The sequence below is a fragment of the Eublepharis macularius genome, chromosome 7 (genome assembly GCF_028583425.1).
Source record: "Eublepharis macularius isolate TG4126 chromosome 7, MPM_Emac_v1.0, whole genome shotgun sequence".
Lineage (NCBI taxonomy): Eukaryota > Metazoa > Chordata > Lepidosauria > Squamata > Eublepharidae > Eublepharis > Eublepharis macularius.
The window spans coordinates 42,915,498-42,987,586 of NC_072796.1; the positions used below are offsets into that span (position 1 = coordinate 42,915,498).

At 44.1% G+C, this 72,089-nt stretch overlaps 1 protein-coding gene across 2 annotated transcripts; it reads right to left on the reverse strand.

Moving 5' to 3' along the window:
* Positions 1-3,605: 3,605 nt before the first annotated feature.
* LY86 (lymphocyte antigen 86) lies at positions 3,606-46,130 on the reverse strand. Of its 2 annotated transcripts, none has more exons than XM_054984326.1 (5): positions 45,992-46,130; positions 31,200-31,286; positions 27,732-27,860; positions 22,077-22,129; positions 3,606-3,737 (listed from the first exon to the last, which is right to left on the reverse strand). In XM_054984326.1, the coding sequence occupies exons 1-5, from the start codon at positions 46,104-46,106 to the stop codon at positions 3,726-3,728; spliced, it is 396 nt and encodes a 131-aa protein (XP_054840301.1). In that variant the 5' UTR covers positions 46,107-46,130; the 3' UTR covers positions 3,606-3,725. The 2 variants fall into 2 exon arrangements, with proteins under 2 accessions (XP_054840301.1, XP_054840300.1); XM_054984325.1 differs by lacking the exon at positions 3,606-3,737 and adding an exon at positions 17,103-18,138.
* Positions 46,131-72,089: the final 25,959 nt, after the last annotated feature.

Sequence of the window (72,089 nt, forward strand, 5' to 3'; positions counted from 1 at the left end):
AGTATAAAATAACTGACTCTCTGTTAGGGTTGCAGCTCCAAGTTGGGAAACTCCTAGATATGTTGGGGATGGAGCCTGAAAAGGGTGGGATTTGTGGAGGGGAGGGATCTCAGCGGGGTAAAATGCCATAGAATCTACCCTCCAAAGTAGCCATTTTCTCCAGGGGAACTGATCGCTATGGCCTGCAGATCAGTTGTAATTCTGGGAAATCTCCAGCCACCACCTGGAGGTTAGTAACCTTAATAGAGATCAGGTGCCATGAAGAACCAGTGGGACTCCAGCAGGTATTGTAAAGCCTCTGACCTTTAAGTAACTTGTCTATGGGAGTAAAAAATGAGCTGTCATCAGGCCAGCCTACCTGTCACTGTCTTGTTCTAATCACTGAATTGCAGTCTGATGATTTGAACATATAACCTTTGGGGCTTGACTGTTGGGACCTGCTGTTCATAATTCTGAATAAACAGAACTGTTCAAATATATTTTTCATATTCTTCTGTTTTGAATTCTTGGTTGTCTGGAATCAGTGCAGCAGTTCTTCATTTCTGTAATTTCATGGCTTTCAAACCTACCTATATAATATTTAAAAGAGTTTACTATACTCATAATCAATTGTGCTAGTAAACTGCTGTTTAGTTTACAGTTGTGCATGTTACAACTCCTGCTTTGTATGAGAGACTGTATAGTAGTTATAATGCTGTACTAAGATGGAGGAGATTCTGGTTCAAGTCCCCACTCTGCCATGAAATTCATCGTATTGCCTTGATCAAGTCACTCTTGATCTAACCTGGTTCACACAGGTTCACACAGGTACAGGTAAAGGTAAAACAGAGGAAAGGAGAGCTGTGTGTGCTGTCTTGAGCTTCTCAGTGCAAAGGGTGAAAATTATTAATGCCCCATATGACTTGTGCAAGCAGGTAACCCAAATCTTTATTAAATAATTTGCTCCTGTTAGAATATAATTCAGTATGTTGCATAATCCTGAAACTAACTGTACTTGTTTGCAGTGGAAGAGAAATGACTCCAAAATGTTGTTGAGAACATGCTTTTTGTTGGCAAAGAAGATTTTAAATTACTAAGGGGATTTTCAAGCACAATATGTGATGGAAAGAATATCTAGAAAGACCAATGTTGAGTTAATGATTAATCAAACAGAGAGAGTGCTTGCTAAATATTATCCAATGTCGTCTTTGGCAGGCAACTGAGAACACTGCTGAGGAATTATTAATACTGAAGGACTAAACGGTATGATTAGAGAGCTACATAATTGTGATGGCATGTTCCAAGCGTTGAACAGAAACCTATATAGTTCAGTCATGAAACATATTGGCGAAGTCTTGGGGAAGTTGGCATCTTGGCCTGCCCCTTTATACTGCCTTATAGCCAGGGCTTTTTTTCTGGGAAAAGAGGTGGTGGAACTCAGTGGGTTGCCCTCAGAGAAAATGGTCACATGGCTGGTGGCCCCACCCCCTGATCTCCAGACAGAGGGGAGTTTAGATTGCCCTCTGCGCCGCCGAGCGGTGCGGAGGGCAATCTAAACTCCCCTCTGTCTGGAGATTAGGGGGCGGGGCCACCAGCCATGTGACCATTTTCAAGAGGTTCCAGAACTCCGTTCCCCCGCATTCCAGCTGAAAAAAAGCCCTGCTTATAGCAGAGATGCCCCTAGGAGGAAAGGCAAGATAAATTATTATTATGCTAAGGCCTTACTCAGACTTTCCACTTTGTTCAATCTGTTACCTGTCATGGGAACAGCCTGGGATAGCCTCTCTTGATATCAGCCCTCTAGTATGCTGTGTTCATTATAGAAGAGGCTGCTTAATATCCAACACCAAGCGGGCATTTTCAGTGGCAGCTCCTGCTCTTTGCCATGGGCAACCAAGAGCAAGTATAGGAAGTGCTATATCTGGTGATTTTTAAGGGAAAAAAATACAAGGCAGGACTATTTGAAAGGGCCTTTGGAAACTGACAGTTGTTTCGATGTGTTCTGTTTTAATGTCTATATATAGAAACAGCTTTGTGTGTATAACAGAAAAGTGATATAGCAATATTCGTAATAAGTAAACTGCATCTGTTTATGGCGTGATACTAATTTGGATTTATCAAAATGAATAAAATGACTTTTCTCTTTTGGTACAGCCCAGCCCATTGTCTCCTAAGTTCAATTCCCATTTATTCGTGCATGCAGCAGAACTGGAATATTTGCAGGGATATATATTTCCAGCATATGACAGCTTTATTCTCTATTTTTACCAAAATATGAATTCTCCATTTGAAGAATTTGCAGGGGTGATGGCTATAAAATACTCTCTACATTTCCTTTGAAATGCTGAATACCGGGCCTCTGTACCCACATGGTGGTTGTAACAGAGTTATTCCACTTGGGAGACCCTGGCCTTAATTCCATGTTGATTTTTACTTGAGTGAATCTCTCATTTGAGATCAGCTAGAATTTTGCCTGTAAGGGGGAGGAATCTAACAAAGTTTGGCAATAAAAAAACTCCAGGTTGCTGACGGAGGAAGGATCACCCCATCCGCCCTTTTTTCTTAAAAGGGGGTGCTTGCAGCATCACACACAAATCCAGGGCAATTCACAGCAAATAACTGGCCTGTCTTTCTTCGGGCTCCCAGGAGGATTGCTATCCCACCATACCAAGGAGACTGACTGGTGGTAGTAATTAGATGTATGCAAACAGTGTACAGGGGTTAGTGGAGAGGCTTCCTGCTGCTTAGCCCATGCAACCCTGCATTAGTTAAAAGGGGAGATGAGTAATACGGCCATGTTGCTATGCTGTTGGTTTCCAGATGAGCTGTTTTCTAGTTGCTCCTGCACATTCATAGATTGTTCTAGCTCTCCTCTCGTAACCATATTCTGTTACATGCTATTATGCAAGCCCAGCCTGCATTGCAAACAGAAGCAAGAGCAGTCTAAAATCATGTAACGTAAAGACTGTAATTAAGAGAGGAAAGTGCTTATTTAGCATTCAGATACCCCCACCAGCAATTCAAATTAGCTGAAGTAGCAAATCACTTGGCAGTTCCTTAGTGAGGAAAAGTCTCAGAAGAAACTTAATGGCTATTTTGCCATGTCAGGCCAAGTCTGGCTGATGTGATTAGAATGTTATTGCTGAAGCTCAGTTCATGGCTAGATGTTTTGCTGCTTGTGTAGAAGAGACGTGATTTTTCCGCCTTGTACCCAGTGGTACAGAGAAAGGTTCACAAATTCTAGTTTGATCCAGCTCCAGGTTTATCAGGTCTAGCAATTTTATCACAGAGTGTTAGGTTGTCTCTTAAAACCCATAGCTGACAAAATCCTGAAAATTGGTCTCCTAGTTTAAAGGGAAGCTGATGTCACAGATACTGTACCCTGATAGGCAGATTCTGCTTACCACTGGCTAGTAGACAATGTCAGACTATGGAGTCCCTGTTATCTAGAGTTTGTCTCCCCCTTCTGCAAGAAGCACAATTTCTTGGTTTCAAAAGGTTTATTGAAAGACTAGGCTCTGACACAAGTATCTATATTCCAAGGCCTAGAAAGGATCTTGGCTGAACACAGTCATTGTCGAGAATGAAAAAAGAAAGCACAACATGTGATACATCAAACCCTTCATTCCCAGCCTCCCGCCCCCCATCTTCCATGGCGATGAGAACTTTGCTGTGGGAAGGCTCGGCCCGTCAAGGTCTCTGGCTGTAGAAACAGATAAGAGTATTCTCTCCCATGGAAAGCGCGGTCAAAATAACACCTGGACGTGGAGGGAGAGAAAGGCTAACGACTACAGAATTAAACGTGGTGTAACTCTGACCAAGGAATATATTAGATCCTGACAGACAAGCTGCTGTGCCATAGTGGTTAAGTGGTTGAGCTGCAAATCAGTATTCCCCTGGTTTGAATCCCACTATTGCCGTGAGCTTGGGTAAGCCACTCCTCTCAGCCCCAGCTGTATTGTGGTTGTGGGGATAATTAAATGTATTCACCACTCTGAGGGGGGAACTAATCTCTCTAGAGGGATAGTTGTTGTTGTTAGTAGTAGCAGTAGTAGTACTGGTAGTAGTATCCACTAGGGTTGCCCGCTGGGGGTGGGGGAATCCCCTGCTCTCGCCCTCCATCCCCCCGCCTCTGCTTACTTGGCCAGTGAGGGAGGCACAGGCCTCACAGACATGCTCCTGTGTGGCGCAGCATGCTCCCACGGGCCTGAAATGTCCTGGATCAGGCCGCTGCAGTGCAGGGGAGAGCTCCCCTACGTGGCTGTGGTCCGTTCCAGGTCAATTTGGGCCCGATCTGGGCTGTTTGGGGCCTGATTCAGCCCAATTCAGGCCCAGAACAGCCTGGATTGGGCCACTGCCAGGCGGGGGAGTGCTCCCCTGTGCCACAGTGGCCCGTCGCAGGCTGATTCAGGCCCGATCCAGGCCAAATTTGGCCCAATCCATGCTGAATCAGGCCCGAATTGGGCCCCCATGGAGCATGGGAGCACTCCCGGGGCATCCATAGCCTGTGTGATGACATCATTTCCTGGAAGTGATGTTATTGCGTAGGGCTGGAGCATGTGTGTGTGTGCAGGAGAGAACTAAAAGGTAGGTGCTGGGACCCCCACCTCCTGCCATGAGTACAGGGCGACCTGGCAAGCCTAGTATCCATGCTACAGCATTCTGTACCAACTGAAGTTTCTGAGTTTTATTTAAAGGCAACTCCATGAAAAGAGCCAGTTTAGTGTAGTTGTTAAGAGCACGAGACTCTAAGATATAGCAGTAAGAATGTGCAGTACAGTATCTTATTCCAGGACACCAAAATACTGGACAACACTTCCAACTACTTTGTCAGACTGCACAGGGAAGCCATTGAAATTCACAAGCATAAGCAAAACTTCAACAGGAAAGAAGAAACCTTAAGAATGAACAGAGCATGGTTTCCAGTTCTGAAAAACACCAGGCTAACAAAACATTCTATCCCCGACAATAGTCCTGCAGAGAAGATTAGCACATCAAGTACCAATCCATATGCAAAAGAACCTCCTCAGGATACAGTGAAGCCTCCCGCCATTAGCATTCCACACCCTGGGAAACTCTCACAGGATGACTCAGCTCAACCCCACCCCTCCTGAGTAGATACAAATGACCTACATCTTTTCCACACTGTGACACTGAGAGATCTCTGTCTTTTGGTGCTACACCTCTGAAGATGCCAGCCACAGCTGCTGGCGAAACGTCAGGAACTACAATGCCAAGACCACGGCAATACAGCCCGGAAAACCCACAACAACCATCGTTCTCCGGCCGTGAAAGCCTTCGACAATACAATGATAACATATTTTGTAAACTGCTCTGAGTGGCCGTTAAGTTGTCTTGAAGGAAAGCATATAAATCGAATGCTGCTGTTGTTATTAAGTTTACAGTAGCATACATGAAGCTATCACATTACACTAGTCACATACATGAAGCTACCTTATACTGAATCAAGGTCAGTACTGTCTAGTCAACCTGGCAAGAGTTCTCCAGGATTTCAGGCAGAGGTCTTTTATATTGTCTGCTACCCAACCCTTTTAGTTGAAGATGCTGGGATTGAACTTGGGACCTTCTGTGTGCCAAGCAGATGCTCTGCCTCTGAGGGTAGGGGGCTGATGCCCTCTACCCTCTAGTCTCGAGGTAATCATAGTATCGATCCACATGGCCAGGTCAGCTGACAAGGTATGAGGCTATTTTCTCAATGGAGTAGGTGGCACACTTTCTTTTGCACCTGCATCTGCTTGCTTCTCCAGTGATAAAACTGGATCTAGAATCATCCTGAGTCAGTGAGAGACAATTGGACCCCATCAGAAGTGCAGAGCCCTATGTCCTTCAGGGCCTTAGACTTCCCAATCAACACTACCTAGTCAGGATTCTCTTTCAGCTTGTTTACCCTTAGCCATTCAACTACAGCGGTCAAACATTGCTTTAGAGACTCTCCAGCATCAGCAGGTGAATTGGATAAAGATTTCTTCCAAATGATTTCTTCAAAGGCCTCCACATAGAGATTGAACAGCTCAGGCTATTGATAGCATGGTTTGAACTTTTGGAACCCCACAAGGCAGGTCCCATAACAAAAAAAAATGTGTCCCTTACAGCAACCACCTGATTCCTGCCTATAAGAAACAATTGAAACCAGTCCAAAGCACATCCCTTAATCCAGGGCCTGCATGAACAAGCCCTTATGGGGGCAGCTGCCAATGCCCAGGTCTTTTGGTGGGCCCACTGCTGCTGATACTCACACATTTCCTGACACTCATGTTAACACCCTTTGCCTGCTTGCTTGTCAGTGCTTTGCCATGTACGATCCCAGCTGCCTAGGACTGCTGGAGGTGCATACAGCAGAGGTGCTCCTGGTGGCCCTGGCAGTGGCACTCTCAGCTGCACAGCATCCGTCAGGGAAAAGGGCATGGAGGTGATGCAGAGAGCTGTGAGTGCAGGCAATGGGAGAGCTTGTGAGTGGGTGAGGAGACACACAGGCATGTGGGGGGCAAATGGGTATATAAGCAAGAAGGGGGCCTGACACTGGGCATGAGGGGGTCCCTGCACACTCTCTGTCCAGGGCCTCCCAGACCTGGAACCCACCCTGCCTTAGTCTCTGCTTCTGCCTTCAAACATCTGGTCAGGATAGCATGGTCCACTTTGTCAAAGGGCGCTGGTAAGTGTAGCAAAAGCATTGGAGTGGCCATAGCCATTGTCTGCATTTAATGGAGACCATCTACTAGGGCCACCAGTGCTGTCTCGGTCCCATAGCCAGTCCTGAAACCAGACCCAAAGGGGTCTGGATAATTATTGGCTTAGATAATTATTTTTCTCTCTATGCATTTTTGGTCTGTTTTAAAACTTGAATATACTCCTTCAACAGAGTTCTAATCAGCATGGAGCAGATTTGTATATCAGAAGATCGTGGTTACTAGGCCATGTGACTTTTAGCAGGTTAACACTGCCACCTTCTGGGTGGTTTTAATAATATTTTGGATAAGAAACTAATGCAGAGTACCGTGCGTGAGAGGGTTATTTATTTATTTATTTATTTATTTATTTATTTATTTATTTATTTATTTATGTCATTTATAGTCCGTCTTTCTCGCTGAGACTCAAGGTGGATTACACAGTATGAGATTAGTACAATCAGTATCAAGTATATTTCAATACAGTATCAAGGAGATTTCCATAAACAATGCCATAGGGTAAATAGATACAAGTTTAAAAGACATAGTATTAGTAAGAATCCAATACAGAGTAGAAAAAATACTGGAACAGAACATAATCAATTCTAGGACAGACATTAGACAACATGGAGCACAGGTGGTACACAGGAGTACATATTTAAAGCAACAGATAATATGTAAGGCAATATAATGATGAAGTCTATGGTCTCTAACTCATTAACAAAGCATCTGAGACCCCATCCCTACAATACAGCCCTCCCATTAATTTAATTTGAGCAAGTAGTCTGAAAATATTGGGCAGTTTCATCCAATGTACGTAATGCATTGAAGCTGATGTCACATACTCTGGTTGCTTGATTGAAAGCCAGGATCTTTGTGTAAATGTAGTTTGAAATGATCATTAAAAAGGGCTGATTCATATCTTTTCTTGCTAATGATGGAGTAGGGAAGCTGGTTCAGAAGAGTGAAACCGAGGGAAAGTTGAATGGTTAAATCTCAACTCCGTTACCTGCACAGTCCTTAGGCAAATTGAGGCTGCACAAGTTTCCAATTAGCATTCTAGGGATAGACCAAGCTGTATAATCAGCCTCTGGACTTTGAGCCTTAAATTAACACAAATTGCCTCATGCAAGGCCATTTAAAATATACTTTTAAAAAGGCCTCTTTTTAAAATCTTTGATTTTAGAAAGGGCTGATTGAGAAGTTCACAAGTCCGTATCTCTGTAAAAAACTATTTCCCCTCTTCCTCTCTAGAGCTGTGAATCACAGTAGAATGTTCTTTCACTCAGGTTATAATCAGAATCTGTTAGGTTGCTAGGTGTAGCTGGATTTGGCCTGCATTGCTATTTTAGACAAGACAGTTGCAGTTTGCAGTAATTGTTAAGTGGGTTCTAAATTTGGATGTTACCTCAGTCAAACTCTGCTTGGCAGAAACTTGTCTCAGTTTCTAGTTCAGAAGACGTGTGCAGGGAAGCAGGGTGGGTCACAAGGTAGAGACTTCTTTCACAACTGCTCTGCTTAGATATGTATTGATGTATTGTTCTTCTCACAGCAGTTCTCTGTTTCCTCTCTGCTGTCTGTCTCTACTAGTGGCCTGTTTTAAAGCTATATCACTAAGATACAACTTTTCCATTCCTTTCTTTGTCCTCAAGAACTGTTTGTTACTTTCCGTATGACAACCTTTCTTTTGCAGTCTGTGGGTTAATCAAGGATTTCTACAGATGGGTTTAGGGTAATCCCTTTCAAAAGACTTCCGTGTACACAAGTTGTATGCTCATACACACTTTGCATAGGGTGAATAAAGATAATCATTTGTTGTGCTTATCTCCTGTGCATGAAAACACATACTAAGCCAGTTATACACAGTGTTTTGCCAAATGATGGGGAAAACTTTCCGATACATCTATATATTTGATTGAATAGCTCAGGGATTCCCAACATGGTTCCTGTGGGCACCATGATACCCACCAAGTGTTTTTATTTTTTTTTTGAAAAATTTTTATTGGGTTAGAACATTTTTATTTTTACATTACAGTCAATTTTCCCCTAATTTTTCGTTTCTAACCCCCTCCCTTTCCCCCCCTTTTGTTGACTTCCAACAGCTTTCCCACCCTCTGTCCCTTTTCCCTTACTTCTATTAAGTTCCTCTGTCTAAAACAGATATACATTCTCCATTATATTAAGCAGTACATCTTTAACTCCTTTACTTATTATACACCCAAACTATACGTCTTTAGATAAACAATTTATCCCATTTTCCAGTTTTGAGTAATTCTATATAAACCTATATATCATAAACCATAAAAATTTCCCACATTTAAATCAAACAATTTGATTTGTTCTCTATATATTACTCATTTCAACTTTTTATGGTAATTCTATATAACTCCTCAGATACTCAATCAATTTAACTCTTCTATACATTCAGTTTGGTGCATATAAATCTTGTCAAAGAAAGAAAATATTGTTAGTTAGTCAATCCTCATGTTTAAACCTTATCATTAATTATTCTCTATCAGTTGACCTATACATATCTATATATATCTCAATCAATTAATCTAACTGCTTATAAATTCACATTTCTCTTCCTCCCCCGGTAAAGTCACCCCTCTCTTTTATACTTTTATTATATTTCAGTAGTTCTCAAACTGCCACAGTTTTCCTCCCACCTCCCATTTCTTCTCCAGGTATTGTTTCAGCTTCTCCCAGTCTGTGTTGAACTGCCCTGAGTCCAGATCTCTCAGTTTTCTTGTCATCTTGTCCATTTCAGCCATATACAGCAATTTGTAGATCCAATCTTCAATAGTTGGTACTTCTTGTACTTTCCATTTCTGCGCATACAAAAGTCTAGCTGCTGCAGTCATATAAAAAATCAACGTCCTATGATGGGCTGGAATTCCCTCCATTCCCAAGTTTAGCAGCAGGAGTTCTGGGTTCTTATTTATTTGAAACTGTAAAATTTCACTCATTTCTCTTATTATTTCCCCCCAGAACTGCCTAGCTACCTCACACGACCACCACATATGATAGAGGGAGCCCTCATGTTTCTTACATTTCCAGCATTTATTAGAAGTATTCAAGTTCCCTAGCGCAATCTTCTTTGGTGTCATGTACCAACGATAGATCATTTTGAAAATGTTCTCTTTAATATTGATACATGTCGTTGTCTTCATTGTAGTTTTCCACAAGTATTCCCATGCCTCCATTGTTATTTCTTTATTGAAATTTATAGCCCATTTCACCATCTGTGTTTTAACTATCTCATCCTCAGTATACCATTTCAGCAATACTTGGTATACCTTGGATATTCTTTTCTTGTCTTCTTTAAGAAGGGTCTGCTCTAGTTCCGAGTTCTCTGTTCGTATGCCCCCTTTTGCAAAGTCCGAGTTGTATAAGTCTCTAATCTGTCTATACTGGAACCAATCATAGTTAGGTGATAGTTCCTCTTGCGTCTTTATTCTAAGTTTAGATACTTCAATCTTAGTTATTTCTTTGTACGTTAAACATTGTTGTTCATTATCCACAGCTCTCGGATCTATCACCTCATATGGAACCACCCACAAGGGGGTTCCTTCTTGTAGGTAGGTTCTATACTTCTTCCAGATTGTAAATAGACTTCTCCTTACAAAATGATGCAGGAACATCGAGTTGACCTTTACTTTGTCATGCCATAGGTATGCGTGCCATCCAAAAATTTTTTTATATCCCTCTAGGGCTAATAGTTTCTTATTCTTTAATGTCATCCACTCTTTTAGCCAAACTAGGCAGATTGCATCATGGTAAAGTCTCAGATTGGGCAGTTGCATTCCGCCTCTCTCCTTTGCATCTTGTAAAACTTTTACTTTCACTCGAGGCTTCTTGCCTGCCCAAACAAAATCTGATATTTTCCTCTGCCATTTTTCAAATTGTTTAGAGTCTCTGATGATTGGTATTGTCTGTAACAAAAACATTACTCTTGGTAACACATTCATCTTAACTGCTGCAATCCTGCCCAACCATGACAGGTTCAATCTATTCCATTTGATCAAGTCTCTCTCTATCTGAGTCCATAATTTTTCATAATTATTCTTGAACAAATCTATATTTTTTGCAGTCAGCTCAACTCCCAGGTATTTCACCTTACTAGTTACTTCACAATCCGTTGTTTCCATTAACAATTGTTGTTTCTGCTTAGTCATGTTTTTGCATAATATCTTTGACTTCTTTTTGTTAATGAAGAAACCTGCCAAGTCACCAAACTCCTTGATCTTGTCTATCACTTTTGGCATGTTCTCCAGTGGGTCTTCTACAATTAACATTATGTCGTCTGCAAATGCTCTGACCTTATATGAATAGTCCTTTATTTTTATTCCTCGTATTTCCTCATCTTGTCGGATTTGTATCATCAGAATCTCCAATACTAAAATGAACAACAATGGAGATAACGGGCAACCTTGTCTTGTTCCTTTACTAATCGTCAATTTCTTGGTCAGTTCATCATTCACTACAATTGCTGCAGTCTGGTCTCTATAGATTTCCTTGATTGCTCTGACGAATCTTTCTCCCAGTTGTAGCTTTTCCATACTGGCAAACATAAAGTCCCAGTTTAAATTGTCAAACGCTTTTTCAGCGTCTACAAAGAAGAAACCAACCTCTTTGTCACAACGCTTGTCGTAGTATTCAATAGCATTGATCACTGTCCTTAAGTTGTCTCTTATTTGTCTGTCTGGCAAAAAGCCTGCTTGTTCCTCCTCTATGACTTCCGAGAGCCACCCCTTCAATCTCTCCGCCAATATCTTCGCAAAAATTTTATAGTCATTATTAAGTAGTGATATAGGTCTGTAATTTTTCACGTTGGTCAGGTCTTGGCCCTCCTTTGGGATCAATGATATATTCGCTTCACTCCAAGTATCTGGAATCCTTTGATCCCTAAAAACTCCATTCATCACCTCTTTTAGGAATGGTGCCAGTTCATTGGCCATTGTCTTATAAAATTTAGCCGTAAGTCCATCTGGCCCTGGCGCCTTTCCTAGATTTGCAGATTGTATTGCCTTGCTTATTTCCTCGTCAGTTACTTCACTGTTCAACTTACTTCTCCAAGCTTCCGAGATTTCTGGAAGTTTGGTCTTCTCCAGATATGATGCTATTGATTCTTTGTTTACTTCTTTTTTGTTGTACAGCTTAGCATAGAATTTATAGAAGGCTCTACTAATGGTAGTCTGCTCCAAGTACGTTTTATCTTCTTCACAGATTTTATTTATTATTTTCTTTTCCCTTTTCTTCTTCAATTGCCATGCCAAATATTTCCCAGGTTTATTAGCACCCTCAAATGCTTTTTGATTCAGTCTTTTAAGATTCCACTCCAATTCTTTATTACTCATTGCTGTTAGCTGTTCTTGAAGAATTTTGATTTCCTGGTATATTTTCTTTTTCCCTGGTCTCTTTTTTAACTGTACTTCTTTGGCTTTTATTTTCTCCTCAATCTCTTGTCTTTTCTCCTCTTTCTTTTTTCTTGCTCTGCCATTTAAGTCCATTAGTATGCCCCTTACAACCGCCTTGTACGCATCCCAAACTTTATTGGTTGGTACTTCTTTATTCACGTTGTATTGTATAAAAAACTTAGTCTCTCTTCTCAATGTTTCCATATTCTCACTTTCCTGTAACAAGTCCTCATTTATTCTCCAGGCTTTCCTTTTTCTCCTTTTTCCAAATTTCCACATAATTGGGTTGTGATCTGAGCCTACCATCGGCATTATTCCTACCTCCTTAGTCCATAACGCTAAGTCCTTTGAGGCCCAGATCATATCAATTCTTGATAATGTAAGATGCCTTGCAGAATAAAAAGTAAACTGTCTGGTTTTAGGATATTCTCTCCTCCATACGTCTTCGAGAGTCTCTTGTTGAATCAACTCAAAAAAAAGCTTTGGCAATAATCCTCTTTTCTTTTGTGCTTTTGTAGTCTTTTTGTCTAGTTCCAAATCTGTCACTCCATTGAAATCTCCAGCAAGAATTATCTGGTCATATACAAGATCGTCTAAGTGCTTCCTTAAGTCCTCAAAGAAGCTTTCCTTTGCACCGTTAGGTGCATAAAGTCCAACTACCAACACTCTCTTTAAGTTCCAGTTACATTCCACTGCTACAAATCTAGCTTCCACATCTCTCATAACAAATTTTGGCTGCAGCTCCTCTTTTATATACAACACCACTCCTCTTTTTTTCTTGTTGGAAGCCGCTACAAATTCTTTGCCCAATTTTCCAGATTTTAAATATTTTACATCCTGTTTTCTAATATGGGTCTCCTGCAAACAAACAATATCACATTTTTGTTTTAGTAGCCAATGAAAAATATTTTTTCTCTTATTCGGTGAGTTTAGTCCATTTACATTCCAAGATAATACTTTACTCTCCATATTCATGGTTTTGTTGGTAAGTCTTTTTCATTGTCCTTAATAAATCTCTCCATCTCCCGCTCAGATCTGATACGCTTTTTTGCCCCTCCAAACTCAAAGGACACTCCTTCCGGTAACTCCCATCTGTACCTAATGTTCATGTCCTTCAAAGTCTGAATTAACACTCTATATTTTTTCCTGTCCAGTAACACTGATCTGGGCAATTCCTTCATTATGATAATCGTCTTGCCATCAATCTCCAATGGGTCTTGAAATTGTTTTGTCACAATCCTCTCTTTCATATTTCTAGTTGTAAACTGCACGATCACATCCCTTGGTAGTTTCCTCTGGGTTGCAATTCTCGAGTTCACACGATACGCCACATCTAGGATAGCCACAATTTCCTCCTCCTCCTTCCCCAGGTATTCAGCCAACACCTCAGTCATCTGTTCTTGCGCTGACTTCCCTTCAACTTCTGGCAGACCACGAAAACGAAGCTGCTTCTCCATGTGTTTAGTTTCTGCAACTGACATCCTCCCCTTTACCGATCTCATCTCTGTTTGTTGCGTTTCTATTAAATTCTCCATCGCGTCTTCTACTGTTTTGACTCTCTGTTTCGTTCCTTGTAATTCACTGCTAATCGTTTCCACGCCTTTTTTCACTTCTGACAGCTCCGACTTTACTGTCTGTGTAACTTCTTTGACCTCTTTAATAAGCTCCAATTTCGTGTCCTTAAGTTCTTTCATCATGTCTATAAGTTTTTTGTCCAAATTTTCTATTGCCGATTGCCACTCTTTTTTCGACATCGTGGGGCTTGCTTTAGCTCGCTCCCACGAATCTGCTCTCTTCCTCAGCTCCGTGGCGTATAATTAAACGTTTTCCTTTTTTTTTTTCAAATGTCCCAATCTTTGCCAAAATTAATTTTTTATATCCAAAATGTCGGGCGTCTTTTCTCTATGGTTTCTCTATGTTATTATAATCCAAGATGGCCTACTTCCTCTTCCGCTGAAGCCACGACCCTTCCACTTTCAAAAATGGCGATTCCCCACTTCCTGTCCCTTGGCAAGGGCCGCTTCCCTCCAGCCACTCTATTGTTATTACGCACTTCCTGTCTCCCGTCTTCCCACAGCAGGTCTCGCGATGGTGTCTTTTTCCCACAGCTCCAAGACCACAGGTATTCAAAACAATAGTCCGATTTTTGTAATAACTTCTTTAAACTTAGTCTCTTTTAAAATACAACTCCTGCCGAGTCTTCACCTCCTTTTCACTAGTCTGTTGCAGTTTAAAAATCTACTTTCTTTCCTCTCTGTTTTTGTCAATCTGTCCCGTTTCAAGAGATAGCGATCTTTACCTTCTCTTCAACTTTCTCGGGTTGTAATCGCTGTTTCGATCTTAAATTCTCCTCTCGACTTCCCTCCCCGATCGAAGCTTGGGTATGTAGGTCTTATGCCAGCCGAGTTGGCCCCAAAATTGCCGCAGAGATTATAGCCGACCCGTCGCAAGGTGGGACCTCAAGGATCGGGGGGAGACTCCTTGTGTAGAGCCCCCCCTCGTCCGAGATCTAGCTCACCCTAGGGTCTTGAGCGTTCTTTGCCTGCTCCCCGCCTGAGAGCAGTCGGCCGCGGGTTATTTTCACCCCTCCGGCCGGTTAAAACGGCAATCCAGTCAGCTCCGCAAATGGAGCTGCGTTAGACCTCCATGAATCCCAAACCGGAAGTCCCCCCACCAAGTGTTTTTAGAAAGCGAGTGGGGCAGAGGAAGCCAGCAGAGCTTCTGATTGGCTATTGGAGGTCATCTAGATTGTCTCCGTCGCGTCTTTTCCAAGTGCGTCCGATGAATAAGTTTTGAAGTGGAAATAATGATACAGCCCCTGAGAAAGCAAGGTCTACAAAACAAAATCGGCTAGCGTTTTGTCGGGCTGAGTAGGAGGGGTGGCCTCCCTGCTTGGAGCGGAAGAGATTTCTACATCTTGGCCATCTTGCTTACTGCACGTCAGGGAAGGAACATCTCCCATGAGAAGATATTCTATATTGTGTTGAAATAGAAACCGGACAGTGTGTTATTGATGGACAGTACTTTGGAGTGACTTGGATGATATGAAATTGTATTGGTACAGAAATATTATTATAATTAGAGTGTGCTGTAAATACGTAATTTGAGTATTGTTAACATTGTCATTAATGATATTGATGGTTATATTAATATTTGCACGCTGCACTTTTCATTGAATGAAAGACAATTTATTTTGGTATATAGTGTTTTGTATTTATTATAGCAATTACCATTCAGGAAGACCCTTTTTTCTGGATCATCTAGATACTGTCAGATGAATATTTCTCTGATGCTGTGATAGCTTGATAGTACCTTCCCGCACAGTGGTAAGAAGAATTTAGGTGTAATATGATCAATTTAGGTGTAATATGATCAAGCATGTGGATTAATAAATGGTTGCCTACAGACCATGGGAAGTTACTCCTTGATGAATAGACATAATTAATGTTTCACTGTGTATTGTTGATTGAAGGAGAGAAGAGCAGGAGGAATTGCAAGATAACTTTAATGTTGCATAAGACAGTGCATGCATTATATCCCACCTTTCTCCTTAGTGGGGAACTCAAAGCAGCTTAGAACATTGCTCTCCCTTCCTCCATTTTCCCACAACAACCACCCTGTGAGGTAGGCCAGGGTGAGAGTTTGTGATGGGCCCAAAGCCACCCAGTGAGTTTCTATGGTAGATGTGGGGATTAAAACCTGGTGCTCCCAGGATCCTAGTTTGCCACTCTGTCCACTATGCAATGCCAGACTGGGTGAAGAAGGTGCTAGTAGTTAGTGGTAAGGCGGTTTCGGGAAGAGGAGGAGGAAAGTGAAGGGAAGGGATAGTGCCCAGGATTAAAATGTCAGACGGTACCAGGAAAAGAAATATAGCTTGCTGCTCTTGGCACATGCACACAGGTCTCCTTTATTTTACAGACTGAAAGGGGTATGTTTGTCTAACCCAATGAAATCACACACTGAAAAGATTCAGGGAAACTCAAGCAATCCCATGAAACTCTCAGAAAGTAGCAGTTGAGAAAACAGGTGTATCTCCCGTCCTGTTCATTGGGTTTTTGGCTTGTATCCCTCTTCCTTAGGACTCAACTCTATATTACAGTTTCTTCTGTGTTTATTAAAAAGAAAAGCCTCCAGGATTACTTTATCACAAGAAGAATGTGGGGTGGGGGTGGAAAGAGAGAGAAAGAAACCATATTTAAGCCATTCCTCCCCTGCTGTTTTCTTGCTCAAAAAACCCAGCTGCTTTTGATCCTTCTGGGGAAACTTACAGGTTCCTGTATCCCCACCCCTGCTCCAAATTTTGGTTCCCTCAGTGGTGACTTTTTCTGTCTAGAGCTACCCTATGCTTTTCTCCTGTTTGCTTAAGCAACGTTAGAGGCTGCACTTGAATTTTTAAAGAAGGTTTTTAAAAATAAACATAGAAGGCCTGTTTCAGGTGGGTAGCCATGTTGGTCTACAGTAGAAGATCAAGATTCAAGTCTAGCGGCACATTAAAGGCCAACAAGATTTCCAGATATAAAGAAAGCCTGTGGTTGAACCCTAACTGCTGTAGCCAGCAGGCCCTTAGTGATGCCCTGTTGCAGTTGAAGGAGGAACAATAGCTCATTGGACCACCATCTTAAGGGCACCTCCCCAGTAAAAATTAGAAATCTTTCTGTTCAACCAAGCTTAAACCTTTCCTTTGACAAAAGTGTATTTTCTTCCCATGGAAGAGCCTCTGCCAGTGGTGGAAGGCTTTTTGGGTTGGACTAGGGCTTCAAATCTGGCTGAGTGGAGAGGAAGGGTGCAAGCCCCTTTCTTTATGCTGGTGGTCAGGACTAGACATGGGCACGAACGGAAAAAAAATGAACACCCTGTTCGTCGTGCGTTGCCATCCACGAACAACGAATAATGAACATGAATGAACATGAACTGTTCCCGAACATGTTCACTGTTCATTGTTCGTGGCGGTCAGAACCCCCCCCACCCCAACCCCCACCCCACTTAGCCCCCCTCCCTTCAAACCCACTTACCTGGCCCTTTAAAGATCCCTTTAAACTATCAGCTGGCAGGCGGCGGGGGGGGGATTCCCCCCTGCTGCCTGCCAGCTGATAGTTTAAAGGGCCCTGTCCTGGCAAAAACAGCAGTGTCTGCTGGCAGCTAGTTTGAGGGGTTACAAACTGACCTTCCCAATGTCCAATACCGACCAGATTTGCAGGGGACATAGTCCTCACTGTCCTCTGAAGACCCCTCAAGTTTCAGAGAGATTGCACCCCGGGAAAGACATGATCCGCGGGTCTCCCCCTTGGCTGTCTTTTCCTCTTCACAGTGGCAAAAATAGGACTCTCTGCTGGAAGTACTTTGAAGGGTTAAAGCCAGAAGGAGTTCAGACAGAGTTTAGTCCCTGCCTCTGGTTGCCAAGGGAATTGATTGCAGGTGCCAGACTGCCTGGCTTGACGGGCTGACGAAGGCAACGAACGAGGCTTGCAACGACCACTTGTTCGTTTAGGATGGGACCTCAAGAACAGCTTGTTCATGAACAGCAGATTGGGCTGTTTGTGGGTTTTTCCTGTTCGTAATGCTGTTCATGCCCATGTCTAGTCAGGACCTAATAAAGAGACACTAAGGTTTGCTTCCAGAACAAACCTAGGTGTTTGCTCCCTGCGTGCCCTCTCTGTAAGAATCATGACTGTTAATGATCTTGCCCCTCTGCTGAGTCAAAACAAAGCATCGAATCAAAAGAAGTAGAGTGTCATGAAACTAGTGAACCCAGAGGAATAAATTTGACGCACACACACACATGGGTGCATGCACACAAACATTTTACAACTTCCTTAAAAGCAACAGAACATAAGCAGTAAATTGCACCTTTAAACCTTTGTGTCCTGTTATTTCACAGTACATTTTGTAACACGTTCCGTATTTTCTCTAAAAACAAACTTTCAGTTCATGATGCTTTTAACCATGGTGATGAAGGACTTTAAAAACTCTCAGCGGCTCAGAATGGTAAAATTAGTACAAACAATAGTGTGTTGGTCTCCGTTAAATAGCTCCACTGTTACGTTAAAGTCTCCCTGCAAGAAAATGACAGCAGAGTATTAGTGGAACAAGGCCCTGGTTATTCCGTGATGCTGGGGAATTTGTATTGGGAGGGATCCCATTGGAAGTAACTGAGCTGCAAAAAGCAGCTGCTGGGGTGGGATTGAGTGGGGATGAGAAGTAGGGGGTGAACTTCTTCTTATGTTGTTCCACCATTGGAAATGCCTTTACAGGGCCTACTTTAGTGCAGGCAGCGCTTTTTTTCTGGGAAAAGAGGTGGTGGAACTCAGTGGGTTGCCAGCACAAGGGGCAACTCCTGAGGAAGGTGGTGCCCCTGGTACCACATGCGCACGCTCAAAGTGCGCATATGCTTCCAGGACTGTGCAATGACATCACTTTGAGTCAGCTGGAACAAGGAGTGGAGTTTTTTAAACGTTTAAATCACCCTCAGTGAAAACGGTCACATGGCTGTTGACCCCACCCCCTGATTGCCACGCTGCGGCGATCTAAACTCCCCCCTGTCTGGAGATCAGGGGGTGGGGCCACCAGCCATGTGATCATTTTTGCTGAGGTGCCGAAACTCCGTTCCACCACGTTCCAGCTGAAAAATACCCCTGAGTGCAGGTACTCTCTTTCTGTACTGAAGCTTAAAGCAGACTCGGATTTCTAATCAACAATGAGCTAAGGAAAGTAATCCTGGCAAAAAAGGGGTTAACTGAATTCGGAGAATCCGGCATACCCTTTGGCATACTTACCTTCTGCATTTGGCTTGTGAGGCCAAGAGCAGGGCCGTTTCCAGACGGCTTACCTGCACCCGGGACGTCGTGCCACGTTTTGGATCGTTTGCAGCTAGACTCTTGACATTTATTTAATAAGATACTTCATAAAGGTTATAGCTTCTCTTCCAGGAACCTCCTCCATTGGCCAACTGGACTCTGTAGGTATCCATGATTTTTAAGATACCTTCAAAGTTGGCTGGTGATGATTATAAAGTCCCACTTTTCAACAATTCCACATCCACAACACCCTGTCTTTATACCTGAGGATGGCAGAGTTTCCATCCTTGAATTCCACTTCCTCCAGCAGTAACAATTAGCCAATCATATTCGGAGGAAAGTTCGGATTCGGTTTCGTTTTCTCAGCCATGCCGGACGCTCCTCTCGGCTGGTCCGGGAGGAAACGACCGGGCACCCTGACCGGGCGGCTGACCCGCAAGGATTAGCCCCCAGGACTCCCAGGGAGGGAGCCAGGGTCCGGGACGCGGCGGGAAGAACTCCCCGAAATCAATGCGGGGGGGGGAATTGCCCGTTTGTCCCTATGGAGGCCGGCAGATGTGCGCGGCGCCTCGAGTGCCGCCGGGCAACGAGAAACGGCAAGTAAAAGAAACAGGCGGAAGCCTGTAAACAAGCGAATCCCTTCTGTTCTACAAGCGTTTGTGAAGGAGAGGTTGATCTGAAGAAGACTTGCTCTTCCCCTTCGTTGAGTTCCAGAATTTTGTTGGCGCCCCCCCCCCCAAATGGCAGCAAAGAGGCAAAGTCCCGCTCTCGGTAAGTCAATCTCGGCTACCTTGCAGAAGGGGGAGTCGCTCGAAGAGTTGGTACGCAGGGCGGTGGTGGAAGCTATAAAACCCTTTGTTGACAAGCTGAACGAAACTGATCAAAGGGTGGGCTTAATTGAAAGCGAGGTGAAAACCATTAAGGCAGCAGCGGGGGGGGGCAGAAAAGTCTGCTCTGGAAAGTGCGTCACTTGTGAAGGCTACAAAAAAGGAGCTGAAGTTGGTGGAGAACCAGCTGATCGGGCTACAGGTGGAACGAACGCAGACAATTTTGCGTCTCCAAAACGTGAAAGAGGAGGAAAATGAGGATCTGGGGGATTTGGTCTCGGAATTACTGGCGACACCCGCGAGGACGACTAAAGAAGAGGTTAAAAGCGCCATTTTGGAGGTCCGTCGGGCTTCTTCAAAATATGCAACAAAGCGACAGTTGCCTCGTGAGATCATTATTGACTTTTCATCTAAAAAGATTCGGGACACCATCCTATATAACTCATACAATGCGGATTTGGACTTTATGGGTTTGAAAGTCAAGATTTTGAAGGACGTTCCATTTCTAGTCCGGAAACGGCGTTTTAAATATAAAAAGTTTGCAGCACTTCTGAGGGACCATGGAATAAAGTACAAATGGTTATTCCCGGAAGGAATATGGTTCAGATATAAAGATCAGGCCTATAAGATATTATCAGAAGATCAACTAAAGGATTTTGAGAATAAAAACCCAGAACTCTGCTGCACCAAGAACGAAGAAAAGGAGGAGCCGGAGGGGGGGGGGGAGGAGAGCATCGCAACAGCAGTTGCACAGAGAGAATTGCGTCCGGGACCTAGAAGGGGGAGGAAAGTTTAACCAGAATTTGAAATGTTTATTCTCTGTATGATTAACCACTCCATCATTATTTTATGGAGCTATTTTTGTATTATGACAGTATGAAGGGAAACATTGAAGTGTAGTGTTTAGTGTTTGTAGTTCATTCCTCCCCTTTTCTTTTTCCACCCCCCCCCCTTTGTCCCTTTCCTCTCCCCTTTCCTTGTGATAGTTTTGTGTAGTGTTTTGTAGCTATATAAAAAAAAAAAAATATTCGGAGGAAAGTTCTCATCTTTTTACCTTTTAGTTTGAAAATGGAAAGTTTCTGGAACCAATCTCCTCTTTGTTAGTAAGACTCTTGCCTTTCACAATGAATTGGAGCCAGACTGCAATTCCAGACAGGCAATCATTTCTAAAGGTAATTAGCTGTAATGTTACATCTCTTTAAAAAATACATTTCTTTTGTAAGGTGGCTCCTTTTGCTTTGATGGGGCCTGGTTTAAACTCCTGTGAGCTATCTGCCAATGGGGGTCAACAATGACAACATAAAAGACTTGGCATGCATCTTCGGATTGCCCTAAATATCAGCTGTTATTGCCAATGGTACAAAAGAAACAGGGTTTTGATATCTACTAAGTTCATTTCTGAGGTAGTTATTTTAAGGCTAGTTCACATATTCAGGAATTTTTTTCAGCAGGAACGCAGTGGAACAGAGTTCCGGCACCTCTTGAAAATGGTCACATGGCTGGTGGCCCTGCCCCCTGATCTCCAGACAGAGAGAAGTATAGTGGCGTGGAGGGCAATCTATACTCCCCTCTGTCCGGAGATCAGGGGGCAGGGCCACTGGCCATGTGACCATTTTCACCGAGGGCGATTTAAACTTGAAAAAAACTCCCCCTTTGTTCTAGCTGACCCAAAGGGACGTCATTATGCAGTCCTGAGTTCTACCACTGAGTTCCACCACCTCTTTCCCCAGAAAAAAGCCCTGTACACATTCATCACTTGGTGATCATAGCCAAAAGTGATGGCTTTCATTTATGAATGAGCCATGACTGATAATGCATTGACTGTGGTAGAGTGGTCCAGTCACCTCAAGCAGTTCATATATTCAGCTTGGGTCAAGTGATAGATGAAGCATGCTAGGGTTGCCAGGTCCCCTCACTTTCCCAGCAGGAGATTGGGACGCTGGCTCCTACTGCCTATTTTTCCCCTCTCTCCCGGCTGGCGTGATGACATCACTTCCTGCAGGGCAAAGGAGCATGCCGCAGAGCTGTGCCCAGAGCGTGCCCAGAGCTGTGCTGTTCTGCTGGGGGAGCGCCTCCAGGGGACATACCCCCCACTGGCCAGGTAAGTGAGGGTGGAGGGAGGGGAGGTGGGAGCAAGGGATCCCCCACCCCTGGTGAGGGAATGGCAAGCCTACATCATGCTGTGTTCAGGAGCACAAGATATTACTCATTACAGCTATTAATATAGTGCAGCTACTAAATAAGGTTACAACAGGCATAGCCCTCTTAAATATGTCTAGGTTTCTGAGTTACATTAACTTATCACAGTACTGCTGGTGATGGCTTTCCCTGGTTAGTATTTGTGTTTCAGAGAGTGAACAAAGAACATACGTGGGGGATATCGTAGCTTCTGAATGAAACAGGCCCTTCGTAGTAGACATGTTCTGCAAAACAAATGGATCACTGATGAGTTAAGAAGGTCACATGTGGTAGCTAAACAGTGCACTGACTCTACACGCAATATCCATGATAAAAATGAACAAATCATGTATATTGGACTGAACAGAGAAATCAATATTGTTCTTTTAAAATGGTCAGTTAAATGTCTTGTTGCACCATCCTAATTTCCAGGTATTTGTTTCTTGTGGAGCTATTTCAATTAGCTACTTCAGTAAATATCAGTATCAATGTGGCTTTAGCAATCAACAGTGCTGTTGGGCTTTAGCTGAGCCCTGTCAATTGCATTTCTCTTTTCCCTGAGGCCTGGCACTTCCAATACCGAAGCTCCTCTAAGTACTATACCCATCTTGGCTAGTTTGAAAAGATCTGCCAAGTTTAAAAGAGAAAAGTGTTGTTAAAATGGACATTAAGCTGGTTACCATTTAAAGAATAATCAACAGGAGCAAATATATCTATTGCAGATGGCCAGTCTCGCACTGCAATCTGGAAGCTTTTATTTTTTTAAAAATTGGCAACTGGTTTGTTTTGTTTGTTTTTTATATGTTGCATTCCTACCCTGCCACATGGCCTGAAAATGGGTGGCTTGCAAAATTTCCATTAATGCACCAACAAAATTTCAGTAGAACCGGTACTATAATTAATAATTAAAATGTGTCTTTCATTTATTTAAAACAGCACCACAGCTGACGAAACATGCAGCCCTCTGCAGAGTCATCCACTGAAATCAATTCTGCGTAAAATTCCGTTCCATTCAAGTTCCTTTGAATACACGGCAACCAGTATTATGAAGTGGTGGGTTAGAGTGCTGGACTAGGCTCTGGGACTTCCAGGTTCATATTCTCTGTGCTATGAGGCTTATCTTGTGCAAGAGACGCTCTGCTATGCTGCTAAGCCTCAAAGGGTTGTTGTGTGGATAACATAGGGAAGGAGGACCCTGCGCTCTTTGGAGATATATTGATTGAATTGTATTCTCAAGTCTCAAGAAGCAAGTGGGGGCAAAAAAACATATTGGCAGGTGTCATGGCTCTTATTAAGGCACCTTTAGTGAGATTAAGACCAGCACTTCAGATTGAAAGACTAAATGGGAGCCAATAGGGATGTATCAGCATAGGTTTGATGTGCTGCCTTCGGTTCTGTCCTGTAGTTAAATAAGCCTATGCATTTTGAAAAAAAACCAAACTTTCTAGCAATCTTCAAACCCAGCCCCTCACACAATGCACTGCAATAATTCAACCTTGAGATGATCAAAATTATCTATCATCATGATCAAGTCATTTGGACTGGGTGTGCTAACAACAAGGTAGAGGCACAGTGTACCTCTGAATACCAGGTGTGGACACCCACAACATGCTTTCAAGCTGTGTTTGTGAACTTCCCAGAGGTACTTGATTGACCAAATTGGAAACACAGCGCCAGAATAAATGAACCCTTGGTCTGATCCAACAGGAATCTTATATTATATTCTGAAATACCTATAAAGGCCTCAGACAGACTTGGGGTCTAACTACATGTTGCACCGTTTCTGGGTCTGGACCAAGTCAGCAGATGTAGCGTCAGAGTTCCCTGTTGAAACTGATTCCTCAGATGCGTGGGGTGCAATTCAGATCTGGACTGTGGCATTGCCAGCACCTGGACTGTGGCGTTGCCGGCACCTGAGGCAGCTTAAGGGCTGCCTCTGCACGTGCGCACGCGCTGGACTGCGTGATGATGTCACTGTGTGATGATGTCATCATGCAGGGCTGGGTGTGCGCAAGGGGGGGCCTTCCAGCCCTCCCATTTGGTCGCTTTGTGGGCTAGGCGCAGCTGGCCGCCCTGGCTGCCGGCTGCACCTGGCCCGCAGAGCGACTGAAGGGGAAGCTGCCTGCTCAGCTGCCCCACACTGCTGCCGCCAGTACACGCTACTGGCTGCTGGCGGCAGCAGCTCTGTGGCACGCGCCCCTGCCCCCGGGCTGGTGCCTCTCCGGCGCCTTAGCGCCCTGAGGTGGCTGCTGAGCCGGCCTTAATGGGCGGGCCAGCCCTGTGTGGAGTGTGAGGTGAGGGACCCTTCCCAACTGCACAATTTCTCCCACCTAAAATGGCCCCGGTAACTGCTGTTTGCCCCACTAGGGAATCTAATGTATAGAGCTACTTGAAAGTTTCCCCAACAAGGACAGTGGTGCAAGTGGGAAGGCTTAAGCTCCTTCTCATTGCATGCTGTGGTCCCAGTCCAAATTGAGCTCGCATATACCTGAGAACTAAGTTTCAGCAGCAACCCCCCCCAGAACACATCTGTGGGCCAAAATCAGGAGAGGACCCTGGTGTGTTACATGTAGCGGAGCCCTGACACTCCTCTGCCAAGGGAAACCCTGTAATAAATACAAAAAATCGAAACTTTCTATAAAAATACACAATACAAATCATTAAGCACAGGATGAAAAATACTTTAAAAATAATGAAAAATACTTTCAAAATGCAGTTACTGTCCCTTCTTCTCATCTTGTTAAAGAGAAAGTGGCTGTTCAAAACATAGTGGTAAGAGCTCATTGGAATATGGGAACTGGGTCTATATGAAGATATATGGTATTATCTAATGCAATCAGCTATGGCTTTATATCATAATATACTTCGGTTAGAGAAAACAATTTTCCTGCCTTACTAAGATTAAGGACTTGCAAACCCCCAGAAGGATTTGGCTTTGTGATTTAATATGTAAGCAGCAGTTTGTGTTGTGCCTGGGATGGACTCGAGTTTTCTATAATGTATTTTCTACAGGTTCTTATTAAGCACTTCATCAGACTAAGACAGCCTTCCAGTAGGATCTATGGGTGCCTTTATTTTCTTTTCTTTAATTCAATATACAATTGAAAGTGTCTTGGAATTTAATTTTTCCATCAGTCTGGCTTCCATAATTTGCATGATTGGTTGCTCTGGCAGCTTTTGTCTATTATTCTGTGAGCTATCTCTGTGCCATGTAAAAATGTACTGGTAATTCCCCAGAGGCCATCTTAGTAGATGAACTGTTGCACAGTCATGAAACTCACAGCAATGTATGGTAAGTTAATTAATTATTATACGTCTGACTGAGCTCCAGTTGTACAAAGAAAAAGCTAAGGGCCTTTGTGTGTTACTTCTCCTTTCCTATCAAGGGATGTGCATTTTTCATTTGTTGCATGCTCTTTGTGAGCCTTCATGTGTGCAGGAAAAATGGATGTACTGATAACAGACTGCTGGACAGCAATCAGCCATGTCCACCAAGTGCAGTCTGTTCCTGTTTTTACGTCTTGTGTGTACAAAATCTCTTCTCTTTTGTCTTCCGTATCTCAGCTCTGGAGAAGGATCTTTAACTCCTGTATTATCTGTGTCACAGAACATGTTTATTGGTGCTACCAAAGGGTAGCAGCTAGTTACCAATAGAAGTAATACCAGTCAATCATGACTGTTAGAAAAGAATAAATGTGCTTCTAGAACAATATAGGCTAATCTGGCTGGAATAGGACAGTTGAACCCTCAAGCTACATTCCAGGAAGGGAGGGACAGATGTGAAGTTCAATTGAACAGGGAATCCCAGTCTGAATTTCACCATTTGGCTAAGCTGTCAAAGTACCTTGAGAGATTACTTATCGTTTCCCCTTTGGGTGGGCTCCACTCCTTTCATCCCAGTTTTTGCAGTGATAGATCAAGAATTGGCTTTGATGGAAACTTTGTACCCTAACTTCTGGTTGACTGAGGGAAGGAACTCCTATGCTGCAGTCCATCAATATGGCTGTTGTGGTAGTTCTGTGTCAAGAAGATTCTGATACTGAGAACAGCCCCTGCCAGGCTGTGTCAAGATGCCCAATTTGAAATCAATTCCCAGGAAGTGGCATGTAGAGTATGTAAAGAAAGATTAGCTAGCAAGTTATCATTTGATTCTTTTCTAAGTGTTGTGCCTTATTTCTACATGTGCTTTATTTCTTATAGATTATTCCCAAGTATCTGTGCATTCCGGCATAAATGTTTAGGTGTTTTTATACAGGATTGATAGTTATGTAGCTGGGCCTCTACAAGCTGTGTTTTTTCCTTCTCTCTGCGTCCATGATCATTCTAAGGTACCAGATTAGTGTGGTAATTTTTGACATAGTGAAGTTAATGTTCTTGTTTTCATTGTCATCTTTGCTTGGTGAACTTTCCTTTTGAATGTATGTTCACCAGAAATGAATGTCCTCATCTCCATGTGAGAGTTCCTCAGAGAACAACTGAAATCTAGCTGATAGGCTTTAAAGAAAGTCTCCTCAAGTCTAAAGCTTGGTTCTGCCTGCAATCAAAAGCCATCATAAATTAAAACACTGTTGCTGTCTTCTGTGAAATATAGAAAAATGTCACCAAGACAAGCTGACTACCTGAACCCAAACATTTAGCTCCTTTGAATCTAGTGGATCTTATGAGGAGAGGATTGCAGCTTTAATAAATTAATTAACAACAGCCTTGCTAGAAGACAGTAAAAGGTTGAAAACAACCAAATATTGAGAATTTGGTCACTTGAGGAACCTGCTGTGGAGGTCATGGAGCTGTACTAGCTGCAATCTCTTATTGAGCCACACCTGAAAATAAGAAAAACAGTCCGTCCTAAGGAGACTTCACTGGACTTAGAAGGTATAACTCTGCTTTGAATGAGACTGTTAAGGATGACTTTCTGTCCTGGATTTTATGGCTAATATTCTACAGAATCATAAAAATTATAAAACTGCCTATATGAAGACAAGAAGCTGCATTATACTGAGAGCTGGACCACACGATACAAATTACATGCGAATGACACGAAAACTTACTTACACGTGTTCCAACGTTGTTTTCAATTACACGCTCCAGGACTGCATCTCCATCGAACCCGCCAGGACTGCACCTCCATTGAACCCATGTTCGCGGTAGCACGGGTTTTCTCCGTGTACCTCCAAGATATCCCATCATGCATCTCCACTTTGCACAGATAGGAAGTGGAAGATATAGGAAATAAGGACGCTCTGCATTGCCGACTTACTGATCGTGACTACACTGGAGCAGAAAATTTTGAATGCGTGCTTGGACCAGAACACGTGCTCATCGACAGAATGCTGGACACGGGCGTTTGAGGTAAGACAGGACTCCTGACACTCGCTCAGTCTCGTGTAATTCGTATCGTGGTTCGACTCTGAGTCTGACAATTGGTCTATCATGTTCGGTGTGGTCTACTCTGACTGGCAGCAGCTCTCCAGGTTTTTCAGCGGATGTCTTTCATATCATTATACTGAGCTGCATTATACTGAGTCTGGCATCTACATCATTTATTTCTGTTGCATATCCAGGGCTTTCTGCTTGTAGAATTTTTGTTTTAGTGAGCAATGAATTCTAGAGGTAGTGTTGTTGAACTCCCCCTCTTCCTTTCACCCTTGGACTTGTTGTAAACAGATTTTTCCTTTGGTTATTAAGAGAATACTAGCCAAGTGCTGTATGCAAAACATAGACTTTAAAATGGAAAGAACTTGCTGTGTTAAAAAAACTAAAATATTAGAATAGTATATTTATTTGATACACTCTTAAGTTCTCCCTGCTTACTACATCCAGTAGCTGAGTATGTAGAAAAATAATTACCTCCTTTCTTCTTTCCACAGAAACTCAAGTTTGGATGATTCTGTTCACAAAGTTGTCTAGAGAAAATTGGGATGCTTTTGCCATTGAAGAAAAGATTCACAGTTACAAATAGTTCTCTGATGCTGTGCCCTATAGAGAGAGCAGAATGTGAGTTGTCACAAGCAACTGCATGGAAATCGAGGCAGTATCACTACGCTTGCTTTCTTTAAAAAAGGAGGAGAAAGATCCTGCTCTTTGTTTACTATGATGTGCTTTATCTTCTCTGAATGTTCTTGAATACAAAAAACCATATTGTCCCCAAATTTAGAGAGGGTCTGGTGAGGGACTTGGGATTCAGATAGGTTTATTAAATGAATTTCATTGCTACAAGTCCAGAGGCACCTATACTTGCAATCATTTGATCTCAAAAATACTGGGCTCCAGGATGGGCTGGCTTGGACCAAAAAGTGGCAGCCTGAGGACAGAGGAAGTTGGAACCTGGCATAACAAGTCGGAAATTAGGGCTTAATTGTGAAGCCTGATAGATTCTGATAGGTCAACCTTGGAAACTGGTTGGCCGAGGGATGGTAAAATAAGTAGAATAAAAACTTTGCTAGACCTGTGAATTTAACTACGGACAAAAAGGGAAGAGGAAATGGAGGGAGAGGAAAGTGGGAGAAAGAGCATTACTACTTGAACCTTTTTCGTTTCTTAGCTATTGTTATTGCTTATATCAGACAATAGGGGATAGCATTAGATAGATCAAATTTGGATTGAGTTAAGGAACCTCAGAGATAACAGAATTGAAATCTAACACTCTGGTCCTCAGCACATTATTAAGGAGCAGCTATTGGTGCCTATACCAAATTTATTAGGCGGTTTTAGCCCTAAGTTTCTTTGTATTTCTCCTGCACGTGAAATGTAAGGTTATGATGTCAGTTTTCTAATACACAGTCATAAATCCCAAATAGCAAACGCTATGCAACAATGATCAGTCAATCAAAACTTTGTAGCTTATCCTGAGTCAGAGAATCTTTAGAGTATCTTCAAGTGCTGAAGGAAATTGGGGTATACAGTGTCGACCCCTGGAATTAGTGATATTATGCAGCCTATGAACTTGCCAGGCCTGGTATAAATAGTGAGTTGGCTTTTGCGTTTGCTGATCCAACAGAGTAATACCTGCTTCAGGCCAACAATCCCTCAAGGAGGACACACTTGTTACTTGGGAATCAATTTTCCTTGTTCTCTCATGTTTCTTCCGCCTCCCCACAACTCCCTTATGTGTGGTTGATATTGCTGCTTATTCTGATGAGAGAGGAAGGGACTGGAGAAAGCATGTAGGGGATGTTGCCTGACCACTACTTTATATTGTTGATTCTTGGGGCAATAAATTTAGGTTTCCATGTTCATGTGCCATGTTGCATTATTATGGACTTTTTAATAATGGCTCTGCTGATATAAGGACTCTGTTATACTTGTGGGGAAATGGGACTTTCAAGCCATCTTCTCCCTTCTCTCTGGTGAGTCTGTACTCTGCACAGACTCAGAGGTTATAAAGTGACCTTTGCTGGCTAGCAGGAAGGAATGAGCATATGACTCCCAAAGTTGAAGTCATCCAGTGTCATAGAAATGCCAATGGTTGTAGCCAGGAAAGGACAATGGGCAATATCATACCTTACTCAAAGTCATGCCTAAAGCTACAGAATGTGAGAAGCCAAAGGGAAACAACAAACCTTCCTTTTGGGACAGTAAAAGAAAAACAGTTGGGAAAGATTTACTATCTTTTCACCAGGTCTGTAATACAGAGATATTCTGCCAGGCGTACGGTGGTTGAGGTGGGAGGACCCCCCTTTTTTGACCGGCCTACTGCCAGGAGGGGGACATTGCCCCCCTAGTTTGCATAATATATGTCAGTTTGCCACCTACCCTATGGGTTTTGGTTGCTGGGGGGGACAAGGTGAGTGCCCTTGCGTTTTATAAATTGAAATTGTTTTCATTATGCTATCTGTTTTTATACCTTGATGTAATCTGCTATGAACCTGCATTGCAGGGAAAGCAGAATATAAATATAATAAATAAATAAATAAACAAATATTTTTAAAAGGGAGTGGCAGAAGGAAAAACTATAGAAACCTTCTCAGCACAAGGAAGAAGTTATCTTTGCCGTTTTGCTATTTTGACTGCAAGCTACTCTAACAATGCAATCCTAAACTCCAGTCTAAGCCCACTGATCTCAATGGGTTTAACCTGGAGTAGCTCTTTTTAGAATTGCACTATAAATCTCCATATTAACCTGGACTCCATTTGGAGTATATGTGGCTGAGATCACAAAAGGAGAGTCCCAACATACTGGAATGAGGTAGTGGAGGCTTTCTAAATACTTGCAGTTCCAAGAATTACTATCCTATCCTAATTTCCCATCATTTAAGATATGTTAAAGTTAGGGTCAGAGGACTGCAGTTTTGTTCCCTATTCTTTTGTCCTTGTTCAATCTGTTGTGTCTACATATGCAGTGTGCTCTTTTAATTTTCTTATTATATTTTATTTTGAATATGGCCAGTCTGAAATCTGTGATCCTAATATACCCAGTTCAATCTGTGTTAACCAAAAGGGACGAAACAAGGAGAAGCAGTGTTAATTCTACTCCCTTAGAACATCTAGGCATGATCCCATAGCAACCAGAGAAAGAAGCAGGGAAGATGCAGAACCTTTCAGCAACAACATAGCAGGGGATTCCTAAGTGCTAGCCTTGAGGAAGAAAATGCCCTGGAAGTTGTCTGTCTGGTGGCAGTGAAAGTTACCCAGAGAGAGAATGAGATACTGGGAGTGGAGGGAGAGGGGCTGGGTTGGGCAGGAGATCTGGGAAGGCTGAGTGACTCCCCCCAACCCTTGAGCAGGAACAAAGTCTTGCAAGTTCCGTTTCCGCAGAATACTACACACGCTCTTCCGTCTCAGGCTGCACAAGAGATGCCATTTTTGAATACTGATAAAATTGTCAAGAGAAGAAAGGTGTGTTCTGCTAGTTTTCTAATACTGGCATAGAATGTTTATTGTGAGAGAGTGTTAAAAATGTGACCCCCTTTCAACGACAGCCCTGAAGTGGTACAACCACATCTTCTGCTGCTATGCTCATTCATGTCACTTTGCTGCAGGTGTAGATTATATTGAAGAGTGTGGCTGAGGTAATATGGAAATCCCGCCTGTAGTGTTTGATCTTTCACACATCAGTCATCACTAAATGTGTCAGTCAGCAGGTGATGATAAACATAATGTGAACCAGTTTTAACCATCCAAGTTACCTAAGTTAGCTATAGAGGTCCAAGTATCAATCTGTGGTCTTTTTTCTGAGGTAAATCGTCCACAGTTGAGCATTATATCTCTTAATTTTAATCAAATCATTTAACAGTAACACCTGCACATATGTAATGACGTTTTGTGTTTTATGGTAGTAAAATATTTTATACTTACTTAAAAATATTTTATACTTACTTAAAACTGTTGCGGCTCTGATGTTAACACTTCCTGTGGTCAGTCCAGAACAACTGTCAAGTGTAAAGGCAAAGTCTTGCAATGGATCTGTGAAATAAGGCAATATACAATTCATAGATAATCAATTTCACTTCCAGTACTGTGGAGACTTTATAAATAAACGGACTCATGTCAGGTTTGTTACAAGTTACCAGAAAATATCCTTTTGCCAGTCTGGATTAAATATGAAGAAAACTGGTTCTTAAACATTGTTGTATTGAGGATTACTGTTTTGATTTCCAGATTCCTGTGGCCCTGGTCCAATTATGCAGTGTGGAAAAGGGGAAATTTTCAGAATGTACAGAATTCACACTGCTGCAGATTAAAGTGATTTTTTATTTTAAAATTTGAAATGTAAACCATATTACATTGCCATATTACAGCATATATTAAAAACTTATAAGGAATCTTCAGTACTTCCACATTTCCCTTAACTGTCAGGAATGCCCCAAAGACTACTGCCAGTCCTAAAACCACAATTTAAAAACTAATGGTATGGGGAAAGACAGAATTTTTCATTGTTCCTCTGGTATTTGAAGATCGGGGCTGTCTTATGGGATGAATAATGCTGAAACTGGAAGCTGCCCTCTCTCTGCCACCATTTCTTGTATTTCTGTTTCCAGTATGTATATGCACAAACTATTCAGGCCTTTTATTTCTGCTGAAGATAAAAAAATGTAATTTTTCCTGTATTTGCTTTTAAGATGTATATTGTAGGCTGCAACCATACACCGGAGATAAGCCCCATTGGATTGCTTCTGTAAAGTACATCATCAGGTTCTCATATAGGGTGGTGCTGCATGCGCATATCCTGGCTTCTCTTTCTCTGGGTGGTACACAGGGGGATATGAGATCTATTTTTAGCAACAGGCTCCCTTAAAATATGCCAGTCTAAATTTTTTGTGGTCCTTGACATTTTGCTAAAAATCACGATGACATTCCCCTTCTCACATGGATGATGAGGTTCAACACACAGAGGAACATAATGGCATCAAATCAATACGCAAACCTACAGTAAAGTGCATACATTCTCTACTGCATAAATCTCTGGTCAAGCTTGTTACATTCCCAACCACTTACAACATGGAAAGAAAATAATTAAGAAACAAACACAGCACTTTTCTGCTATTCATTTAGCAAGCTAATCAGAATTGCTGATTTTTTACACATAAAGTAAGAAACATACGATGTTCAAACTACATGTCAAGGGAACATGCATGAACATTTTCTTCTCCTGAAACTTCTGTTGTATTTCCATGGTGATATGTAATTTTTTTAAAAAAATGTATGATATGTCATTGTGTTAGCATCTTCTCACTCTCCTCTCTCATCATTGGTTACCGTTTATCAGGGGGTGGGAAAATGCTAATGGGAAGATACCACATCATGCCACATATTACTGAGGACTCTGAGATTCTAGAGGAGACAAAGGTTAGCGACACCCATCATGTCCCCATAGCATGTCTGGGTTTCAGATATCGTAGATAATTTTTGAGCACTTTTTAACAATGGAGCACTGTTTAATAATTTTGCTTGGGTCAGAGGGAACTGACTTCTATTTCCTCAATTCTTATTTTGCAATCGTGTTTTCAAAAACTGTTGCAAGTTTTATTTCCTACTCCAAAGGAACTTCATTGTTTTCAACTTTTCTATAATTTAGTTTCCCTTCCTCTTTTCAACTGTTCTATGAGTTGTGGATTAAGATAATTTGACTCCTGCATGAGAATGTGTTTCACTTCTCTTTTGTGTGTGTGTGTCTTGCATAATGAAGGTCAGAGAACATCCTCTACAATGTATCCGTGTATGACAGCAGTCAAGCCGTTTCACGCTTTGAAGTGTGGATTAGTTTCCTGTCTACAGTGGGGGTATGGTTGCACAGCAACAGGTATGTTGTGCTTAGATATGGTGATATCAGGGACCACAGGATGGCAAATTGAACCTAAGCAAGTCCATCCAGCAGTATGTGATTGACGCTAAATTGTACACCGTTTGAGAGAATCCTTGCACCTTCAAATGTATCCTGCAAGTTTTGCTTGGGGCAACCAATTTGTCACACATAATACATAATTTCTAAATTAAGTACTATTGACACTCGAGACAGCTTGAAAGTTGCATTGCATGACCTTCTGTGCTGTGCCCAGCTGTATAATTGCTGGTGGTGATTCCTAAAATGGTTCCAGAAGATCACTCTACGCATGCTAAATGGCACTTCCTTCTGTACGATTTCAGGCATTTTAGGTTCACTGTTTTTGAAACCAGGTTCTGGGACTAACTCCAGGTGATGCCATGGCAACTGCATGTTCTAGTGGTGTGGAACACACCTCAGACAGAAAGAGAAGCACAGTTTGCTGGCATAAGAACTTGCCTGTTGATTCACCTGTGTAGTTGTCTTTCTCTGACTGTAAATGAACACATCCTGAATTCTCAGAGTTGGAATGTTTGCCTTTCTTTTTACTCCCACAGAAGAAAGCAGGATACTACTGTTCTTAAATCTTGAACTTCTTGTTATTCCCACTGCTGAGGACAGCACTGATATCTTCCAAGACTCCCTCTCCCTGTTACAGTTATTCCCTTAAGAATTCAACATTTAAACATCTTTTACTTCTCATTCTTTCACCCACTTCAGCCAGTCATTTCAAAAACACACATGGCTCTCCCAAAAGGAGAATTTCCCGTACAATGATACACACCTGCATGGTGTATTCTTGGGTCTGAAAGAAGGGGTATAAATTAAGTAAATCAACAAATATCTGGACGGAGAATTCTCTCTCTCTGTTATATTTAGGTAGACAGGCATTTTCCCAGATAGCACCTTGCCTTTGGAATGTTCTCCCCTTTGAGGCTTGTTCGGCACCTCCCATACAGTTGGCATGAGACCAATATATATATATATATATATTTTACTCATGCCTTTAAGTAAGGGTTTTCTAGGTGTTTTATGGCCTTCTTCTGGTCTGAGATCTGTTTTCTAGATATTTTTAGAGTGTTCAGTGGTTTTCTTATGCTGCCTGCAATTGCTGGTTTTAATATTGATGATGTTCTTATGATTTTATTATCTTGTTTTTACTTATAAGTCACCTCTGGAGAGGTGACATATAAATTTCCTAAATAAATATCTACATTTATAGAGATATACAGAAGTGGGGGAGGGAGAGGGAGAGAGGAGCAGTGAGAGACAAAACTGGAATGAATTACTACAAGCGGGCTGATCTGGAAGCTCCCTCTGGGATTCAGTAGAGACCAATGTGGTGCAATAGTTAGAATGTCAGACTAAAACGGAGAAAACCCAGATTAATTTCTTCCATCAGCCATGAAGCTCACTGGATGACCTTGGACCAGTCACTCTCTTTCAGCCTCACCTGCCTAACAGGGTTATTTTGAGGTTAAAATGAGGAAGGGAACTTCTTGGAGAAAGTTTGGGATAAAAATGCACTGGATAAATACTTCTTTTTCAGTCTGCTTGAACCAGGGCCGGATCTAGGGTTGCCAGCACCCAGGGCAACCCAAGTCTGGCTCCTCTCATGTGCGCACAGTGCATGCATGCTCCCGGGGCTGCGTGATGATGTCACTTCCATGATGTCATCATGCAGGGGAGGAGCGTGCCGCCTGCACGGCTCACTGGCTGCCCCAGTGTGCCGTGGAGTTGGTGGAGGCAGCGCAGGTGGCTGGGAAGCCGCCCACGCCATTCACCTGTCCTGCAGGACAAGGGGCGGCCAGCTGCCCCCTGTCTTATGGGGCAGGCGAATGGCACAGGCGGCCTCCCAGCCACCCGCGCTGCCATTCACCTGCCCCACAGGACAGGGGGTGCGCAGCAAGCTGGCCGCCCCCTGTCTTGTGGGGCAGGCAAGTGGCGCGGGTGGCCTCCCAGCCCCCTGTGCTGCTGCCTGCGCATTCCTGGCAGCTGGCAGCTGCGCCTGGCACCCCCTCTTTGGCGGTGCCAGGAGCAGACTACCCCCCTGTCCCCCATTGATATGGCCCTGGCTTGAACCCTGATGCAGAAATGAAGCCCATGGAGTTGTTTGTGCTTTAGGGCCAAGCTAGAAGTGACAAATTACACTTGAATGGCAAGTGAACAGACTCACGTGTATTCCTCCCTGTTCACTTGTGTTCCACTTGCACTCCACTCGATCACTAAAATGGTCACATTATTCAAACATGGAGGAACAATCTGGGCCAAGACTTGTTTTTAAGAAGCTGTTCAGATTATTGGCTGTGAGGAGTGAAGAGGAAGGGCTTAAAAAACAGACTGAAAGATATGCAAGGCTTTCCAAATGGAGACTGCCCTAAAACAAGGAGAAAAAGTTGACAGATGTGATGTTCTGATGACCCGTGAAGGAGACGGGTGTCAGGGCTTGCCGCGGCTGCCGCTGGGCGTGGCACTGGGCGGTCTGCTCCTGACGTCACAGGGGGGCCAGGGACTCTGCAGGACCCTGCTCTGTGGAAGGAGGGGCGGTATACCTCACCCAGACTCCCTCTCAGTCCACTCGCTGGCCTGCTCAACCTGGCCTGCTTACCCTCTGTGTCCTCCATCTCCTCCTTCCAGAACTCTCCTCCAAGCCTCCACCCTTGCATCCTACTGCTCTCATTCCACATCATCACTCCTCACTCACACCCACCACCCCAGAGCTCTTCCCAGCCACCCTTTATAGGGCTTCCTATCTCCACCCCGCCCTCCTTCCAGGCTTGTTCCCTCTCCTGACCGGGCCCAGCTGTGCGTTCCCCCAGGTGTTTCCCTCCAACCACTAATCCCTTCTGGGCTCCTTTGCCTAGCTGGCAGGGTGGGGTTGAGTGTGAGCCATCCCCAGCTGAGGGCTCCTTGGCCTTGCTCACGAGGGGCTGCCCCAGCCAGCCTCTGAGCTACTGAGCTTGCCTGGCCTTGCTCACGAGGAGCTGCCTTAGCCAGCTTCCGTGCTGCCTGCTTGGCAATGCTGGGCGGGGCTACCCATCTCCTCCCGCAGAATGCCTGTGGCAGCCCCCCCTGTAGAGGCTTGGCTTCTAGCAACTCCTGAGCCAGGCTGCTGTCTTCTAGCCCTGGCGTGGCCATGGGCTGTCTCAAGCTGCTGCAGCAGGGGTAGCTGGCTGGGCTGCCGGGATCAGCCACAGCTGCACCATGTGGGCTGGCTACTGGGCTTCTCTGGCTGAGCTGATTAGGGAAGGTGGGCCCAGCTGCAGCCCCTTGGCTGGCTGCCCAGCTCTTCCCACAGAGTGCCCTCAGCAGCTCTACCCGGAGGGGCTGGCTTCTGAGCACCTCCTGAGTCAGGTTGCCATCTTCAAGCTGGGGTGGATGCTGGGGCGTGGCTCTGAGTTGCTGTGGCTGCTTCTCCCCCTTTGCAGGTAAGGGCCCTGCTTGGGCTGCTGCTGGGTCCCAATTCTTCCTGCCTCTGCCCTCCCCCTTTGGTGTAGGCAGGTTCTGGCCCTGGCTGCTGGCTGAAGTGGCAGGACTGCTGTCTCCTGGCTGCCTCCCCCTGCTTCCTCTTGTTGAGGCCGGGGGCTGTGCCTCAGACCCCGGACAACGGGATCCCCCATTTTGGATCCATTAATCAAAAAATTATGCACTAGTAGATCTGTTCCCTTCTCCCCTTCCCAATCCCTGCCATAATGGAAATTTTGGTTCAATACTTCTAGTAAGCTATCAGATACTTTTCTAAAATATTATTGCTTTAAATTATCTTTGTGAACACAGAATTTAGCAGATTAATAGTATGGGCTTCCAGGCATTGATTTGGCTGAGTTCATTCAGTTCCTGGGATGGGGGGAGCATTCCTCTCTACAGAGTGTATTGATACCTTTGACTTCTCTTTATTACACTTTTGGGAGCAGTCAAACAAGGACAGCAGTGAATTATTTTATCTCATTTTTAAACTTCACACTAAAATAGAAGAGCAGCTGGAAATGAACACACACGCAAATAATTGTTAGCACTTACATAGTGCTTTCCACCTTCATTGCCCTTAATAAGACACTCTCTAATTAATCCACTCCATAGCTATCCTGAACAAATGATTACAGAATTGTTTTTAATTTCACATTGAGTTTTTTCTCATCATTGTAAAATGTCTTTAAATATTGCTCTAAATGGGTGTTTTACACACTTCTGAGTGGAAGCACCTTTTGTTTCTGGATATAAATTGGAGCATACTTCATCTTTACATCCACAGTTATTTACTTCTAGTGATTTAAATAAATGAATGCAGAAAGATTGGGAGTATAATCGATTTCCCTTTATATTCTACCCCAGCAGCATCTATGTGAAGGACATGGTTAATGTGGCGCACCCAACATGTCAGAACTAGAGATGGGCACAAACAGCAATACGAACTAAAAAAACCACGAACAGCCCAATCTGCTGTTCGCGAACAAGCTGTTTGTGAGGCCCATTCTAAACGAACAGGTGGTCATTGCAAGCCTCCTTCATTGCTGTTCGTCAAGCCAGACAGTCTGGCACCTGCAATCTATTCCCATGGCAACTCAGGCAGGGATTGTCTGAACTCTGTCTGAACTCCTTCTATTGCCCTGGAAACCCCAATCTAAGCCCAATTTAGCTTCATAGGCAGGTCTTCCTTCCAAGTGTGGAGCTCCAAATTTGTTACAAGAGGAAAAGACCAGGGGGGAGGGGGGCTCCCAGCTCTGGCTTTCAGGGAGAGACAGCTGCTGTTAGAGAGACAGGGTGAGTGCATTGGAGCTTGAATTTTCTTTGTGTGTGGTGGGATAGGGATCTACCCCTTCAGGTTCCAGGGCTGCTGCCAGGCTCTGGGGCCAAGCTCTTATTTATTATTGGTATATTTCCTGCTGCCTGCTCAGGTAGGGTTTCTGGGAGTGGTGCAGTAGGGATCTTGATGGCTGGAGGAGAGCCTGCTGGCCCCCACGAACAATGAACAACAAACAACGAACATGTTCGTGACAGAATCATGTTCATCAGTGTTCGTTGTTCATAGATGGCAACGAACAATGAACATCATGTTTGGGGTTTTTTTCTGTTCGTGCCCATGTCTAGTCAGAACAAGCATGAATCATCAGCAAAGACACTGGCTTTCTTGTAAACAGAATTCTAATGTTCGTTTATTTAACAAGATTTTTATCCTACCTCTCTGCCCTCACAAGGCTACCAAGGCAGCTAACAAATTTAAAACATACAAATAAAAACATTATCTTCAAAGCCATTAAAACCAGCACATAAATGCATCATTGAAAAATATAAAATAAATACAAAAGATAGAAACATCAGAAAGAGGGAGGGAGGAGAGATCACTGAGAGGAATGCCAAGTGAAACAAAAAAGTCTTCACAGCAACAGAAGGGGGAAAGGTGAATCTTTTTTTGGTGCCATTACTGAAAAAGCCCTCTCCCAGGTAGCCGCCCACCAAATCTCAGAAGATGTGGGCACCGAAAGCAGGGCCTCTGAAAAGGACCACAATAATTGGGTAAGTTTGTAAGAGAGTAGGAAGTCTTTCAAGTATGTTGGTTTCAAACCATAGAGCACCAGCACCTTGAATTGTGCCTGGAAACAGACTGGGAGCCAGTGTAGATAAGATGAGCCAAGGTTGGAGCGATGTGTTCTCTGTGACCCACTCCACTCTGCATCCTGGCTGCAGCATTCTGCATCAATTGAAGTTTCTGAGCATGTTTCAATGGCAGTCCTGCATAGAATGCATTGCAGTAATCTATTCTAGATGTAACCAAGGCATGCAGACTAACCAGATGAAACAGGTAAAAGGCACATCTGGCCACATCTGCTACCAACTTATCCAGCATTAGGTCTCCTTTCTGTACACAGAGATGTTTCTCTCTTTTACACAAAGATATTTCTTTACACAGAGATTGCAGTGAACTATTTTCATAGGCCAGAAGCAAAAAGCAACATAATTACTCACCCATGGAGGTGGGTTTGTCAACCTCCAGTGGATTCCTGGAGATTTCCCAGAATTACAACTGATTTCCAGACTACAGAGATCAGTTCCCCTGCAGAAAATGGCTGCTTTAGAAGGTGAACACCAGGGGCGGTGCCAGGGTTTCTGGTGCCCGTGGCTGCCCCTACATGCACATGCACATAGTGAGTGCATGCCCCCCCGGACTGCGTGATGACATCATCACGCAGCAAGACGGCCCCATTGGCCACTGGGTGGCTGGGACGGCAGGCGGAGGCTGCCCGTGCTCCCAGTCGGGCACAGTGGGTGGCTGGGGAGGTTCCACATGCTGCCCCGGACGCCTGCCATGCCTGGCCCGTGGCTGCTGTGCCCGGCCAGGTGTGTGTGTTGGTGGCGGTGGTGGCAGCGCCAGCAGCGGCGCGGGGCTGGCCAGCTGCAGCAGGTGCGGGCCAGGCACGCCAGCTCTGTGGCCTGCACCTCCCCTCCCAGCACCCCCTTCAGCGCCTCAGCGTCCGCGGCACCTGCCTCACCGCCTCAATGGTGGCGCCGGCCCTGGTGAACACTTTGGCATTATACCCTGTTGGGCTCCCTCTTCTCCCCAAATCCCACCTTCTTCAGGCTTCACCCATCTCTCCCAAATTTTCAGGACTTTTTCAGCCTGGATCTGGCAACTCTGCTTGGAGGAGCCATCTCATTACATGTCTCTCCACAGACGTGGCTGTTTTAACTGCGATTGCTGAAGTGTTTTTTTTAAAAAGACGTTTATATCAGTGAAGACTGTAGGACAGAGGTGATGGAGAAGAAAATAAGTCCCATTGGTAACAACCTAGGGCATTTCTGTAGAGATTATTTGCCCAGGCTTCAGTGCTGTTAGGAAGTGGGGTTTTTTCCTGCTTCCCCACAGCATTGTGGAGCATTTGTACTCTTCTTGGGGTACCCCAGTTTTTCCTTTGACCTTTCCCAAATCTAATTTGCCGCAAAGTTTTGGGAAAGATTGCAGCAAATCATGGGCAATTGTAGGCTTGCCAACGTCCAGGTAGGGTCTGGAGGTCTCCCAGAATTAACAATGGATTTCCAGATGACTGAGGTCAGTTCCCTTGGAGAAAATGGCTGCTATGAGATCACATATTGCTGAGCTCCCTCCCTTCCCCAAACCCCACTCCCCAGGTTCCACCCCCAAAATCTTGAGGAATTCCTCAGTGCGGGGCTGGCAAACCTAGATGGTTGCTAGTTTGGATGTGAAACTTCTGTTTTTCCTCAGTTTCACCAACACAGCAGCCATTTCCTTATAACTGCCGTGGTGGTGGTGGTGTGCTTTTTGTTTTTTTAAAAATGGGCATATGGATATTGTTATAGCATTATAACAATCACTGTATCATTTTATATAAATTCTGAGTTTTCATTTTAAAAAAAGTAACTTTGCTTTTCATTGTGGAGAAGCCATTATGATACCCCACCCCTTTCCTCATACAGGTATGGGTGGGGGAAGGGCAAGAGATATGTCTTACCTCTTAAATTTCCACAATGGAAGGAGCTAATAGCTTACATTAAAAAAAAAAATAACGCTGATTCTTTTAAAAAAAACTGTGGCATGAGGGTGTGTGTGGACTGGCTACTGCCAGGGACTGGGACAGAGAAGCTACAGGGAAACCAGCCATGTGGGAGCCCTGTTGCCACTGCACTGTATCAGTAGCCATGGCGAAACTATGCAAGCGGATCCCTGTATAGACAAGGCCCTAATAATCCTCCCCACCCTGATGCCTACAATTCATTGGCAGGTCTTGCATTTGGAAATTAGTATTGAAGAAGCAATTCATCCACAGACTTGCTAAGAGGTGATATTTAGAGAAGGCAGGAGTGGGCTGAGGCAATGCCCTTTTCTACACTTGACATCATGCAGCTATTTCTCAGGAGCTGCCTATATTTCTGGTTCTATGCAAAAATGTCTATTGTTATAAACAATTAAATGGACCTATGTAATATTAGGGATGTATGCCAAAAGCATATACATCACTTTGCTTTAAAAAGTGTGTGGGGTGGTGGTGGTTGTGACAATTTGACCTTGGTTATTATTGTGAGCCAGTTTGGTGTAGTGGTTAAAGAGCCACAGGACTCCAGTCTAGAGACCCGGTTTGATTCCCTACTCCTCCACTTGAAGCCAGCGGATGACCTTGGGTTAATCACAGCTTCTCTGAGCTCTCTCAGCCCCACCCACCTCACAGGGTGATTGTCATGAGGATAATGACAACACACTTTGTAAAATGCTCTGAGTGATTTGATTGATTGATTAGATTTTTTAGCCCTCCCTCCCTGCAAGCAGGCTCAGGGAGGGTGTTAAGTTGTCCTGAAGGGCAGTATATAAATTGAATGTTATTATTTTATTATATTATTGATAGTTATATTACATGGTGCAGTTAAGCAGCCACAGCAAGTCTCCTTGGTATGTACTACTTCTTTTGCAACTGAGTCTTGAATATACTCAGGAGTGGGCCTTGAGGGCCTCCTCTTTGCTGAAATCTGAAATGGGGCCTTGATTTTATTTCAAGCTGTTAAACTTGATCTGCCCAGGTGAACGTGGAAGGATCTGTGCTTGTCTCTGGGGGATGGAGGTCTGCATACTGCAGCTCTTGGTTGCCTGAAGTGTGGGACTAGGCTGGGACTGACGCATGTCACTCTGCACATCAGGTTCCTGAGTGCTTTATAAGTCTTCCTTGTATTGACATTCTCTGATTTGTGATTCGCATGATCTGTAAAACCATCTGGTGCCTAATCTGTCTTTATTGCTGACTCTCCTCAAGCATGCACTAGGGAGCCATTTTAGTACCTTGAAGCTTATAGATATTTTTCTTCTTGCTGCCACACTGTTGATTTCTGGAAACAGCACCAGTTATGCTTCATTTTAAATGACAGAGTTTAATCTAAGCCCATGGCCTCTGGGAAAGACAAATCTGAAATGGACTGGCTTCTGGGTTTGGTCCCCCCGCCCCTTGATCTGTGTTGCATGGTGATGAACCTGGATTTAGACTGTCACAGAGATCTTTCAAGGGAGCAAGATGGCGGGGTTGAATGTAGCTAGATAGTTTTTAAAAAAGGATTCTCTCTGGCTTTCCAAATAGGAACTAGTTTAAGGAAAAAAAGATCTTTGTCCTTCTATTCATAAGGCAAGCAAATCAGACAGTGCTGTAATCTTTATAATCCAATGCTGTATGCTTATACCCATTTAAGAAGGTATTTGGGAGAGGAAAGGTGCTATGGCGAACCAAATGTTGGGAACTGAAGTCCGAGTGTCCTTCCCCTCTCTGTTAGAATCGCTGCCTGAAGAGCCAGAGAAAGCTGGCAGCGGCAGCAGCTTTTGCAAATTATTCCTCCAGTCACAAGCCTGCTGCTCTGGAGAAAGCTGCCATGTCAGTGAAGCTCCCCGGGAGCAGGATGCCCAGGGAGAAAGTAGCAGCTGCCCACCCCCAAACAATGATCGTTGAGAGCCCTCTTGCCCAGCAGGCTTGTGACTGGAGGAACAATTTGCAAAAGAGAAGGACACTCGGACTTCAGTTCCCAGGAAAACTTGCGAAAACAATCAAGTGTTCTCCACGTGAAAAAAGTCACTTGTAGCTTGGCTCTTTGTCTCCCTAGCAGTGCATGTGTATCCACAATGGAGAATAAGTATAAGATCTTTCATCCGACTCATGTAAGACGTTTTATGTAGAGAGACTCTCACTGTGCAGCTAATAAAGGTCTATAATGCAGCTCCGATGCCCTCTTTTTTCCTCAGGTAAAGAGGTTTCAGGAGGGACCAATTCTGAGTTAAAAAGGTGGAACTGGAAGATGGAGGTGCTTAGCCCATCCCTATCAGCCATTTTTTTGTTCAAATTACCCACCCACCCCACACACACATCCTCTGTATGGCATCTATATAGGCAAGAGGGGATTTGGAATAAGGAAATGGCCGATGAGGAAAGAGTAAAGCATCCATCCTCCACTCTCTCATTTCTTCGCCTGAATGGGTCTCATCCTTACAAATGCATGTTTGTAGGTTGCAAGCTGCCATAATAATACAGAAAGAATCATGGTGGCTCTTGCATTTGTTACAGCTTTGAACGTAACCTTGTAACAGTTTCTTGTTCTCCTTTCTGGCTCAGTGGAGGTCATACTTGAGAGTGCAGTTAATTGTGCCTGGAAGAAGTAGATTCCTTTTCCTCCTTCAACACCTTATTTGCAAATGAGGCCAGTCCTGTGGGCTCTACAGCTGGATCTCCATTTTGGGACCTATTGCTGACCTTGTTGCTCACAGAGACTAGCAAAGTCCAGTGTGTACTGAAGTCTCAGCATATTGTATATTGCAGGGCCTGGATATATTTCAAAGAGCTGTGTGAACGTAGCTTTAGAGCATGTTCGGGGGAAAAAGACACTTGTCTCACTGCCACTAGGGCTCACCTCCAGGTGACATAAGTAGTTGAATGTTGCAAATATTTGAAAGTTCTGAAAATGGTATAGTACCAGTAAGGACTGCAGGTTAGCATATAGCAAAACATATTGTTGTATACAATATGCATACTAATTCTCATGTGCAACAAAATGTATTTGTTGGCTGAAATAAACCCCATAAACTGCCTCAGGGTAGATAATCCCTAAAATGTATATAGGCAGTAATGTAAACTTTGGAGAAGGTCCTTGGTTCAATCCCTGGCATCTCCAGTTGAAAGGTAGGAAGGCTTGGAAGAAGGACCCTGCCTGAAATCTTGAGAGCGGCTGCCAGTATGGGACCAACTTAGATGGACCAGTGGTTTAACTCAGTGGAAGGCGCTGTGTGTTTTTCCTCCAGAATATAAGGGGCAAGGCAAGCCTGCCACATAGCTCTGATAATATTTTCCTAATACGGGAGATCCACTTATAATATCTGAAAGCCGACTTTGTCTCCTAGGAACCAGCTGGGTAAAGGATTTAATTCCAAATATTTATTTACTCCTCATGCCCCTTGCTGGTTTTATTTTAATGGATGTGTAAAGCTGTGCCTAAACTGAAGGCAAAAGTCCCACAGGGGCAGCCTTTGTATGTGGATGAATTGGAAAAACAAACGCTCGGGTTTTCGTTTGCCATTAATCACTTTTCATGTCACGTGCCATGTATGAATGAGATGTCTTATGAAGCTAATTCCCTTTGTCCCAGTTGTAAAGCGCATCCGTGCGATGGCTGAGGCACAAGGCCAGCAAAAGCTGCAGAGTTGAAAAGGAAGCACTGCCAGGCGGATTCGTTTCCATTCATTTCAGAGCTGCGTGTTCCTTTTCTTTCTGAGCAGATTGGAAGAACAAACAAGCCCGCAGTCCATGGGAAATGCTGCCACTATGTGCATACGCTGCTTGGCTGAGCATGGCGACAGCTTTTGACGACATGATTCCTTCTGAGAACCACATTAAGCCTCTTGTCAGGTTGGGTGAGGGGAGAGAATGCAGAATTTGGCCCAAAACCTTGCTGGGAGGGAGGACCAGCCTGTTTTTCCTCTCTAGCCAGTGGGTTTTCTTTTGTAAAAAGAAACATCAACATTGTTCTTTACAAATCTTTGTCAGAAAAATCTTGTCATTCAGCTCTCGCTGTTTTTGCTAGCTGATGATGAATTTGTATTAGTCCCATTCTCTCCACCTTGCTGATTTAGATTGACTTATGAAAAAATCATCAGGCTAAGTTGGGATTTACATTCTCACATTTTACAGCTGATAACCATTATAATGAATCCTGTCTATAAAATATTTCAGCATGTGAAGTGTTAAACTTACCACCTAATTTTATATCACTCCCCCAACATCCCCTGTGAAGTGAATTATATTGAAAAATGACTGACCAGTTCAGACACAGATATCCTGAGATGTGCATGGATGGATTTTGCACAGAAGTTGTTTTAATTGGAAGGAGTTATTTTGTGTATGGAGTCATTTGGGTATGCAGGTCAGGTCCTTATTTATTTAGAAAACTTGTATGCTGCCTCTCCTGACTTGCTTGAGACAGCTCACAATAGGGATCCCATTCTCCTGGTGGGGATGGAGGATCCCCTGCCCCTAGCCTTCGCCCCCCTGCCACTGTTATCTGCGCACTCTGGAGGACTTTCTCATCACACTGGAAATGATGTCATTCCTGGTGCGACAAAGAAGCATAGGCCCCTGCATGGGCCCCCAACAGTAGGTAAGTTCCCCCTGCACGTGTCTCCCATGACCCCCTGTCCCTTGGGCTCTGGGGGACCTGGCAACCCTAGCTCACAACAATAAAACAAATAAACTATACAATAAAAACGAATCATAAAAATGAAAACCGATCAAGAAACAATCCAAGTTCAATAATTAAAGGCATGCCAATAAAGCAAGCCAGGGCATAAAAGCACATAAAGCAGAGCAGTGTAAAATAATATTGATGAAACTCAGACTAGGAGGAACAGACCACAAAACAGCTAAAAAGATGGGAACACTTTAGTTAAAATCCTGGGGAAAGAGAAATGTTTTGACTTTCTGCCTAAAGGATAGTGAAGGGAACCAGGCAAGCCTCAAGGGTAAAGGCAAAAGTTGAAATGCCAGCACCGGAAAAAGCCCAATCTCTGGTCACCACCTACCTTTCCTCTGTAGGTATAAACATAAAGAATAGGGCTTTGAAAGGAGAGCTCAACAGGCAGGCTGGGTAGAGAAGAGAATGGAGACCCTTCTTCTGTAAGATACCCATGTACACAACTGGGTACACACAGATCCCTATACTGTGATGAGTGACACTCTCAAAGTTCCCTAGTCAATTTTGTGTCTGAATACGGGTCTCTCTCCGAACCTAGCAAACTATTGCATCAAAATTGCTTATTCTCTGCTAATACGTAATCACCACAATAAAGAAAAAATAAATGGAATTTTAGAGATCTCACCGCAGCTTATGTAGTATATTTCCAAATGGCTGTTCTTGCAAACTGAATGTGTAGGCCATCCAATGCTGGTATAAATCAGCAAAAAGATGAGAGGAGCCGCCTTAAATGTCTTCATGTCTTGCGAAAGATGGTCTGTGTAACTGTTTCTTTCTCTTCCTCGATAATCAGGGTTTGAAGATTTAGTTTGTCTACTTCCTCCTAATAGTGAATGTGAAAACACCAAGTGAACTGCATGAACTTCCTGTGTATGTGTTAAACCAATTCAGGCCCATGCCTTGAAAGGGAGTAACAGAATGAGCAAGAGGCTAATTACAAAAGTGATGTCCCTCTCTCAAGATTACTGCTTTCTATTTCATACTAATTTGTGTTAATACAGAAGGAAATAAGAGTGCACCACTGGCTGTTTCCACATGGAAGCATGAAAAGCCTCCTTGCTATGAAAGCAGCAGCAAGCCACGTGGGAGTGGTGGTGGGAATACTGTTTGCACGCTCTGTCCGTCCACTGCTCACTAGAGATGCCTCTGCATCCCACTTCTCCTTGGTTGCATTGGTGCAGAAGTGCTGAGGTGAGCAAAACGTTGTGGGGAAGCTCCAAAAATGTGGGCGCATGCTGTTCTCCTTGTGGGGAAGAATCCCCAGGCAGAAGCAGCTGTTCAGCGAATCCTTTCTTAGCCAGTTCTTATTTTAAGGACAGACGATGCATTCAGTGGGCGAGACCCCAAGTCAAGGAACTTGGGTCTCTGTAAAAAGTGTGTTTCCAGCCTGAGTAACCTATTTGATTTCAGTGGAACTTCTTGAAAAACAAAGAGCCATCAGACTAGAGTAGAGCCTTTAGCTGACTAAGGCTAAAATACCCAAAGTATTTTTTTAAATGTATTTATGAAATGGCGGTTAACTAATTAATCAGATTTTGCATTTAAATATATTACCGTACCCTAAATGAAGGTGCCTTTTGAGGATCCCAAAGAGGACTTACTCTCACGCACGGAATAACTTATAATTAAGCAAAAGCTGCTACTAGTTTTGAAAAAGCAAACTCCAAATTTATGTGTTCATCAAATCAGTTTTATTCCCATTCCATATCGTTTATTACAGTTCGCAGCACAGCCACAATGGCTTCTGAAATGAATATGGGCTGCATCCACAAGGTTGTTTGTCTTGGCTTTCAAAGTGCAGGTTTTGTTTTTTTTTAAGCATCCACTCGACATTGTCCTCTAATTGTCCGCTTTCCAGGCTTTTCCTGTCTTGCATGCATTCTTTTCCAAACCATGTTTGGTACAGTTTTCCAGAAAGAATGCAGCCTAAACATGTTAATGAGCTGTCTGAATGAGAAGGTGTGCATTTTTGAAGATCCCTCCCATACTGAGTGCTATTTCCTTTGCCTCTGCCCCTCACAACTACAATTTTTCCTGTTCTGAAACTGAAGGGCTTTTTGAAAGAATTGGTATATGTGGGGGGAGGACATTGGCAACTGAGATTGAGGTATAGAGCAATAACATTATAATGATCTATCATCACAACTTACTAGGGCGAGGGTCCTCTGAATTCTTGGTTTACATTTAGAAAAATGAAACTCTCTAGTCCGTCTTGTTGCATAAGTGAATTTAAAAGGGGATTAGCTAGATTAATGGAGAATAGGTCCACCAACGGCTAATAGCCATGATTCCTAAACAGGGCCTTTCACATTCAAAGGCAGCAAACTTCTGAATATCAGTGCTATGAGGCAACATCGGGCGGGGAGGGGGGAGGCCTTGTTCTCTGTAATTGGTTTGTTGACCCTGCAGGGTAACTGGTTGGCCATTTTGTGAAATGGGATGCTGGACAAGATGTTCTGATCTACGTGGGCACTTCTTACGTTGTTTAAATATAAGAATTCTAAATATATCCAGGACTGGAAAATGTGAAATAATGAAAGATGCAGGCTTGGATCCTATGACATCATTCCCATCACACTTCTTTCTAGCTGGTGTGGAATCTTTCCTCTGCTGCTGGTGCTTATGCATCTGTCAGAATTCCTTAAAAACATTGATCTTGCATATACAGAAGTGCTAGCAAAAGGTGAAGTGAGTGCCATAGTGGAGGAAAGAGTCTGCAAAGACCAGAGAAAAGCATGAGGGGGAAGTCATAGACGTTTTCCAGATAGCCTTAATGTTCTGGTTTCATTTCTCTTAGGACCAAACTACAAGTGACGCCTGACAGTAGTTGGACACTTGTCAGCTTCCCTTTTTGATGGGAAATGTAGGCAGCTTGGCAGAATGTTGACAGTTGAAAAGTCCATTGAACAATAGTTGGAGAGCCAAGCTGCAAGACCAGGATGCCTACATTTCCCATCAAAACTTGAGGGAAGCTGACAAGTGTCCCAACTAGTGTCAGGCGTCACTTGTAGTTTGGCCCTTAGTTACCATTTTTTTTCCACAGCTTTGTTGCATATCATGTGCTGCTCCTGGTTTTTCTGTTTTCCCCACACTTTTTTTGAAACTTGTTTTCTCCCAGTCTTTTTTCCTGAAAGGTCTTGATTTTGTTTTTTGCCAGTCTGTAATTCCAGTGTCATTTCTCATTGCTCCATCTATCTTGCCATTTTGTTTTGATGCAGGGCGGGTGGTGAACTTTAAAAAAAATATATATTGCATGCTAGTGATAGATCAAAAGACCTATGCACCACACATGTACTAAACGAATTTACATGGCCAATCAGAAAAAAGTAGCCAATCTTCTCCCTGCTGCCACCTGAAACATTCCTTCTGAAGGCACACCAAAGCACCAAGCTTGGTGTTTTGTGAGCACTACATGTTGTAGATTCCTTTTCAACGTGCAAGCTGGTGGAAGTATGTAGGGTCTTCTGGAGAGAAAGGAAAATATTTTCCTTTCTGTCAATCTGGGGTGAGAAGAAGCTTCAGGGTGCTTCTTATCACTTCTCTCCCCCCCCCCCCCCCGCAGCATGCTCTCCACAGAAACCAATGAACGGCATACCTACCAGCAATGGCCCAGCACAGGAACTGGTATTCAAAAGTTCTGTGGACAAAATTTGTGCACAGTAATAAGGAATTTGATCTTGACATAAGGAGTATATACACACCAAATTCTTTACTGATGAACAGAATGGCCGTTTTTTGCATGTCTTTAAAATAGCGAGATACAGAAGGCTACTGGCTTCCTCGTGCGATTTTTGATGCCATCAGTGATGATGGCGCTTTCATGGTTGCCTGGATGGTATCAAAAATCACATAAAAGCCGGCAGCCTTCCGTATCCTGCTATTTTAAAGATGTGTGAATACGGCCAATGAGACAACAAAACAGTGTAAAGGTACCCTCAACAATAACCTCCCAAAGCATCATCCCCTTAGTCCTACGGTCAGCCATGATCACAGCCATGCCGAATTCTTTAGCTACTGTCTGTAATTCAAAAAGAACAGCACAGCCAATCAAAATAACCAGTCAAACATGGGAAAGCACATATACAAGGTATGATGTGCAGGTGGGCTTTGAGGCCAATAACTGATTAAGCGACACAGTGATACATGTGCAAACAGAGTGTTTTTGATAGCTCACACCACTGCAACACAAGTGCAACTCCCCCCAAGGCTGCAAACTAAACAGTCTGTAAAAGAGGTAGGACACACACATGGAGAAGTTCCACATAAAAACTGGCAGTGTGGAGTGATCACCCCAAATGTGCTATGATCAGAGACTTCCTGGAGATGATGAAAAACCAGATCAAGGCTGCAGCCTAGAAGATGCTGTAGCCTGTTTGTTTCTGTAGTGTGTTTTCTTGTTCACTTTTGAGTACAATTATCAGTTATATTTCTTGGATTTATATAACAGAGCTTCTGTCGAGATTACTTCACCTAGCCTGGCTATAAATGCTTTCAGATGAGGCCTGGACATTTGCCTGGAGAATTCTGGCTGGACCTTTCTCTATTTCTTCCAGGGCCAGTTGTGCAACGTATGTAGAACAAACAGCCTCCTGCCCTGTCACAACCAAGTTCAAAGTGCACTACTGTGGCTGTGGAGCATATGACTCTTCTCTTGTCTAGTCTGAGAGATATCAGAAGGTGCAAAAGGGACCAATAGCAGGAGGGAGGAAGCTGGTCATTCATTGAGCAAGTTGGGAGATGGGACTGGAAAGATGGCATCTGGGATGTTTGGGTCAGGCTGTAACTTGATGGTGGCAGTGGCAGGGGATGGATGGGCTGTGCTACTCAGAACTGGAACTCTTAAAGTCATAGGCAGGAGCGGCACCAGGGTTTCCGGCACCCGTAGCCGGGCGCACATGCATGCATGCGCATGCACCACACTGCGTGATGACATCACGTGTGACATTATCACACGGCGTGCGCTGTGAGCCAGCCCATTGCTGTGGCGCGTGGCTGGGGTGGCACATGGGTGGCCTCCCAGCTCTCCCACACGGTTGCCCTGTGCTGCCCCAGATGCCTGCCGTGCCTGGCCTGCGGCTGGCCCACGGCTGCTGCGCCCAGCTGGGGGTGTATGCCGGCGGTAATGGCAGCACGGTGTGGGAGGGCTGGGAGGCTGCAGCAACTGTGGCTTCCCATCCCTCCTGCTCAGCCCCCAGCACCTCCTCCGGCACCACCTCTGGCTCCTCAGCGCTTGCGGCAACTGCCTACCTGGCCGCCCTGGTCATAGGCAGGCCAGTTGATTTCTTTCCCATGAGGGGCAGCCTGTGTGCATCAGCTGCATTATATGTCTTCAGGATATATTATGTGTATCTATGCACATGTTCCATGAATGGTATTCTCTGTGGCTGTTTTCACACGGCCATTTATTCCGTCAGTTTAGCACCACGAATCATTTCCTGTGATACCACCATCAGAACGGATTCTCCCATCTTTTTACGACTCGTTGTGCTTCCACAAGTTCACATTTCACAGGCAGAAGCACAAGAGGGGGTGGTCAAAGTGCTTATGACACTGCACACGAAAGCACATTCCTGCCCACTTTATTCTTTTGTTATTTATGCGCACTTTTGCGCTATATCGCACTTTCGTAATACCAAATCTGCATTCGCCCTCCCTCCAAGTCCCTTGTGATAGGCAGCAGAGTTTTCCCGCCCATGAACTTCTGAAAACATTGGTTGAACCAAATTTTTGCCAAATTTGAACAACGGCTACATGAGAAATTTTTCAGGTAAGAAACATATCTGTATAATCTGCAGGATTATAGAGTTGTTCTTGCCTAACAATACATCGTAATTGCGCAATACAGCTTCCCTTTTAAAAAAATGGGGGAAGGGCTTTCTGGTGGAGCACACAGTGGCTTGTGGGAGTCATGGGCGGGAAAATCTGTTAACTGTAAAGAAAATTTAAAAGGTGGGATGGGTAACTTGGGAAGTAGGTGCTTTCGTGTTAGAAATTGTTCATACCCGTTCCAGGGCGCTCACATGGAAGCCGTTAACGCCGACATGAAGAATCACAAAGCAGATTTGGAGGAGAATGGAGAAAACGCGACAAAACCAGAATGAGGTGAGAATTCTCTGGGAGGTGGCACTAGTTTCGCGCTAAATTTACGGTCGAGTGAAAATGGCCACTGTCTTGTCTGTGCTGCCATGTGGGCCTGTAGGTATGCATCCTGTCTAAGTATGCGAAATGGTAACAACAGTTCTTTTAGGACTCATATGTAGTTACTACTTGATGTAAAGATGGATTCATGATAATGCCAATAAAGGTTGCTGTTGTTGTTAAGATGGATTCATTGTCAAAGAAACAAGTACTTATTTTTAAGTTGCCTGCTATAGATCCATTGGTCAGTGGTCCCCCGTCTGTAACATAAACATTTTCTACATGGTTAATTCCTTAATTGTCCTGAAATGTATGACTTTACATGTAGTGTGGCTTGGATTACTTCTTTAAGTTATCTTCTCTGTTTTTATGTAGGTTGTTTTGTGCTTTCTGAATGTGCTGTGTCCTGCGAGAATCTAATATTGTGTATAAAGGTCAGCACATAGTTCAATATATGAAAGTTTTTTTGTGTGTGGGAGGGGGAATGGCAAATACTTCACAAACAATATAAAAGTAACTTAAGCTGTGTTACCTGAAATGGTCTCCTTGCATAAATATGATTTATAGGGGGAATAGCTAGCAAGGAAGATGGCTATGCAAGAGGCGGTAACTGGAATCGAATCACCTGTGTCTACGGAGTTCCAATCCCAATAAGCCAAATGCGTCTGGTGCTTCAAATCAATCAGTAACTTTTATTAAAGAACAGAACTTCGTGCTAATTGCTGAGGGAAATAATCACACACACACACACACACACACACACACACACACACACACACACACACACACACACAGAGTTCTAGGAAATATAGCCAGAGGTATGGGAATAGAGCAAGAGGGAGTAATTATATCTACCTATCATGGAGAAGGTGGTCCAGTCCGTGTTGAGGAGGGAGAGAGAAGAGCGTCAAATGGCCAGCGTCCTCGGCAAGGCAAGAGGCTCAGAGCAAACCTCGAGGGAACAGCACTTGTGGATCCAGAAACGTGCTCAAATGTGTTCGATTTGAATGGGGCCTTTATAGGTGAAATGTGCCTTGAGGTGGAGGAGAGTCCTCCTAGCAGTTGGGACAAAGGCATCAACGGCTAGTTTCTGGGCAGGACAAAAGGCTTGAGTACTTTGATTGATAGTTGCCAGGGTGTATGAATAGAAATGTAAAACTAGTTCTAGCGCTGCACAAAAGGGACAGTTTTCCCTGATGAAGTACACCGGAGCTAGGTTAATGAATTTAGGTGGGGAATGCACTCTTCCAGGAACAACTGTATATACTTATGAATGCCAATTGTTCAGTTCCTCAATCACAGACAGGAGATCTCATCGTGGGAGGAGGGAGAGGAATGTGCTAAGTGGGATTGACACTGCGAGACCTTTGTTGCGCTGGTCATGGGTGAGGCCAGGAAGATAGCAAGACCAATCGCCGCTTACTCACCCCGCATTCCTTTGTGGCATTCCCTTCATGCCATGTCTCCTGGGCGGGATTCAGCAACTACTACAGGTCCTCTGTTGGCCAAACCACAGCCATTTTATTCCAGAGGTCTGAACATTTTTAATAGTACCAGCAGCCATAAATATGAAGCTGCTATTAAAATGGCGGAGGCGGGGCCGACTGCTTACAGCTGGCCCTGCTCTCTTCCTGCATCTAGCTTCTGCCTGCCTGTCATAAAGTGCCTTGGTTTTTTCACTTTTCTTTGGATTGTCCTTCTTGCTCAATGCCTTGAACTTCTGGCAAGGAGTTCTTGTAGCTCTCTGTACTTTATCTGGATTTGTCACCGTTGTTTATGGCCCTTCATTAACAGCTTCCAGGTCCCACAAAGTAATCAACCTGGGTTGTATAATGTGAACCTCCTATGCATGCACACGATAGCCTAGGAACAGCTTCAAGCTAGGCCTGTGCGTGTGCAGAAACATCTGGCCTATCACACATGGACACAGGTCCATTGTGTAATCCATTTGCATGCTGTGCTGGAGGTTTCAGCACATGTACAGAAAGTTCTTGTGTGAGACATGTTTGCTCCCAATGCTTGAAATCTCCTATAATTCAGAATGTAGTGTCTGGTATTAATCATGTAGTTGCAGAAGACCATGGATTATGAGAATATATTGCAGCCTGGTTCAGTATGAGTAGCAGAACAAGCCTGTTGTCTGCATTACCCAGTTAAAGTAGAGAATAAAAGCTTGGGGCTGCATTCTTGCTGGCAGAGAAGAAAATATTGCGTATGAGTTGTACATTTAAGAGCATGACCCAAGGTCCCTTCTTCCAATCGCAAGGCACAGCCTTCATGAAATGGCATTCAGCTTTTTCTTATGTGAAACTTGCTCTGTCATTTCCTGTTGCTGTGGAGCGAGTAAATATGAAATGCTCAAACAAGTATACAACAGAAGAAAACACATGAGCAGGACCCCGGATTTTGTGATGTTTGTGTTACTCTTCTGGCTACATAGTAAGGTGTGTGTATATGGAAATATATGGAAATGAAGTAAGGTGTAGAACTTGTACACCAGCCAAGAAAGGGGATAGAGGGACTGTAGACCTGTCTGATTTGATCAAACAATTGATCAAGCAAACCAATAGCAATGTCTGGTTAAAGTAAGAGCAATTATCCACAGGAATGTGATGGAGAAGCTGTGTCTGGCACTGGTGGAAAATGCACTGTATTTAATATTGACAAAAAGTAAAACTATGTTCCAGCTGAGAATTACGTGCAAGTCCAATTTGGAAAGTCAATTTTATGTGTTTGTTGTTTGCTGGCCTCTTATCCCCATGTGCCAATCCATAGATTCACTCGGTGAGGGTATCATGCTCCTAAGAAGGGTTATTATCTTTTGCAAATTGGGGGGAAAACAGACCTTACTCTTACCAATGTTCCTTTATGGTAAAATTATGTAAATGCATATTCATCTAACATTGGCTGTCACTTAGCACTGAGGCCAAGGTTTTTTTTGGCGTGGGGTGGGGAATTGCCATCCAGACAGCAATACAGATAATGAGCGGATGCCAGTTCAGCCTAGACTGATGCACTTGTATTAGGGAATAAGTGGATATGTGCATTTCTTACCCAATGAATGGAGAAATGAATGTTAAAAGTCCTGTTCCTTTTATTGTTTTGGTAATGAGCACAACAGATAAGCAGCTGCCATTTATACACTGGTTGCCTTCCAACATGCACTGTGACTGCACTGGCACTGCCTGCTGCTGGCCAGGCAAAGACATCCTCTGCTGGCCATACTTTTGGTGGCACCGCCGATGCTACTTCTGATCTGTCAGGTGCCGTGCCTTGGTGCTCCCTGGATGACTGCAGTTCTCAGGGAGCTTGATGGACACCCTCATTAATCCTTGGTGTCTAAATTAAATACAGTGTCAGACACCATTAGGCTTATATTCCCCCAGGGTGCACTTCTGAAGAGACTCCTTGGACATGCAGCAAACAGCATCTTGAAGCACTAGCAAAAGGTTGGAGGGGGAGAGCGAGAGCGTTGCTCTTTCCAGTCTGTCCACCCACCAACTTGCTAGCTGGCCACTTCTGCCCTGAGCCCGCTGATGTGGGGAGGGCGGAGTATAAATCCAATAAATTAAATTAAATTCCCTCCTAGGCCAGTTGCTGCCTTACAAGAAACCTGGACAGCAACTGCTGCAACCAGCAGTACAGAACACGTGGTTGTGTGGGAATGTGTCACTACAAGGGGATGAAATAACGAAAACAATCTCTTCTAATAATGATGAAAACAAAAATAAAAATGTTTTTGAAACACAAAAACTGTACACTCTAGGAGTAAGTCCTATTGAAATTGGTGGAAATCCCGAGTGCATGTGCTTGGAACAGTGCTGCATGAGGCGATTTCGATCTCAACTGGTAGTAAGTTCCAAAGTCACATGCAGTAGAAACTTTTTGTTTTGCTTTGCAGCCTTGCTTGGTCCAGGGTGCCTGGAGGAGATATGAGTGAGAATTTTAGCTTTCATTGTCTGTGGGTCCTAAAAATAACCGGTGCTAGCTTTGGGCTGCTGTTTGTAATGGAACACAGCAGCCCTGCAAAGCTCATTGCTCTAGAGGCCCAGGCGATCAATGTCAACATGAAATGCTGACCTTTAAGTCATCCAGTTTGTCACCCTCAGCTGAGAGTGACAGCAGCAGATGCAGCTATGATGGTACACATGCAAATAGAGCTCTCTGTCATTCTTGTTCTTGAGAGTTTCTATCCATTGGAGAGGAGGCTTTCACTGGCTATGCTAAAGCATTCTGGACTGAAATAAGATGCAGTGCAATTAATTTGCGGTGCCTGCCCCTACTTTCAGGACATTTCTAGATCCAGTGCTTCTGTGCAGTGCCAGACCCACTTTCAACTTCTTCCTTATGATGTTTTGTATTTCTCCCGCTCCCTCCAGACCTGTCCTCATCCATCTTCTGCCCTTCTCTGCCCCATACTTTCCATCCCCTCCATCTCTCCAACCCACAGAGATTTTTTCGGATAATACCAACGATCTACTGTTTCCCTGGCCCTTCCAGCAGTTTGGTGGTCTAATCTTACGATGCACACAACAGAGCCATTTGGTGCAGACTCACTCTGGCACTGGTGAGGTAAGAGAACAGACCCTTGCCTGTCATGCCCTCTGTGAGACTCATTATGGCAGAAGATTGTTCTGTATATCTTGATGGACCTTTTGTGGTCATGGGCTTGGAGCAACTGTTTGGCAACTCCTGGATTTTAACAGATACTGGTATCAGCAAGCATCACAGTGGCTTAGTGCCTACCCTCCAAGGTATGCCAAGTGAACTAGATAATATTTGTCTGCCAATATGGCAGCACTGACATCTGCAAGGGGAATCAAAGCAGATCTGTTTTGCAAGAAACAGCTAGTGTGGTTTTAATTTGTTATGGTTCTGTGGGCAGTTTGCGGTAAGAGTCAAATGTGGCCGTATTTGGTGTCTCATCTGAACTCTTGGACATGTTCAGAGACATCTGTTGCCCATGGCTCCTGATACCCCCTGAAGTTACCCTCTTTTGGTTACTTGGGTCCTACCCTTGCCACAGCTACTGTCTTTTGGCATTTTCTACAGATATGCCCATTGCTACATCTAATACTAAACGATCCCCTTCAAGATTATAGAGGCTGCAGAACCAGGCCATCCACACAAAGTACACACCTCTATAGTCACAAGGTGGACTTACTTTGGTAGACAAATATGGCTTTGTAAATTAAGCAAAAAGTGTGCGTAGGGGGAGAGGGCTCTTGATAAGGAATACACACACTCCAGATGATGCAACGTTGAGAGCGCCAGAGTGTCAAAGGGAATTAGGGAATTTGGCCTGCTCAGTCCCCTGAGAGCTCCTAGAATGCTTGAGATGGGAGGAATTTTGGGGGGGAGAGAGGCAAGGGCTGTGGATTTTTTACATTGCTTTTCTTGTGATGCCTTGCAAGCTACCCCCTCCCTGCCCTGCGAGGCCACTTTTATCAGACACGCACAGCAACAGAGTGGTTGTGTTGGTAGTGGACAAAACAGACAGTGAAGCGTGCAGAGATGCACAAAGAAGTGGGACGTAGGGGCAACAGGCCGTAGATGGTGGCCGCAAGAGGGGCAAAAGCTGGGCAGGGATGCCTTGAATACTCAAACTCAAGAACCTGTTCCGTCATGGGCTGTGATTTTAGTTCCATTCTCCCCTCCGTCTGTTGACAACAGGAGAGTCATAAGCAGCTCATCACCTAATCTTGGTGTAATTTACTCAGCATGTGTGTCACTCGATGGAGCTATAGCAGGATGCAAGTATTGCCTCCGCGGCAAAGCATTGGCTTTGACTAAAGGTTCGAATGGCCTTGAAAATACAAATGACGACTTGCCCTCATTTTATAAGAGTTTGGCGGTGGGAGTGAAGTTGGAGAAGTTGCCCAAGATTACTGATCCATTTATTGAATCCGAGAGCTTGTTGTCTATATACTAATTTCCTGTCAGCTCTGGCTGGACTGAGAAAATACAGTTTCCCCTACATAGGTGATAACAGAGTGGCATTATTGTCTAAGGTAAATGGGTACACAATCTACCCTCCATGGTCTCTGGTAAACAGGTGTTTCAGATTTTTGTACACCAAAGAGAACACCCAATTAAAATATGTGCCCACCCTGGGTAATGACGTCTCAATCATATCATTTTCAATGTCCTGAAAACCCCTGTCTATATTTATTGATTTACTTTGTTTGTATCCTTTCTCCCTCATGGAGACCCCAAAGCAGCTTACATTGTTCTCTCCTCCATTTTATCCTCAGTGAAGCAACCCTGTTAAGTTGGTTACGGATGAGAGTGCGTGCCTGGCTCAAGGTGACCCAGTGAGCTTCCATGCCAAAGTGAGATTTGAACCTGGGTCTCCCAGATCCTAGTCTGACACTCTAGCTGCTACACTATACTGGCTCTCTTGACAATGTTACGCTGACAAAGTGTACCCTGGACAGGTTGAATTCATATATGAATCTTTCTTAGACTATATATAAATTTGAAATTCTTGGATGAAAACCATGATCTTCCTTTTAATCTGCTCTATCCCCCTTTCTCTTCCCCCCTCAACAGTAGCCCTTTCCAGTCATTTTATTTCTAGTGTTCCTGCCTTGGGCAGATATGTATTTGTGTATAACAAAGCTTCAAAATGTGTGTTGTTGCCCTGTTTACACAAAATGGTGAGTGCACATTTGGGGAGGATGACAGGTATTGCGTGTTCCTGGTATGTGAGGAAGAAGCATCAAAAATGTAACAGCTGGAAAAGGCTACTGCTACTTTGTTTTATCCTCTGTACCATAATAGATCAACACCTTAATTTCTCTGTTTTCTTTGATCCTGGGAAAATTTATTTCCTCCGTGTTAGGATACTAGACAATATGTTTATGGAGATATATTTCTGATGGAAGATGGCCATGGTCTATTCAAAACAACATCTATGCAAATGGGGGAGGATGTGATGGGGGGAGGTTTAAAACCAATGGGGGGCAGAAATGGCCCATCTTCAGACTTTCCTCCCATTAGCCACAAGATGGTGCTGTCTGTTTACATTCTAATTTTACAAGCTCTCTCTTTGTTCTACATTAGTATTGACCTAAAAGTAAATCTTCTGAATACAACACGCATTTAACAATTAAAGTAATGTGTCTCCCTTGGTTCAGAATACCGTATCTCACATTTCTCCAAAGCCTGGAGCAAGCAATCAATGGTAATTTGAAATTCTATATCAGGATTACACCTAGGGAACGGGGGCGGGGGAACACAACTGAGTTTAGGTGCCTTTATGTCTTGTGGAATAGCATGATCATTTGGTAGGTTCTCTGAAATTGCTTAGCATTCCCCTCACCCTCTCTAGAGTGGAACATTCTGATAACCGTTAACAGTGATGGACTGTACAACGGGAACCCTCCTTGAGTGAAGATAACTGAGGGAGAAATGAAATCCACCCCTGTTCAAAATCTAAATCTTAAAAAAAAATCCAAACGCAAAATAAATATGTTTATAGCAAATTCATACTAACATAACATGGATCCTTGAAAATATGCATGCTTAGATACACTGATATATGGAAGAAATGGTGGGATTTTCAGGCAGAACTACAATAGTATTTTTTGTTGGGTGGGGGGCTGATGTTTGTCGAAGGAAGCTAGTGATAAGACCTAGCTTTCAAAATGGGAATGATTGCAAGCTGATAATACAAAACCATTGTCCATGTCCTAGAAACAGCTGTTTTATAATGATACAATCTGCCTTTCATGGGATTAGACCATTTAATTTTAAAATATGGTATTGTCATTGTACAATGTAATTTATATAGTGAATAGACAAAAAAAATTAAAGGTGGGATCTTATCAACCCATCTCACTGGTGCCGGTGTGCTTCTCCAATGCAAAGCATCTTCTTTTAGTAGAGGAGGTTCTTGCATCAGTATAATGCTTGAAATGGAGGAACATGCCAACAACATGGAATAGTATTATCCACCCATATGAAGAGAGAAAAAGCCTACCTGACCACTCAGATCACCAGAAGAGGCTCTGTTTCATGTTCCTTGGTCTTCAGAAATTCTGTAGATAGCTACAGAGGACTTTTTTCTCTGAGGTCCGACGATTGTGGAACTCCCTTTCTATTGATGATCTCATTTCTTTGTTAGTGTTGTTTGTAAATTGCTTAAGATTGCTTTAAGTAAGTGTTTGAGTTAGGTTATGTGTCTTGTTATGCCATTCTGCTGGGTTAAGTGACTTTACTGGTTATCTTATATACTAATAGCTAAATGGCCCTGATCTTAGGATACTTAAATCTGGAGACTGGAGCCATGAACAGAATAGACAGATTTTCCTACACACCTGAAAAATGCCCCAGGTATGCAGGAAAAGATTAAAGCTTAACAAAACTACATTTGAGAGTTACAAAAGCCCCAAAATAATAGAATGCCTGTAGCTTTAACTGGATGCCCTCAATAGCTGTTGCTAGACAACCATAACATTTTGGCCAGTATTCCAGGCTGGCTGCGGTTAGTAAAAGGGCAAAAGCAGGAGGTAAAGCCCTTTCTAGGGTTGTTTTGGCCTTTGAGTGAGGACTGATTGGGGCCAGGCCCGGAAGCAACCACTGAGAAACTTGATACCACATGACTTCTGTGACTCATTCAGGCCTGGCTGCTTGCTACTATTTAACAGCAGCTCCCCCCAAAGTCAGTGTAGTGTAGTGGTTAGAGTTTCAGAGTAGGATTTGGGCAACCCAGGTTCGAAACACCACTCTGCTGTGGAAGCTGGATGAATATTTGTCAGGGATGCTTTAGGCTGATCCGGCACTGGGCAGGGGGTTGGACTAGATGGTCTATATGGCCCCTTCCAACTCTATGATTCTAAGCTCACTGGGTGGCTTTGAGCCATTCACACACACTTACCCTAATTTACCTCTCACGACTTTTTTGAGGATAAAATGGAGGCAAGGAGAATAATGTAAGCTTCTTTGGGGCCCCATCATGAAGAAAAGCAGCATATAAATGAAATAAATTAAGAAATATAGGTGACAGTGGGGAGCAGATAAAAGGTGTTTAGTGGGTTTGAAGGAGAGAAGGACGTAGGGAAAGGTGAGCATATGGAGGCTGCCAGGAAGAGGGAAAGAAGAAATAGTGTGGGGAAGGGGATACAGGGAAAAGCGAAGTACCCCTCCCACTGCAAGTCCTTGCAGGTTCTCCACCATGCAACTGGGCCTGACTCAGCTGACGCTACACAACTGGGTTATGGAGGAGAGGCTGCTGGAGGGAGGTGAGGGAGACAGTGGGAGAGACGAAGATGGGGGCAGACAAAGGTGAGTGGGAAAGACAGCAGGAAAACAGGGAGAGGCTATGAGGGACAGGGAAGGGAAGGAGGATATGGTGGGTGAGGGAAATGTGCCCTCCCCCACAAGTCCTTGTAATAACTTGTACTATTCTAATCTACTGGATTTTTCTGCTTTGTTCATTTCTGCTGGCTTTGTTATTACTTGGTTATAAGGTTTGATTTAATTGATTCTATTTTTTTGTTACAATCTCTGATATATATTTAATTGGTTTTGTTGCAGGCTGCTTCAAGGATCCTTTTGACCAGAGGATGTGATAGAATGTTTTAACAAACAAACAAGAGAAGTGCATAGGGTTACCAACCTCCAGGTGGGGCCTGGATTTCTCATGGAATCACAACTGATGTCTAGATCACAGAGATCAGTTCTGGATAAAATGGCTGCTTTGGAGGGTGGACTAGGGTATATGATAGAGGATAAACTGAAGTCCCTCCAAGAATTTTCCAAGCAGAGTGAGCAACCCTATAGAAGCATGGACAACAAGGAATGAATACAATATTATTCCGATATAAAATTTGTTTCATTTTGTGCCAGGAAACCACTGAGTTTTGATAGTCTGCCAGTGAAGAAACTAAAGGTTCATCTACGGTGTTCCTATGCAGTCCCACATGGGACTGCGCATGCGCAGGCCTGCTGATTTAGGAGATTTTCATAGCTCAAACCTCTAGGGGGCACTCTTGCCTCTCAGCATGCATGTGCGGCCATTTTCCCATTGAAATGGCTCCTAAGAGGCGGAGCGCCCCTCACATACCCTCAGTTTCTCTTTCGCCGCCAATGATTGAGGTTTTCAGCTCTTCTCTTCGAACGCGATGTCAGAAACGGCCTTGTTCAAGCGGTGTGTGACCTGCAATCACAAAATGACAAGGTCAGGTGGCCATTCTAATTGCTTATACTGCCTTGGAGAGATGCACAATACCCAGACGTGCAAGCATTGCCATGTGTTTACCTCCAAGGCCAGGGCAGAATGAGCAGATCGCCTGCATGCCTCCCTTTGGCAGCGTGCTATGGCGGTGATGGATCCCCCGATGAAGGCACCTTCATCTGCCCCGTCTGGGTCCTCCTCTCAACGTGCCCCAGAGGCATCGGACTCCAAGACTCCGCACTCTCAGCCGTCCCCGAGCTGGTTGGAGTCGAGGTCAGGAAAATTAGTGCCAGCGAGGAGTTCCTTGGAACCAGCCTCTTCGGTTCCGAGACGCCCTCGGAGTCGACCTCCTTCTACCACATCACCGGACCGTACAGTCCACAGGAGTCGGACGCCCTCGGTTCCGAAAGCAACCCCACCGTCCTCCCAGGACACGACTGTGTCGGATCCGAAGGCTTCGGATCCGTCTTTGACTTCGAAAGTTGCGGCCGAGCAGGAACTAGAGCAGACCCTTCTTAAAGAGGACAAGAAAAGAATATCCAAGGTATACCAAGTACTGTTGAAATGGTATACTGAGGATGAGACAGTTAAAACACAAATGGTGAAATGGGCTATAAATTTTAACAAAGAAATAACAATGGAGGCATGGGAATACTTGTGGAAGACTACAATGAAGACAACGACATGTACAAATATCAAAGAGAACATCTACAAAATGATTTATCGTTGGTACATGACACCAAAGAAGATTGCGCTAGGGAATTTGAATACTTCTAATAAATGCTGGAAATGTAGGAAGCATGAGGGCTCCCTCTACCACATGTGGTGGTCGTGTGAGGTAGCCAGGCAGTACTGGGGGGTAATAATAAGGGAAATGAGTGAAATTTTACAATTTCAAATTAATAAGAACCCAGAACTCCTGCTACTGAACTTGGGAATGGAGGGAATTCCAGCCCATCATAGGACGCTGATATTTTACATGATGGCAGCAGCTAGACTTTTGTATGCGCAAAAATGGAAAGTACAAGAAGTGCCAACTATTGAAGATTGGATTTACAAATTGCTGTACATGGCTGAAATGGACAAGATGACAAGAAAACTGAGAAATCTGGACTCAGGGCAGTTTAACACAGATTGGGAGAAGCTGAAACAATATCTGGAGAAGAAATGGGAGGTGGGAGGAAAACTGTGGCAGTTTGAGAACTACTGAAGTATAATAAAATGTAGAGGGGGGTGACTTTATCGGGGGGAGAAGAGATAAATGTGAATTTATAAGCAGTTAGATTAACAGATTGACATATATATAGATATATATAGGTTAACAAATAGAATATTGATAGAAAATAATTAACTATAAGGATTAAATATAAGGATTGAGTAATCAATAATATTTTCTTTCTTTGATAAGATTTGTATAATGCACCAAACTGAATGTCTGAAGGTATAGACGAGTCAAATTGATTGACTATGTGATGAGAGTTATATAGAACTATTATAAAAAGACAGAATGAGTAATATATAGAGAATAAGTCAAATTGTTTGATTTAAATGTGTAAGGTTTTTATGGTTTATGATATATAGAAATATTTAAAATTGGAAAATGGGATAAATTGTTTATCTAAGATGGAACAAAGACTTACAGTTTGGGTATATAATAAGAAAAATAGTTAAGGATGTACTGCTTAGTATAATGGAGAATATATATTTGTTTTAGATAGAGGAATTTAATAGAAGTAAGGGAAAAGGGACAAAGGGTTGGAAAACTGTTGGAAGTCAACAAAAGGGGGGGAAAGGGAGGGGGTTAGAAATGAAAAATTTGGGGAAAATTTGAATGTAAATGAAAAAATAACGGATTCTAACCCAATAAAAATTTTTTCAAAAAAAAAAAAAGAAAGTTGCGGCCGAGCTGGAAAAGAAAAAGAAAAAAATGTAAACACTCGGCTAAGCATGATAAGGCTGTGCTGGAGAGCCAGCTCTCGACTCCCCCATCGGTTCTGACTGAGGTGGCTGCTTCCGATCCTCAGGAGAGGCGGACAGAGTCAGCAGAACACCCTTCTTCTAAGACCCCCCCCCCTTCGAGGGCGACACAGGAGGAAGAGGCGGTTCCGATTGATAAGCCCCCCACACCATCAGGTCAGCCTCGGTCGGCATCTTATCGCTCGGCGAGGAGAAGCAGGTTGGAACGCCACGGCAGCCCTTACTCCTATCAGAGCCGTTCCAGAGAAAGTTGGCGTAGGGATGAGCCACTCGCCCCATACTATGAGAGGGAAGGCTCCTACTTCTCGGACTGCCTGTATAGAAGGGTCTCACTATACCCTTCTCCTAGAGCTGGTTCCTATGATGAGTATAGACAGACACCACATCCGTCGGAGGTGGAACCTCATCGGAACCGAGCCAGGTACAGCAAATCCCCTTTATCGGATTCACCTGAGAGGGAGATTGGGCCGTCGGAGGAGGCATCACCCACCGAAGATTTCAGGGCCTATAATGAACTTCTCCAACGGATCGCTAAGGCTTTGGACTTGGAAGTTACGTCCACTGAGTCCAAATTTACAGATAAGATCCTACAACACATCTACTCAGGATCTACACCCTCTGTTGCTTTCCCCTTGATCAAGGGCTTTGCTGATCCCTGGAATAAGCTAACTACCAGGCCTGCATCTGCTTTAGCCACTAACAGAAAGGTGGAGAACTTGTATCGGACCAAGGATGATGCTCATCCTTTCCTTGCGAACCATCCACCTCCATCCTCGCTGGTAACTGAGGAGATGCAAGCATGATCCCGACAGGGTTCGATGTCTACTCCTGCCGACAAGGACAGCAGGAAAATCGATGCCATGGAAAGGAAACTCTACACTTCGGCTACATTTGGCATCAAGGTAGCGAACTATGCCGCTATGATGGCAGCCTACCAGCTCTTTTTATGGAAGAAGGTGGCTACCTTCCTCCCAAGGCTTCCCGATGAGCAGCGGACCCTGCTTCGAGTGATACAAGAGGAGGCTGTCCGCCTTTCCAGACACCAGATCAACGCTGGCAGAAGTATGGCAGACACCTCTGCCAGGTCTTTACTCTCGGCAGTGGTTTTACGCCGGTATGCATGGCTTCGCACGACTGCTCTCCCCATGGAGACGAGGAACAGGGTGGATGACCTACCCTTCGAGGGCACCACACTCTTTTCGGAGAAGACTGACAAGTATATCTCTAAAAAGAGAACTGATTGTCTGACTGCCCGCTCGTATGGAGTTCTTCATCAGACGCCTCAGCAGTCTTCTTGACCATATTATCGGTCTTTTCAGCATGGCAGGCAACATCGATACCAACCCTATCAAGGGTATGCTTACCAGCCTCACAGAAGTTACCAGAGCCCACAGTCTGCGTTCCCCAGACGGAGGCAAGGCCAACGTCCCAAGCTGGGGTTCCCAACAGCAGCAGGTGAAGGACCAAACCCAGATGCACAAGCAATTCTGACAATTACAGGGCCCTGACCCCACGTTTGGGGCCAGACTTAGTGCATACTGGAGTGCATGGTGTTCAATTTGTTCTGATGTTTGGGTTACTTCTATAGTTCAGTTTGGTTATAAAGTTGAATTTTTGGAATTACCTTACTTACGTCTCCCTGTTTTTTCTTCGGAACCCCCACAATCTGAGATCTTGGAAGAGCTTACTGCTCTGTTGCAGAAAGGGGTGATAGAGGAGGTCCCTAGTGGTTCTGCTGGGTTGGGGTTCTATTCCAACCTTTTCCTGGTGGAGAAAAAAGATGGGGGGCTTAGGCCTATCCTGGATCTTAGGGGCCTAAACAGATTTATCTGAATTCGAAAAATCAAGATGGTCACTTTGCAAATGGTATTGACCTTGTTGCCCTTACACTCCTGGTTTGCAGTCCTTGACTTGAAGGACGCTTATTTTCATATTTCCTTTTTCCCTGAACATAAAAAGTTTCTACGTTTTGTTTACGATCACCGGGTATTTCAGTACAGAGTCTTACCTTTTGGGCCGGCCACTGCCCTGATGGTGTTTACTAAATGCATGGCAGTGGTGGTGGCCCACTTGCGGCTCCAGGGTTGCTGCATATTTCCATATCTAGTTTATTGGCTGCTAGTTGGTGACTCTGTAGCAGACGTATCTAGACAGGTGTCTGTTACTCTAACTTTGTGTCTCCGTTTGGGGCTTTTTGTTAATCAGAAGAAGTCAAAATTGGTCCCTGTCCGTTCCATCCAGTTTATAGGGGTAGTCTTGGATGGCGTCAGGAATCCGGGTTTCTTGCCCGCTGACCTTGCATCTAAGATCAAGAGGCTCGTTACTAGTCTTAAGAGGTGTCGTTTTCAATCTGTCCAGTTTATCCACTCTTTTGGGCTGCATGGCCTCCACGACTGCAGTGGTCCCACTGGCTAGACTGTTCATGCGGCCACTCCAACTGTGGTTCAATTCAGTTTTTTCCCCTGGCCGTGATTCACAGAATAAGAGGCTTTCAGTCCCCAGGAGGGTGGTATCCTATGGAGCTGTTTTCAACTAGAAAATGCATGCAGTTTTGTAAGCTTGCTTAAATAAAGTCTATATAGCATCAAAAAAAAAGAGTGGTGGTTGGATGATGCTAACCTGTTTAAGGGAGTAGAATTTGGTCATCAACAAACTCACCTGTCTGTCACTTCTGATGCTTCCTTATTTGGCTGGGGGGCTCATTGTGAGGGGTCTTATGCACATGGTTTATGTTCTGAATCTGAATGCAAGGAGCATATTAATATTCTTGAGTTGAAGGCAGTTTTATATGCGCTGATCTCCTTTTCAGATGCCGTGTGGAACAAGTCCGTCCAGATCCTGACGGACAACACAACGGCGATGTTTTATATAAACAAGCAGGGTGGCATGGCATCTGTTGCTCTATGCACTGAAGCGCTGAAACTTTGGAAGTGGGCCATAGAACATGCTGTGTGGCTTCAAGCAGCACATATTCCGGGGGTGGAGAATTCCATGGCAGATCATCTGAGCAGACTTCACAGGGACAATCACGAATGGTCCCTCCAGGATGAGTATCTCACCCCGATCTTCTCCAGGTGGGGGTTTCTGGAGTTGGACCTTTTTGCAACAGAAGACAATCGCAAGGCTCAACTTTATTGCTCCAGGGGAGGAGTAGGCCTTGAATCACATGGGGACGCGTTTCAACTAGGGTGGTCGGGTCCCCTGTGTTACGCTTTCCCCCCGTTCCCACTTCTAGCCAGAGTCCTCAGCAAGATCCAGAGGGACAAGGCAACTGTCATCCTGTTGGCCCCGTTCTGGCTGAGGCAGCCTTGGTTCCACACTCTCTTGCATCTGCAGAGTCAATTGATCAGTCTCCCGGTGGTTCCAGACCTCCTGTCCTGCAAAGGAGTTCTTCACCACGACATCGGGACACTCAAACTGACAGCTTGGCTGATCAGACAGGACTTACCGTTTCCTCGGCTGTGACTCACATGTTACTTAATGCTAGACGTCTGCCTACTAGACAGTCCTACGCCCTTAAGTGGGACAAGTTTTCTGCCTGGTGTCAGCAGAGGGATTTGGACCCTTTTCTTTCCTCCCTTTCTGACATATTAGAATTTTTGTGGGAGGTCAAGCAGAGGGGATTGGCTAACAGTTCGGTTAAGGTTTATCTGGCAGCTATTTCTGCCTTTCACCCGCCTGTTGACAGAAAGTCTGCTTTCTCCCACTATTCTGCAAAGTTATTTTTAAGGGGATTGAATAACCTGTTTCCCCCAGTACGGGCTCTGGTTCCTCAGTGGTCCTTGCCCTTAGTTCTCACTCATTTAATGTCTAGACTGTTTGAGCCCTTAGCCACATGTCCTTTGTGTTACTTGTCCTTGAAGGTGGCATTCCTGGTCGCTGTCACTTTGGCTAGGAGGGTGGGGGAGTTGGCGGCGTTGTCCTGCGAGCCCCCTTACTTGAAACTTCATCCTGAGAAGGTTGTTCTTTGAACTAAGGTTGAATTTTTGCCAAAGGTCGTATCTAGATTTCATCTGTCACAAGAACTGGTTTTACCGGTTTTCTTCCCTGTTCAGGCTTCAGAAGCAGAGAAAGCTCTCCATTCCCTGGATGTCCATAGGGCTATCCTTTTTTATTTGGATAGGGTGAAGTCCTTTAGGCTTGATTCTAATTTGTTCATTTGTTTTGCGGGACATAAAAAGGGTAGGAAGGCAACATCTCAGACTATTTCGAGATGGGTAGTCCAGGCTATAATGACATATTACACTACTGCTAACTTACCTTGTCCTTTGGAGGTGCATGCCCATTCTACCAGGTCCCAGGCGTCGTCAGCGGCTCTCCTCAAGGGTGTTCCTCTTCATGACATCTGCAGAGCGGTGATGTGGGCCTCAGCGGATACTTTTGTGAAGCACTACGTGCTGGACATCCTAGATAGAAAGGAGACAGCAGTGGGCACAGCAGTTCTACATTCAATTTTTGTGTGATGCATCTGCTACACCTCCACCCAGGTATTAAGCTTTGTAATCTTCCCATGTGGGACTGCATAGGAAGATCATAGATGAAAAACAGTGTTTCACTTACTGTAACTGTTGTTCTTCTAGGTCTTCCGTGCAGGCACACATGCCCTCCCTCCTTCCCCGCTAACTCTCTTGGTACTTACCTTGCTATAGGGCGGCGAAAGAGGAACTGAGGGTATGTGAGGGGCGCTCCGCCTCTTAGGAGCTGTTTCGGCAGGAAAGCGGCCGCGCATGCACGCTGAGAGGCGAAAGCGCCCCCTAGAGGTTTGAGCTATGAAAATCTCCGAAATCGGCAGGCCTGCACGTGCGCAGTCCCGTGTGTGCCTGCACGGAAGACCTAGATAAACAACAGTTACGGTAAATGAAACACTGTTTTTTCTGTGTGTAACGTGGAGAAAGGAATAATAACCTCTCATTGCTGCACCACTTTCTCATTTGTGGTGAAGGTAGAATATTGGAGATGACCCAGCTGCCTTGGGCTTGGTATGAATGATGACATATTTAAGGAAGGAAAGTGGCTCGGTGGTAGAGCATCTCTTTTGTATGCAGAACGTTTCAGGTTCATTCCGTGGTATCACCAGTTAAAATGAACAGGTAGGATTTGATGTGAAAGACCTCTGCTTGACATCTTGGAGACTTGCTACTTGTCAGTGTAGACAGGGCTGACTGTGGATAGTCCAGTGGTCCAACTCAGTACACGTAAAAGGTATTCAGCTCTGGTACTGGGAGTCCTATCAGAGAGAACCTCTTCAGTAAACAGGCATTCTCCTCATCTTTACCTCAATGCCAGCATGATTTGTCTAACCAGTTATCCTTCTGTTTGTGTTTGCTGCTTGATGGTGCTAACAAAGCCCGTGTTGTTTGTAGCTCCCTCCTTTCAGCAATCTTCTGTTCCATTTTAATGCAGACGTTTTCATCAGAGGTCATTTACTCAGTATGTTCCTGGGCCTTTTACAAACAATGTGCTGATGAATATTTCATAGCATTCACCGGGAATTCCGTCAAAGCGCTGTTTCGTGGCAGTGAATCAGTCAGCAATGCCTTCCACCTGCCACCCTGTTTCTGTCTTCAAGACATACTCACTGTGAACATGGTGGGCGCCAAAATGTTGTATGTGTATAAATATGGGGATTTTTACAACTTTCATTTTTCTTTCCTCACCAACTGATGCCTATTCCCTTGTGAGAACATTCCTAAGAATGTCATCTGTAAACTGTATTAATGGACTGAGAAAGGAGGCCTATTGATTGTGGTCACATGATAGGCTGCAATCCTGAGAGCAAAGAGGGTTGACCATGAGAGAAGTCGAACAGAACACTTCCATCCCAAGATATTGGATCTGAAGATGTGAGTTCTAAGTATGGATGAACAAAAGTTCTGTCTTTCATTTGTTTTTATTAGTTAACGAGCAACAAAGCCCACTGTGGGGAAAAAATACAACAGGCTCTAGAAAGGGCAGGGTGGCAAGGCTTGGCATTGCCCCCTCCCCAGCACCCCAATCTGGGCAGAGGGAGGGCAGGGCAGGCAGGCCTGGCATTGCCCCTTCCCCAGCACTCTGATGGGTGCCCCAATTGGAGTGGGGGGAGGGCAGGGCAGGGCGGCTGCCCCGATCACAAGGCGGGAGGCAGAGAGGTTTGCCTGCCCATCCTGCCACCTTCCAGGGCTGGAGGCTTGGCAGGCAGGTGGGTGGGTGCGTCTCACCACCTGCCCTCTGCACTCCAGGACTGGAGGCTGGGAGGTGCGCCTGCCCATCTTGCTGCCTGCCCTCTGGGGCTGGAGGCTGGCTAGATGGGTGGATGCACCTCCCAGCCCTTCGCCACAAAGGGTTGGGAGGCATGCCTGCCCATCTTGCTGCCTGCTCTCCGTGCTCTGGAGCTGGAGGATGGTCAGGTGGGTGGGCCGTTCACTCCACCACCAGGATTGGCCTGTGGTGAATGGAAGGGAGGCTCGCACACCCGTCAGGCCACCTGGCTGCCCTGATTCAGGACCGGTGGCTTCACAGGAGGGTGGGCTCTTCCCTTCACTGGTGGATCCCGGCGGCAAAGGGAAGGGAGGTGTCCCTGCCCATCGGGCCACCTGGCCACCCCGATTTGGGGCCAGCGGCTTAAGAAGTGGGCGAGCCCTTCCCTTCGCTGGCCTATCACGGCCTCAAAGGGAAGGGAGGAAGGGAGGCAGGCCGTCCTTCCTGCAAGTGTGCAGAATGCATCTGCACCACAAAAAGATATGCGAGACGTTGGAAACACGGCTCCTCTTTTATATTTAAGGATTTTTTTTACTGTGGTTTTAGTTCTCTGCTCTTCACTGCTGGTTTTGGAAATTCAATTGTATACACACTATATTGTATAGTTTTGGGACATAGTTTACACGGGCTGGGATCCTAACTATGTTTTCTGGTAATGGAAGGCTCTTTCAGTGGTGGAAGAGGGGAGATGACTTTTGATAATTTCTCACAGGAGCAGGATTTCAGAGAGAAGTTGGAAAGCTTGCTTCCATGAGTACTGTTATACTCTTGTAGCACAGGATCCCGGCTGTGGTATTTATAAGGCCAATGTATGCCGCCAAATTTTATTGTGTAAACTGTTCATGGGAGAGTGGATAATAAATCCAATAAATAAATAAAATGTCATTTATATTCATAACAAGAGGGGGATCTACAAGGACTTGGGGGAGAGGCAATTTGTTCCTCCCGTTCCCCTCCATCCTGGTTGCTGTCACCCTCTCCCTGACTATTTTCCCACACCCTCAACTTGCTCCAGTTTCCCCCACTTCACCTGCTTTTTCTTGTCCTGGCCTCCTCTGCAGCCCTGCATTGAAACTCCAGCCCACATGCCTTGGTCTATGTGGTGGTTGCTGTGGTACAACAAAATGCCAATCACTCTTAACCAGGGCTTGCTGAAGTCTGCGCATATACAGGCAAAATAAGTACCCCGGGGACACTTTTAAACCACATTTTAGATTTTTTTTTTCATAGCTACAGGATCTCCTGGTTGTGCAGTGCCTTAGATTCTAACAGCAGCTGGACCAGTTGTGTGGATTTCACTTCCTGCCCACATGCCCAACCTTTGGCTTTTAATACAGTGATACGTATATACAATGCTGATTTATTGATGCACAAATAACATTGAAAGAGTGTAAAAGCCAGTTTGAGGAAACAAAATTGCATGTAAATAAAGATTCTTCTGATTTATTTGATATGATCAAGGAATAGTGGAATCAAAAAAGAGATTCAGGGGTCAAAAGAAGAGGATTAAGACATCTGAAATGACACCAGGTTCCAAATGTTCATCTGAAATTCACTGGCTGGATTTTTCTCAGCCTATCCCAAACCCACCTTGTGTTGCTGATCATCACAACAGCTGCAGAAATGAGAGAGAATCATAATTTTCAATTCCAGAAAAGGCTGTGTTTTTTTCTTTTTTGCCCTTCAGTTTAATCACACCAGAATTAATACTTTTCTTTCTTTTATTTGGAAAGTCACTTGAGGTTCATCCAAGTGCTGTAAATTGCTTCCCAAGTAATTACAAATCTACTTTTCAAACTTCTTTTTCTGGTTACGGTAAAGTGGAAAAATTTCAGTTTTGACCTTTTTGATATTATTTTCCCTTCCAAATAAATTCTTTTTACAGATCATTTAATTGCCATAGATACTTTGTAGTTAACTGTTAACTGCAAGATTTTCCAATTTAGCAAAGAAATAAAATAGTTTATTCTCTCCCTAGTTAATACGTACATTGTGATAATGTTACCCCAAACTGAAGAGATGAGTTTGTGCACATTACACTAGGGGGCTCCAAAGTGGCACCTGTTCCTAGCTCACTAAAGCGTTGTATGAAATTATAATGGCCCCAAGTCCTTGTTGAAAGCCTTCAAAATGCTCTATTTGTCCAATCAGTCACTTTATTTTATGTAAAGAATAGTTTCCTAACAATGAG

What these genes read in the sequence shown, in the direction of transcription:
- LY86 (XM_054984325.1), bottom strand. Translation starts at nt 46,106, where the DNA reads ATGAAGACATTTAAGGCGGCTCCTCTCATCTTTTTGCTGATTTATACC. An exon ending in CAGAGCCGCAACAGTTTTAA is followed by an intron (nt 27,861 to 31,199) that starts GTAAGTATAAAA and finishes CTCTCTCTATAG; the next exon opens with GGCACAGCATCAGAGAACTA. An exon ending in GAAGCTACGATATCCCCCAC is followed by an intron (nt 18,139 to 22,076) that starts GTATGTTCTTTG and finishes ATTTTCTTGCAG; the next exon opens with GGAGACTTTAACGTAACAGT.